Below are 72,089 nucleotides of genomic sequence, written 5' to 3' on the forward strand. Positions count from 1 at the left end.
GTAAGGTAGAAGGGCTAAAGTGAGTGTACTTCAATGCAAGAAGCATCAGGAACAAAGGTGATGAACTAAGAGCTTGGATACATACATGGAATTATGATGTAGTGGCCATTACGGAGACTTGGCTGGCACCAGGGCAGGAATGGATTCTCAATATTGCTGGATTTCATTGCTTTAAAAGGGATAGAGAGGGGTGGGGAGAGGAGGAGGGGTGGCATTACTCGTCAGCGATACTATTACAGCTGCAGAAAGGGTAGGTAATATAGCAGGATCCTCTTTTAAGTCAGTATGGGTGGAAGTCAGGAACAGAAAGGGAGCAGTTACTCTGCTGCGGGTATTCTATAAGCCCACTGGTAGCAGCAGAGATACAGAGGTGCAGATTGAGCGGCAGATTTTGGAAAGGTGCGAAAATAACAGGGTTGTTATCATGGGTGACTTTAACTTCCTTAATATTGATTGGCACTTGATTAGTTCCAAGGGTTTAGATGGGGCAGAGTTTGTTAGTTGTGTCCAGGATGGATTCCTGTCACAATATGTTGTCAGGCCGACTAGGGGGAATGCCACACTAGATCTAGTATTAAGTAACAAACCGGGTCAACTTGGACAAGTGACAGATGGTGATTTTGGGCAGGCAAACCGTGGTGAGACTGGTATAGTGAATGGGAGGGCATGGGGTGTTGTGGAACAGAGAGATCTGGGAGTACAAGATAAAAACACAAAATACTGCCAGAACTCAGCAGGCCAGTCAACATATATGGAAGGAGGTAGTGACGACTTTTCGGGCCGAAACTCTTCATCAGGTGTACAAGAGTACAGTTCACTGTAAGTGGACCGGCAAATATAGCGGGTGGAAAAGAAAGCCTTAATCATGTTGACCTGACTCAGTTAGGGCACTGAGTCCCCGATTTTGGACATTATATTGTAGTTATATAAACTGTTGGGAAGACTACACCGAGAATTATTTTCAAGTTTCTTTTTTTCATGCTATCAGAGGAAAACCATTATCAAGCTGGAGAAGGCGCAGAAGAAATTGGTTAAGATGCTGCCTATACTAGAGGGCCAAGTTTATAGGGAATGGTTTGCCGAGCTGGATCTTTATTCCACAGGAGAATCGGGGTAACATTGTAGGAGTTTATTAAATCCGGAGGGCGTATAGACAACGTGGTTGGTCGTTGTATTCTCTGCAGGGTCCAAGATTCAGGATTGTTTAATGTCATTCCAGTAAACCGTTGTAAAGGGTAACGAAATAATTGTTGCTAGGGGTTTCATGCAAGAACAAAAATCACAAAGATAAATATCAGAATTATATAAAAACTCATCATAGCTTAAAACATTGGTGGTATGTCTATAAAGTAACGTTTGGCACAGGAGTGTCTGTACACATGGTGAGTGCCAGGGAATGTTAAACTCATGTAAATCGGATTGTGGTGCGGTGAGTTTGTGGGTTGAGCTGTACCAGGCCTTGAGTCCTTCTCTCTGAATGTCATGTCATTGATATGTGATGGACCCCACAACTGTCGTGACGTTGGCGAACTTGATAATGTGATTCCCCGGGTGTCTGGCCGTGTGGTCATGTGTGAACAGAGTGTACAGCAATGGGCTCAGCACACAGCCTGTGTTGAGGATGATGGGTATGTGGAGCAGTTGTACATTCTGACTTTCTGAAGCCGGATGGTTCATTAGTCCAACACGCAGTTGCACAGGGCTGTATTTAGCTGTACTGCAAATATGTAGTTTTATTGATGCATTGTTGCGCGCTTGAGTGTTCGGTGGGGGTTGCCGATGATTTTTTTTTTGCTGTTGGGGAGTTGTAGCTTTGCTGCTGCATATGCATAGGAGGGGGAGCTTGGGGGGTGGATTTGGTGTTCTAACATTTAACTCTCATTCACTCTTTAGTGCACTCCTCTGTTTTCATTGATTTTTGTGAAGAAAAACAATTTCAGGATGTATAACGTATACATTTCTCTGATATTAAATGTTCCTATTGTAATCTATTCAAGTGTAGGAATGGGTTGCTTTCGTGTCTGTTTGTGATAGGTGCCTCGAATCATTGTTTAGAGTTCGGGGGGCATCAGTGGAACAGCTATTTTTTCTGAAGTAGTCTGCAACGCCGTTGACGCCCAGTCAAATATACTAAGGATTGTTCCCCAGGGTTGGAAAGTCCGAAGCCAAAGGGCACAGATACAAAGAAGCAGAGAGAGCAGAGACACCGGAGAGGTAATCTCAATATACTGAGCTAGCGATTACCTGGAACAAGCTCTTCAGTGTTTGCATCGTTGGTTATCTACCTGGGGATCAGTATTCTCAGCGTGATTGGGAATTCCCGCTCCTGTCGCCTGTCTGTGAGCAGCTGGAAGTTAAAGAAACATGCATGTTGTTGAAGACCTGGAATCCGATCAGAAAATGTTTGAAGCATTCAAATTCAGACACAGGGAGCTGGAGTTGAAGTATTAACATTTTGTTCCTCTCCACAGATATCCTTTAACTGTAGAGTGTTTCTTGTATTTGCAGCGTTTTAGAACATTACCTTGAAATGATTTAGTCTTCTGTGAAATAGACGTGCAGGACGTTCAATTTAAATTCGCTCTCTTACAGCACAGAAACAAGGCTTTCGGCTCATCTAGTCTGTGCCTTCCTCTGCCGGAACCCATCCACATGCACCCAGACCATATCCCTCAAATTCTCCCTCATCCGTGCACCCATGCAGATTTCTCCTATATATTGCATTTTATACTTGCATCCGCATTCGTGCCACCCTCTGAGTGAAATAGTTCCTACTCCTATTCCCCTTAAATATTTCACTTTTTGCCCTAAACCCATGAACACATGGAACATGAGGGGCAAAATCCTACAGGCATTCACACTATTTCTACCATCTCAGTTGTGTATACTTCCAGCAGGGGTTCCTAACCTGGAGACCACAAGCTGTCCCGTTAATGGTAGGGGTCAACGGTATTAAAAAGTTCGGGAACCCCAGCTAGCATCTCCCCTCATTCTCCTGTACTTCAGGAAATCAATTTTCTAACCTGTTCAACCTACCCCTGTATCTCTACCCCTTAAATACCAGCATCATCCGTGTCCAGCAGGGCTCCTGCAGCCTCTACCCTATTCCTGGGGATTTAACCATCCCAATTCACCTCAAGACAGCATGTACCTGTTGCGTAATCTGTACACAATCCACAACCTGACTCGGTTCGTCATTTCTATAGTCTCTTCCTGTCTCCCAAATAAACCCAGGCACACAGAATTTGTCGAAGATCTCTCCCATCTTTTTCTGCTCCATGCATAGATAGGCACACTGAACATCGGGAGTTATTTTGTGACCATTAATAGGGCAGTAAGGAAGGCACAGTTTCTCTCAATAAATTGTCTTGCCACCAACTTGTCTGTTATTCGTGGAAATGTGCTCATTACAGTTGTTGTTTACAGATTTCACTAGAGTGATTCTGGAATGAAAAGTTTTTTTTTGTATGAGGGGAATTTGATGTCTCTGGGCCTGTTCTCAATGGAGGGGTGGTGACTCTGGGAACAGAAACGTCAATGAAATCCTGAGAACTAGATAGAGTGATTGCGACAAGATCTTTTCAACGGTAGGGTAGTCTAGGATAGAGATCACAATCTCAATCTTTTCAGTTATATCTGGGGACCTTCTCTTCCATCCTTCTGTCCATAGCAGGATCTGAATATCACCTGTATCAATGCCGGGGGGGGGTGATCGTAATTATAGGTTATTTGCAGACATAAGAATCTAATGGAATTTTAACCACTTAATTGAACAAAGAAGGACACTTCATGGTTCTCACCACAATGTATTGTGTGGTGTCCTTTGTAAATATCCTATAGTAACATTTGGAACAGACAGGCCATATCCCACAATGGGTTTTGATTTTGGAACAGCTTCTGCTCTGCTAGAAGTTCTGTAGAGATGGAGCGACCAACACATTTACTGGAGGCACCTCGAGACAGGGTTAAAAGAGCCATTGGAATTTTAGCATCCCCATTCCAAAATGGCTGAGAGCTCAGTTTTCATCTTTGTCATAATGAAACTCAGAGCGTGTGAGGTTTCGTTCCTTATTTCCTATTTTCAGTTAGTTCTGCTGAACCACTTCCTCGATCCCTAGGGTAACAGCACACCAGAGCTACCGAGTGTTGAACATTTTTATGGCTCTCTGGTCACTGCCCCTCAGTGGCCTCAGAAGCCGGTGTGGAGACCCGGATGCCTTGAGCATCCACTGTATGGAATATATGATGTTTATGATGCAATAAAGAGATAACTAATGGATGTAGCTATTGTATTCATGCAATCTGTTTAGGATGTCATAAACAGGGGTCAACAGGGATTTCTCCCTCCACAATTCCCTTGTTCATTCATCCCTGCTCACTAATCTTCCTCTAGATACTTATCCCTTCATACGGTCTAAGTGCTACACCTACCCGTACACCTCCTCCCTCACCTCCATTCAGAGGCCAAAACAGTCCTTCCAGGTGAGGCAACACTTCACCTACGAATCTGCTTGGGTCATCTATTGTATCCGGTGCTCCCGATGCGGCCTCATTTACATTGGTGAGACCAGCCATAAATTGGGAGACCGTTTTGTCGAGCATCTTGGTGTCATCTGCCACAAGGGGCACTTTGCCGTGGCCAAACATTTTCATTCTGATTCCCATTCCGACGGCTCGATCAATCGCTTCCTCTTGTGCCAAGATGAGACCACTCTCAGGATGGAGGAGCAACATCTTATATTCCATCTGGGTACCCTCCAACCTTATTGTATGAATATTGAATTATCCTTCCAGTAAACAAATCCCCGCCCCCACTTCTCTATTCCCCACTCTGAACTTTCATTTCAGCTCACCAGCCTATTACTCCCCACTGGGCCCCCTCTTTCCCTTTCTCCTATTGGCAACTCCCAAAATCTTTATTCCCCAGACCTTGACCTGCCCGTCACTTGACTTCACCTGTCACTTTCCAGCTCAGCTCTTTCTCCTCCCCGGCATTTTTATTCAGATCACTCCCCCGCCGCCAGTTTACTCTTTTCCATAGATACTGCCTGTTGTGCTGAATTTGTGGGTAGAGGTGTACCAGGCCTTGAGCCCTTCTCTCTATATGTCATCTAATTGATGTGTGATGGACCCCACAACTGTCCTGTCTTTGGCGAACTTGACAATGTGATTCCCCGGGTGTTCGGCCGTGCGGTCATGTGTGAACAGAGTGTACAGCAATGGGCTCAGCACACATCCTGTGTTGATGATTATTGGGAATGAGGAGCAGTTGTACACTCTGACTTTCTGAAGCTGGTTGGTTCAGTAGTCCAAAGCCCAGTTGCAAAGGGTTGTATTCAGATGGTAGAGTTGGAATTTGTTACAGAGCAGTTCTGTCAGTATGAATATTGGTGAGTGACCAGTGCGGCAGGATTGGAGTTATTGATATGTGCCATTACCGGCCGTTTCACGCTCTGTGTAACGATCGGTGGCAGTTCCACCGGGCGGTAGTCGTTTCATTCTGAAGGTGTAGAGTTCTTTGGTACAGGGATGGTGCTGGCTGATTTGAAGCCTGGATGAGTGAAGTGAGCTGGTGTCCACACTGCCGGAGCACTCGGCCTGGGATGTTTGCTGCCCCGGCAGCCTCACAGGGGTTGAATCTCTGCAGAGTCCATTCATTGCTGTTACAGAGAGTGGCTGCTCACCTCTGAAATGGCGACACCTTTTATTCCCTTATTGGGAGGGGGGGGGAGAGAGAGAGAGGGAGTGAAAGGGAGAGGGAGGGAGAGGGAGAGGGTGAGAGAGAGAGCCTGTGGTGTGTCGAATTACTGGGTGAACGAGTAGTCTTTAGGGTTCTGCAAGTCTGTGTTTTTATTGATGTTTTGCTGCACGCTTGAGTGTTCGGTGGGGTTGCCGATGTTTTTTTGCTGGTGGGGGGGGGTTGTTTTCCTGCTGTTTATGCATGGGAGGGGGAGCTTCGGGGGGGGGGGTGGAGATCTGGGCTTCTAACATTTAACTGTCATTCATTCTTTGGGGCACTCCTCTGTTTTCATGGATGTTTGCGAAGGAAAATAATGTCAGGATGTTTATCGTATACACTTCTTTAATATTATATGTACCTTATGCAATCTATTCAAACGTAGGAGGGGTACTTTTCGTGGCTGGTTTGTGTTGGGTGCCTCGAAGCATTGCTTAGAGCCCGGGGGGTGGCATCACTGGTACAGTCAAAGCTATTTTTCCTATCGTAGCCTGAAATGTCTTTGATGTCCTGTCAGATATACCAAGGATTGTTCCCCAGGGTTGGGGAATCCAAAGCCAAAGGGCACAGATACAGTAGAGTGGAGAGATCAGAGACACCTGCTAGGTAATCTCAATAAATAGAGCGAGTGAGTACCTGGAATGAGCTGTTCAGTGTTTGCATTGTTGGTTATCTACCTCGGGTTCAGTGTCCTCACCGTGTCTGGAAATTCCCACTCACTGTCGTCTGTCTGTGAGCAGCTGGAAGTTAAAGAAACACTCAAGATACTGGAGACCTGAAATCATATCAGAAATTGTTTGCAGCCATTCCGAACACAGGGTGCTGGAATTGTAGCCTTAACTTTGTTCCTCTTCACAGATTTTTTTTAATCTGTAGAGTGTTTCTTTTATTTGATGTGGTTTTGCACATTGCGTTGAAAGGATTTAGTCTCCTGGGAAATAGACTTGTGTAGGACGTTCAATTTAAATTCGCTCTCTTACAGCTCAGAAACAGGGCTTTCAGTCCATCTAGACTGTGCCTTCCTCTGCCTGGACCCATCCACATGCACCCAGACCATATCCCTCAATACCTCCCTCATCCATGTACCCATGCAAACCTCTCCTATATACTGCATCCGCCTTCATGCCACCCCCGAGTGAAATATTTCCTACTCCGATTCCCCTTAAGTATTTCACTTTTTGCCCTAAACCCATGACTACACTGACCGTGAGGGGCAAAACGCTACCTGCATTCACCCTATTTCTACCATCATAACTGTGTTTACCTCTAGCAGGGGTACCGAACCTGTGGTCCACAAACCCTCCTGTTAATGGTAGGGGTCCATGACAAATAAAAGTTTGGGAACCCCTGTCAGCATCTCCCCTCATTCTCCTGTGCTTCAGGGAATCAAATTCTAACCTGTTCAACCTACCCCTGTAACTCTACTCCTTAAATACCAGCATCATCCGTGTCCGGCAGGGTTCCTGCAGCCTCTACCCTATTCCTGGGGATTTATCCATCCTAATTCACCTCAAGACAGCACGCACTTGTTGTGTAATCTGTACAGAATCCACGACTTGACTGGCTTTCGTCGTTTCTACAGTCCCTTCCTGTCTCCCATGTAAACACAGGCACAGATAATTCGTTGAAAATCTCTCCCATCTCTCTCGGCCCCATGCATAGATAGGCACACTGAACGTCAGGAGATATTTTGTGACCATTAACAGGGCAGTAAGGAAAGCACAGTTTCTCTCAATAAATTATCCTGTCACCAACTTGTCTGTTACTCGTGGAAATGTGCTCATTACAGTTGTTGTTTACAGATTTCAAAACAGTGATTCTGGAATGAGAAGTTTCTTTTTTGTATGAGGGGAATTTGGTGTCTCTGGGCCTGTTCTCAATGGAGGGGTGGTGACTCTGGGAACAGAAACGTCAATGAAATCCTAAGGTCTGGATAGAGTGATTGGGACAAGATGTTTACAACAGTAGGGGAGTCTGAGATCACAATCTCAAACTATTCAGTTATATCTGGGGAGCTTCTCTTCCATCCTTCTGTCCAGTGGCAGGATCTGAATATCACCTGTATCAATGCCGGGGGTTGATCGTAGTTATAGGGTATGTGCAGACACAAGAATATAATGGAATGTTTAACCACTTAATTGAACAAAGAAGGACACTTCATGGTTCTCACCACAATGTATTGTGTGATGTCCTTTGTAAATATCCTACAGTTGACATTTGGAACAGCATCCAACAAAGTGTTTTGATTTTGGAACAGCTTCTGCTCTGCTGGAAGTTCTGCAGAGATGGAACTACCAACAGATTTACTGGAGGAACCTCGAGACAGGGTTAAAACAGCCATTGAAATTTTAGCTTCCCCATTACAAAATGGCTGAGAGCTCAGTTTTCATCTTTGTCATAATAAAACTCAGAGCGTGTGAGGTTGTTCCTTATTTCCAATTTTCAGTTAGTTCTGCTCAGCTACTTCCTCCATCACCAGGGTAACAGCCCACCAGAGCTGCAGAGTGTTCAACATTTTTATTGCTCTTTGGTCACCGCCCCTCAGTAGCCTCAGGATCCGGTGTGGAGGCCCGGATGCCTTGAGCATCCACTGTATGGAATATATGATGTTTATGTTGCAAAATGAATGCAGGGATTGCGCTTATGCAAATCTGTTTATGATGTCACAAACAGGGGTCAACAGGGATCACTCCGTCCTCAATCCCCTTGTTCATTCATCCCTCCTCACTAATCTTCCTCCAGATACTTATACCTTCATACGGTATAAGTGCTACAACTACTCGTAAACCTCCTCTCTCACCTCCATTCAGAGGCCGAAACTGTCCTTCCAGGTGAGGCAACACTTCACCTACGAACCTGCTTGTGTCATCTATTGTATCCCGTGCTCCCAATGCGGCCTCATTTAGATTGGTGGGAACAGCCATAAACTGGGAGACCGTATTGTCGAGCATCTCTGTATCATTTGCCACAGTGGCCAAACATTTTAATTCTGATTCCCATTCTGACGTCTCAATCAATGACCTCCTCTTGTGCCAGGATGAGACGGCCCTCAGGGTGGAGGAGCAGCACCTTGTATTCCATCTGGGGACCCTCCAACGTGACTGTATGAATATTGAATTCTCCTTCCAGTAAACAGATCCCCGCACCCTCTTCTCCATTCCCCACTCTGAACTTTCATTTCTGCTGACCAGCCTACTACCCCCGGGTCCTCTTTTCTCCTGTTGACAACTCTCCGATTCTTTATTCCCCAGACCTTGACCTGCTCGTCACTTGACTTCACCTGTCACCTTCCAGCTCAGCTCTTTCTCCTCCCCGGCATTTTTATTCAGATCACTTCTCCCACCCCCTGCCAATAATATCAACTGTTTACTCTTTTCCACAACTGCCTTTTGTGCTGAATTCCCCCCGTATTTTGTGTGTGTTGCTTTGGATTTCCAGCATTTGCAAGCTTTCTCGTGCTTAAGTGTGCTAATTACCATAACAATTATTTGGGTTTTGTTGAGACTGTAACTGGAATATGGTGTAAAATCCCGCTGCCCATACTAACACGGGTTATACAGACCAAAGAACAAACTGCCGGAGGAACTCAGTGGGTCAGGCAGCATCTGTGGAGGGAAACGGACCGTCAGCATTTCGGGCCGACACCCTCCCTCTGGACTGAGAGTGGACAAGAAATAGTCAGAGAAAAGAGGTGAGGTGTGGAAATGGGGCAAGAGCTGGGAGTGAGAAGTAGATCCAGGTGATGGGGAGGTGAGAAGGTGGAAATAGTGACAGAGGTGGAAGGTGATTTGTGAGGGCAACACGGGGCTGCAAGAATAGAATTTAATTCCTTGGAGGATTATAAGAAGCTAGAGAGTGTTTGCTTTAGAGATTCAGCAGGCTGATTCCTGGAAGACGATGAAGTCTCAATGATCGTCCTCACTTAAAAAAAGAGGCCGGCAGATGTGTGGAGACCGAAAGGATCGAGGAAATGAGGATCGGGCAGAAACATGTGTCTGAGATGGGAGAGCAGCCGCCATCTTGTTGATGGTTTGAGGGGCTGAATGGCGTCCTCCTGCTGTTTCTCACTTAATGTCTCAGTGTTCCGGTCCAGTGAGGCTCCGGAGGATTGTGAATATAAATTAGTGTTTATAAACATACAAATGTTTTTAATGAAACCTGCACAAATCGGGTGGGAATTGTGTATCGGACCGGAATGGGGATTGAACCCATAACTCTGAGAACCGAGAGGTGGAGAGGTGGGGACAGGGAAGATACAGAGGGAAAAAATTAAAAATGTATCTGGTGTAAATATGAAATAACGTGTAAAATGCGGCAGGTAGGTCGGGCAGCGTGTGAGGGGCGAGGAGTGGAGTCACCGGTTCAGACGGGAGACCCTCCGTCCGTCACGTGATCCGGTTTCCTGCTCCCATTTCAAACGCAGATCAGCAGCATCTGCAGTTTCCGCTGCCGAGGCCCCGCCCCCGCTCTCACAGACTCCGGATGGGCGGGGGTTTTCTTTCCGTTCTCAGTTAAAGCGGATCGTCGGCTGGGAGCCCGGGGACCGATCGCTGTCTGCGGAACAAATTGATCAATTTCTCATCGGTGAGTATTGAGGCCGGTCACTAGGGGTGAACGCGACCGACAATTTCACATCGGGGAGCAGTGAAGCCGTTCCCGGGGAGTGGGGAAACTGATGGTGGGCAGAGAGTCCTGTTAACCTCCTCGAACTGGTCTCGACCCACTGGATACACCCTGTCGAGGTCGGTCCGGGTAATGGGACTTTCACACCGAACCGCCTGAGGTGAGCCACCGCTCAGCCCTTGGTGTTCTGGTCCCAGGAGCGGGATGATGTGGTGATGCCGAGATTAAACCCATGCATTAAGATGTCCCTGGGGAACTGGGGAACTTTACCTCCATCAGCTGGCCCGGTAGAGGATCCAAACTTAACCTGGATCGACCCCGGGTCGATTATCGTTTTACATATTTCCATCACACTGGATGCGGCCGTTCGGCCCGTTGTGTTCTTGCAGACAGTGAGGGTTAAACAGAGTAATCGCAACCTCGGGTCACTGTTCCACGTGTATGAGTAGTTTCACCTTTCCCCGTTCAGACAGGACAGTGAGATCCAGAACTCTCACGTCCTCTCGGGGGACTGGGAAGTTTAATTCCATCTTCTCTCCATTGCTACGACCGGCCGAAATGCTGACAGTGTTACCCGATATCTGGCCCTATTAATGCGGGATTTAAGTCTTTTTCATTTATCTGGGATTCTCGGGATTGTGTACACTCACTCCGGAATTTCCAAAGCAACAATCCAGGCTGTCTAATATTTCCACATGTTTGAAATGGGGAATCTATATTTTATTTTCCATGTACAGAGGTTGAGTGAAGATCGTGTCTCCGGTATTCTCCACACAGATCAATACATTGCAGTAGTACTTTGAGGTAAAACAAATCATTCTGGTTACAGAGAAAGTGCAGTGCAGGTAGATATGTGGTGCAAGGTCACATCGATTTAGACTGTGAGGTCAGGAGTCCACTCATCACGCTGTTCGCTTATAACAGCAGAATGGACACCGTCCTTGACCCCGGTGGCATGTCTGTTTTATTTTATCTCCCCCTGTGGGAGGGTGAGAAGTGAAAATGTTCAGGGTTGTGGGGATCTTTCATTATGTTGTCTGCTTTACTGAGGCAGTGGGAAGTATAGACAGAGTGAATGGAGAGAGGTTGATTTCCATGATGTGCTTAGCTGTGTCCACAGCCCTCTGCTATTTCATTCAGTTAAAGGAAGAGCAGTAGCCGTATGAAGATGTGAAGTATCGGGATGGGATACTTTCTGCGGAGCATTCATAAAGTGTGTAGAGCAGAAAAGGGCATATACCACAGTTCCTATTGTTTGTTCTGGCTTTGTTATCTACTAGTGCCTGCTATTATTTCAGGATCTGCGTATTGTTGGAGGACCATCAGAGATCACCCTTCATCCAATTCTCCCACCTGGATCCATCTGCTCTTCCCCTGCGTATCTGGTACAAACTCTGTCCAGTCTGTATCCCACCATCTCAATGATATATATCAACAATCTTGTTCAACCTCTGACCAGTCTGAATCCCACCACCTCAATGATATATATCAACCATCTTGTTCATCCTCTGTCCAGCCTGTATCCCACCACCTCAATGATATATACCAACAATCATGTTTATCCTCTGTCTAGCCTGTATCCCATCACCTCAAAATATATATCAACCATATAATACAACCTCAGTCGAGGCTGTATCGCACCACCTCAATGATATGTATCAACAATCCTGTTCATGCCCTGTCCAGTCTGTATCCCACCACCTCAATGATATACATCAACCATCTTGTTCAACCTCTGTCCAGTCTGTATCCCAACCCTCAATGATACATATCAAACATCTTGTACAACCTCTGTCCGGTCTGTATCCCACCACGTCAATGATATATATCAACCATCTTGTTCAAACTCTGTCCAGTCTGTATCCCATCACCACAAAGATATATATCAACCATCTTGTAGACCCTCGGTCGAGTCCCTATCCAACCACCTCAATGATATATATCAGCCATCTTGTTCAACCTCTCTCCGGTCTGTATCCCACCACCTCAATGAAATACATCAAACATCTTGCTCAACCTCTGTCCAGTCTGTATCATACCACCTGAAAGATATATATCAACCGTCTTGTTCAACCTCTGTCCAATCTGTATCCCACCACCTCAATGATATAGATCAACCATCTTGTTCAACCTCTCTGCACTCTGATTCCCACCACCTCAATGATATGTATCAACAATCTTGTTCATCCTCTGTCCAGTCTGTATCCCAGCCCTCAATGATATATATCAACCATCTTGTTCAGGCTCTGTCCAGTCTGTATCACACCACCTCAATGATATAGATCAACCATCTTGTTCAACCTCTGTCCAGCCTGTATCCCACCACCACAATGATATATATCAACCATCTTGTTCAACCTCTGTCCAGCCTGTATCCCACCACCTCAATGATATATATCAACCATCTTGTCCAACCTCTGTCCAGTCTGTATCCCAGCCCTCAATGATATATATCAACCATCTTGTACAAACTCTGTCGAGTCTGTATCCCACCAGCTCTATGACTTGTATCTACCATCTTGTTCAACCTCTGTCCGGTCTGTATCCCACCACCTCAATGATATATATCAACCATCATGTTCAACCGCTGTCCAGCCTGTATACCACCACCTCAATGATATATATCAACCATCTTGTTCAACCTCTGTCCGGTCTGTATCCCACCACCTCAATGATATATATCAACCATATTGTTCAACCTCTGTCGAGTCTGCATCCCACCACCTGAATGATATATATCAACAACCTTGTTCAACCTCTGTCCAGTCTGTATCCCACCCCTCAGTGATATATATCAACCATCTTGTTCATCCTCTGTCCAGCCTTTAGCCCACTACCTCAATGATATATATCAGCCATCTTGTTCAACCTCTTTCCAGTCTGTATCCCACCACCTCAATGATATATATCAACCATCTTGTTCAACCTCTGTCCAGTAGGAATCCCACCATCTCAATGATATATATCAACTATCTTGTCCAACCTCTGTCAGGTCTGTATCCCAGCCCTCAATGTTACATATCAACCATCTTGTACAACCTCTGTCCAGTCTGTATCCCACCAGCTCAATGAAATATATCAACCATCTTGTTCAACCTCTGTCCGGTCTGTATCCCACCACCTCAATGATATATATCAACCATCTTGTTCAACCTCTGTCCAGTCTGCATCCCACCACCTCAATGATATATATCAACCATCTTGTTCAACCTCTGTCCAGCCTGTATCCCACCTCCTCAATGATATATATCAGCCATCTTGTTCATCCTCTGTCCAGCCTGTTTCCCACCACCTCAATGATATAGATCAACCATCTTGTTCAACCTCTGTCCAGTCTGTATCCCACCACCTCAATGATATGTATCAACAATCTTGTTCATCCTCTGTCCAGTCTGTATCCAAACACCTGAATGATATATATCAACCATCTTGTTCATCCTCTGTCCAGTCTGAAACCCACCACCTCAATGATATATATCAACCATCTTGTCCAACCTCTGTCCAGTCTGTATCCCACCAGTTCAATGAAATAGATCAACCATCTTGTTCAACCTCTCTGCACTCTGATTCCCACCACCTCAATGATATGTATCAACAAACTTGTTCATCCTCTGTCCAGTCTGTATCCCACCAACTTAATGATATATATCAACCATCTTGTTCATGCTCTGACCAGTCTGTATCCCACCACCTCAATGATATATATCAACCATCTTGTTCATCCTCTGGCCAGTCTGTATCCCAGCCCTCAATGATAAATATCAACCATCTTGTTCAGGCTCTGTCCAGTCTGTATCACACCACCTCAATGATATAGATCAACCATCTTGTTCAACCTCTGTCCAGCCTGTATCCCACCACCTCAATGATATATATCAACCATCTTGTCCAACCTCTGTCCAGTCTGTATCCCAGCCCTCAATGATATATATCAACCATCTTGTACAAACTCTGTCGAGTCTGTATCCCACCAGCTCTATGACTTGTATCTACCATCTTGTTCAACCTCTGTCCGGTCTGTATCCCACCACCTCAATGATATATATCAACCATCATGTTCAACCGCTGTCCAGCCTGTATACCACCACCTCAATGATATATATCAACCATCTTGTTCAACCTCTGTCCGGTCTGTATCCCACCACCTCAATGATATATATCAACCATATTGTTCAACCTCTGTCGAGTCTGCATCCCACCACCTGAATGATATATATCAACAACCTTGTTCAACCTCTGTCCAGTCTGTATCCCACCCCTCAGTGATATATATCAACCATCTTGTTCATCCTCTGTCCAGCCTTTAGCCCACTACCTCAATGATATATATCAGCCATCTTGTTCATCCTCTTTCCAGTCTGTATCCCACCACCTCAATGATATATATCAACCATCTTGTTCAACCTCTGTCCAGTAGGAATCCCACCATCTCAATGATATATATCAACTATCTTGTCCAACCTCTGTCAGGTCTGTATCCCAGCCCTCAATGTTACATATCAACCATCTTGTACAACCTCTGTCCAGTCTGTATCCCACCAGCTCAATGAAATATATCAACCATCTTGTTCAACCTCTGTCCGGTCTGTATTCCACCACCTCAATGATATATATCAACCATCTTGTTCAACCTCTGTCGAGTCTGCATCCCACCAACTCAATGATATATATCAACCATCTTGTTCAACCTCTGTCCAGCCTGTATTCCACCTCCTCAATGATATATATCAGCCATCTTGTTCATCCTCTGTCCAGCCTGTTTCCCACCACCTCAATGATATAGATCAACCATCTTGTTCAACCTCTGTCCAGTCTGTATCCCACCACCTCAATGATATGTATCAACAATCTTGTTCATCCTCTGTCCAGTCTGTATCCAAACACCTGAATGATATATATCAACCATCTTGTTCATCCTCTGTCCAGTCTGAAACCCACCACCTCAATGATATATATCAACCATCTTGTCCAACCTCTGTCCAGTCTGTATCCCACCAGTTCAATGAAATATATCAACCATCTTGTTCAACCTCTGTCCGGTCTGTATCCCACCACCTCAATGATATATATCAACCGTCTTGTTCATGCTCCGTCCAGTCTGTTTCCCACCACCTCAATGATATTTATCAACTATCTTGTCGAACCTCTGTCCAGTCTGCATCCCACCACCTCAATTATATATATCATCAATCTTGTTCAACCTCTGTCCAGTCTGTATCCAACCACCTGAATGATATATATCAACCATCTTGTTCATCCTCTGTCCAGCCTGTATCCCATCACCTCAGTGATATATATCAACCACCATGTTCATCCTCTGTCCAGCCTGTTTCCCATCACCTCAAAGATATATATCAACCATCTTGTAGACCCTCTGTCGAGTCTCTATCCAACCAGTTCAATGATATATATCAACAATCTTGTTCAACTTCTGTCCAGTCTGAATCCTACCACCTCAGTGATATATATCAACTATCTTGTTCATCCTCTGTCCAGCCTGTATCCCACCACCTCAATGATATATATCAGCCATCTTGTTCAACCTCTGTCCAGTCTGTATCCCACCACCTCACTGATATATATCAACCATCGTGTTCAACATCTGTCCAGCCTGTATCCCACCATCTCAATGATATATCTCAACCATCTTGTTCAACCTCTGTCCAGTCTGTATCCCACCACCTCAATGATATAGATCAACCATCTTGTTCAACCTCTGTCCAGTCTGTATCCCACCACCTCAATGATATGTATCAACAATCTTGTACATCCTCTGTCCAATCTGTATCCCACCACCTCAATGATATATATCAACCATCTTGTTCAAACTTTGTCCGGTCTGTATCCCACCACCTCAATGATATATATTAACCATCCTGTTCATGCTCTGTCCGGTCTGTATCCCATCACCTCAGTGATATATATCAACCATCTTGTAGACTCTCTGTCTAGTCTGTATCCCACCACCTCAATGATATATATCAACCATCTTGTTCAACCTCTGTCCAGTCTGTATCGCACCACCTCAAATTTATATATCAACCATTTTGTTCATCCTCTGTCCAGCCCTTATCCTATTGCTGCAATTATATACTTCAGCAATGTCTGTTTCAAACTTTGTCTTCATTCTGATGTTTTGTTTTGCATCTTTTCCAGGGTTGTTGTTTTTTTTTCATGGCTGGGACTACTTGACGCTTAATTGAACACAACACGTAGCCGGGTAAAAGCAGCCATTTCAATTAGTTACACCGTTACAAAAAGACTGCAGCTTTATCATAATGGAACTCGCAGCATTTGATGTTGAATTTGTTATTTCCTTTTGCAGGTTATTTTCGGTGAACCATTTCCGTTGTTTCCAGGGTAACAGCCCATCAGAGCTGCAGCAAGTGTTGCACAGTTTTATCGCTCTGTGGTCACCGCCTCTCAGCGTAGAGACAGTGGCCTCAGGGGCAAATGTAACAGAGAGATCGTGGCAGGAAAGTATCCTGTGAGCATTGACTATGTGGGATGTGTTACACCAGGGTCGGAATGAACTCAGAACTAACAAATTGGTTGTGGTGGGTGGCATTTACAGTCTAGAGTGGCAATCAGTTACTATCTGTGCATTAAAGTGAAGCGGGAAAAATACAACAGTTGCAGGAAATTTAAAGTAAGGAGGAGAAAATACCGGAAACGCTCAGCAGATCGGCAGCATCTCGGACAGTCTCAGTTCTGGAACTGGGTCTTCCAACATTTGTCCTGTCGGAGATGTAGTCTGATGTACTGAGTTCCCAGCATTTTCTACTTTATAATTTTAAATTTTGTTCCTGCTACACTGCAGGAAACACAGCAGCCAGCTGTGGTGGGCAAGATTCCAAACAGCAGGAAGATTGTGATCAAATATTCTCGGTTTAGCTGCTAGGATCAGGCTAAAGTATGCATCCTCTATACAGACCGGGGAACCAGCCTGAGCACCGGCCCCGGCACAGGCTCATTAGATTTCAATTCCACCTGAGTTTGTCAATCGGAAATGCTAGGAACACCACAGCAAATCGGCGGCACCAAAGCGTCTTTGATTAGGTGATAATATTGGGCTGGTGAATCTGCTGATATGGAATTGGAAGTATACGGACTTCAGTTCAGGTTGGTAGTTCTACAGCTGGGATCAGAATTTTCTCAGTCTGCAGTGAAGCTGAAGTCTCGGGCGGTTGGACATTGGTTATGGGGAAATCTCCTTCTACACTGTCCAATAGGACATCATATCTGTCAAGTATTTTGGAGATTATTTAAGAGTTAACTAGGGAGTTGGGTGAAGTTGGGCAGTGATGTTGTTCATCTGAACTTTGGTAAAGTCTGTAACAAGACCCCGCATGGCAGCTGATCGGGAAGGTTCGGTCTCGTGGTATTCACGGGGAGCTGGCGAGGTGATGTCACACCGGGCTCGAGAACAAGAAGCAGAGAGAGATGATTGAAGATGGTTTTAGTGAATGGAGGCCTGTGACGAGTGGAATGTGTGTGTGTGTCAGTGTCGAGACCTCTGTAATTTATTATTATTCATTATTCATGCCATTGATTTCTATATGAATGTACATGGCACGGTTAGCAAGATTGAATTGAATTAAATTGAATTGATTTCTTACAACCTTTTCATACATGAGGAGTAAAAATCTTTATGTTACGTCTCGGTCTAAATGTGCAACGTGAAATCAAAGTGATTTATGATAATTTATAATAAATTGAACAGTCCATATAATATAGTGTACACTCAAATCAGCGTGAGGTAATTGGTCTGATGTACTGGTGGAAGAATCTGTCCCGGAGCCTGTTGATCCTGGCTTTTATGCTGCGGTACCATTTCTTGGATGGTAGCAGCTAGAATAGATTAACGTTGGGGTGACTCGGGTCCCCAATGATCCTTCGGGCTTTTTGTACACACCTGTCCTTGTAAATTTTCTAAATCATGTACATTTATGGACCTTGGGCTTTTCGCAGCACTCTCTGCAGATTCCTGCGATTGAGGGAGGTACAGTTCCCATACCAGGCAGTGAAGAAGCCAGTCAGGATGCTCTCAATTGTGTCCCCGTAGAAATTTCTTAGGATCTGGGAGCCGATACCGAACTTCCTCAACTGTCTGAGGTGAGAGAGGCGCTGTTGTGCCTTTTTCACCACACGGCCTGTGTGTACAGACCACGTGAGATCCTCGGTGATGTGGTGCCAAGGAACATAAAGCTGTTTACCCTCTCAGCCCCAGATCCATTGATGTCAATAGCCTGTCTCCGTTCCTCCTGTAGTCCACAACCAGCTGCTTTGTTTTTGCGACATTGAGGGAAAGGTCAGAGAGATGAGTTCATTAATGCTTGAGAGGAGGCCAGTCAATGTAGTGTCGTCAATAAATGTAATCATTAGATTAGAGCTGTAGGTGGCCACACAGTCATGGATATACAGGGAGACTAAATTCCGGAGACTGGTTGATAAGGCAACAGGTGACAATGAATTTCAAAGACATCTTGGGCAGTTATGGAGATGGGCTGAGGAATGGCAAATGGTTTGCAACTTGGACAAGTGAGAGATGGTGCAGTTTGGACAGTCAAACTAGGTGGGACTGGCATAATGAATGGGAGGGCACCGAGTGTTGTGCAACAGAGCGACCAGGGAGTACAGGAGTACAGTTCACAGAAAGTGGATGTGCAGGTATAGAGCGTGAAAAAAGAATGCTTTAATCATGCTGGCCTTCATCAGTTAGGGCATTGAGTTCTGGATTATGGACATTATACTGTTAGTGCGGCTACACAGAGTATTATGTAGAGTTGTGTTCACCCTACTGTAGGAAAGACATTATCAAGCTGCAGAGGGTGCAGACGAGATTGCTGAAGATGTTGCCTGGGCGGAGTCATAGGAAGCGGTTGGCCGAGCTGGATCTTTATTCAAGAGGAGAATAAGGGTGACATGGTAGGAGTTGAGGAAATCAAGAGGGAGCATAGATAATGTGGTTGGTCGTGGTATTTTACCCAGGGTTCAAGATTGAAAATTGTTTAGTGTCATTCTAGTACACCCGTGTAAATGAGATCAAATTAATTGTTACTCTGGATCCAAAGCAAGACAGAAAAAAACCCCAAAATGATAGAGACCACAATAATGAACAAAACACGGTACATAAAGTATGATAGTTTAAAAACATTGATTGTATGTCCATACAGTGACTTTAAGCACAGGAGTGTCTGGACATATGAGACTGACATTGATTCTTCTTCTGCATGTGACTTGCGTGTTACACGCTTGGGCGATCATGGCTGTCCACATCCAACGATCCCTCAGCGTCAATGATATCTCGCACACTTAGATCTGTTAGTTCTTTCACAGTGTCCGTATATGTTCTTCTTTGCCTTCTCCTCCCGCGTTTCCCAGGCCTACGGCCATGTAATGTAAGGTATTCCATTTCTCCCTTTCTGATTACATTGCCCAGGAATTTAAGTTTCCTCTCATTTAATGTTCTATTTAAATATCTTTTTGTATGGGCAAGTTGGAGTACTGTCTCATTAGTTACCCTATCTCTATATGATATTTTCAGCTTTCTTCTAAGAAACCACATTTCTGTTGCTTCTAAGTTTCTTTGGAGTTCTGGTGTTACAGTCCGTATTTCAGAAGCATACAGCAAGATTGACCAGATGTAACATTTTAGTAGCCTGAGCCTTGTTGTCATTGAAGTGTGCCTGTTGGGAAAAATGGGTTTCATTTTTTGGAAGTTGGATTTGGCAATGACAATTCTTTTTTGTTTCTACTTTATTTCTAGAATCTTATGATATAAAGCTACCGAGGTAATTAAAGCTTGTCTTTTGTTCAATCTCTTGGTTACCGATGGAAGTCGGGACTATCCTGCTTTTTTGATGTAACCATATATTTGTTTTTTTTTTTACAGTTGATGGTTAGACCAAAATCTGCACTTGTTTGTACCAATTTGTCTAGGAGGATTTGTATGTCTTCTGCAGCTCTTGCTGTTAGGGTGGTATCGTATGCATATCTTATATTGTTGATGTAAACAGCTCCAGTTTTTATTCCATCTAGGTCTTCTATTTCTCTGAGAATCATTTGAGTATAGGTATTTACTAATACGTAAGGCAACGCATCTCTGTCTAACTCCTCTTTGAATTTTAGTCTAACTGCTTATATTATCATCATTTTTTACCACCACTGTTTGATTCCAATATAACTTTTGAAGCAGTTATTGGTCCCTTCCATCAATGTTTAGTTTAGTGAGAATTTGAAATAATTTTTCATGTTGCACTTCGTTGATGCTTTAGTGAAATCAATAAAACATAAAAATACACCATTTTGATTTTCAATTGGCCTTTCTGAAAGCATTTGTAGCATGAAAATTGCATTCCTAGCTCCTCTATCCTCAAGAAACCCATATTGCAGTTTAGACGTTTCTGGCCTTAATTGTTTTTAATTCGACTCAGAACAATTCTCAACAAAATCCTTATTATGTGACTCATCAGACTGATTGTTCAATAATTTTCACAGTCAATAGTTCCAGGAATTTTAGGCAGAGTTATAAATACTGATTTCAACAAATCGTCAGGCAATACACCAGACTCGTATACACCATTAAACAGTTCAAAAAGAATATCTATTCCCAGATCTTCTAGGGCTTGTATCATTTCCACTGAAATTTCTTCAGGTTCAATAGCTTTACCATGTTTCATGCTTTACATTGCTTTAGTTATTTCTTCTTTGGTAACGGGTGGGCCAGAGTTAGGGTGTTTAATATTTGGGGGTTCCCCTCTATTATCTTCAAAAAGTTGTTCTATATATTGATCCAGCTCTCATACACTTTATCTGGATCAGTTAGGATGGATCCGCCTGCTGATCTTATATTCCTGTAAAGGAGATTTTCTTCATTCCAGTAATTTCCTTAATTTTCTTGTGCATTTCTTTGCTGTTGTTAATATGGCCTTCTGCTTCACTGCATTTTTGATTCAGCCATTCTTCCTTTGCAATATTGCACAATTTTCTGGTCTGTCACATTGATTGTATGTCCATAAAGTGATGTACAGGCACAAGAGTGTCTGTACATATGAGTGGGACATTGATTCTATATTCATAGTGACGTTAGGCACAGGAGTGTCTGGAACTGTCAGGAAATGTTAAACCAGTAGTGGGTGGGGTGTGGAGGGTGGGTGAGTGAGTAGAGGTGTTGAGCAGGCTTACTGCCTCGGGGAAAATAACTGTTTTGAGTCTGATTGTCCTGACGTGGATGTTACAGCTCCACAAATCCTTTAAGGTAGCACCAGGGTCGTAAACGGAGTAATGGGTATATTGACCTTTATAACGCAGGCTATTAAGACGTGGGGTTGGGATGTTAATGCTAAAGTTGATTCCAAAATATGCAGAATTGTGTGCAGTTTCGGTCAGCTACTGGGAGGAAAGATATCGACAGGAGTGAAAGAGTGCCGGGAAAATTACACGGACATTGCTGGTATTTCGGAAAATAATTGTAGTGACAGGTTGAACAGGTTAGAACTTGATTACCTGGAATACAGGGGAATGAGGGGGTATCCTAGCAGGATTCAAACTTTTCTAAGCCATTTGCCCCTACAATTAAAGGAAGGGTCCATGGACCCCAGGTTGGGAACCCCTGTTAGAAATAGAGAAATCTATGATGGTATAAACAGGGTGAATGCAGATAGGCTTTTTCCCCTCAGGTTGGGTGAGTTCATGAATTTTGGGCAAAAAGTGACACATTTAAGGGAAATCTGAGGGAGAGCTACATCACTCAGAGGGCGGTGCGAATGTGGAATGAAGTAAGAGATGAAGGTTCGATTGTGGTATTTGAGAGATGTTTGAGTCGGTATATGGATGAGGGAGGTATAGAGGGCTGTGGTCTGCGTGCAGGAGGATGGAACCACACCGAAAATGTGACGGACTGGATGGGTTAACAGTCCTGTGTCTGTGCTGTCAGGGCTCTATGAATCTGTATTGAAACTTCTACACATAATCGAAATTTATTGCAGATGGGTTGTATGTGATTTTATTTTGGACCAGCGGCTGCACAGTTGAGAGCTCCGTAGAATTGGAACTACCATGAGATAGGTAGGTATCTTATGGATAGGGGAATCAAGGGATATGGGGACAAGGCAGGAACCGGGTTTTGATAGTAGATGATCAGCCATGATCTCAAAATGGCGGTGCAGGCTCTAAGGGCCGAATGGTCTACTTCTGCACCTATTGTCTATTGTCTATTGAGATTTACTGAATGCACCTCGACAGGGTAAATACAGCCACTGGAATTTTAGTATCACCGTTACAAAATGGCTGAATGTTCATTTCATCTTTGTTACAGTGAAACCGTGAACCTGTCACACTGAGTTTGTTACTTCTTTGCTCGGTTATCTTTGCGAGCCACTTCCTCCGTCACCAGGGCAACAGCTCACCAGAGCTGCAGAGAGTGTGAACTTGTTTATTGCTCTCAGGTTGCTGACTCTCTGCGGAGAGAGAGTGGCCTCAGATACGAGGATGCTTTGAGCATTTACTGTCTGGGATGGAATGGAGAAGACTGTAGGGATTGTATTTATCCAATTCTGTTCAGGGTGTCAACCATCTTGCAGTCAGTCAATCGTTTCTGCATCAAAAGAACAAAAAAAATCCTGTACTGAGTTTCCAGTGCTATATTTTCAATGTTATATTTAAAACATTTTGTTCCTGTTACACGACGGGGTAACTGCTGCTAACTGACCTGGGCTACACCGCACTCAACAATAAAATAATGAACAAATGTGCTCAATGTAGCTGTGGAGACAAGTTGAACGGTATCAGTGCCCCCTTTGTGACCCAATGCCCAAGTTTCCCAGCTGATCCCTGTCCAGACAAAAGATCATCAGGCTCCAGTTTTGTCATGGGTTGTTGTGGGAGTGCAAGATTTTGAACTGGGATTATCTGAGACACTGACGCATATTACCGGCAGCAAAGAGCCCTGGGAGAGTTGGTGCTTGAGATACAATCTTGGGATTGGCTTCCAGGAATATGGAAATGTCAGAGTTTGAGCTTCGGTTTGGGTTGGTGCTTTTACAGATGCGGCTGGATGTTCCTCCTTCTGCAATGAGGCAGACGTCTCCGGGCGATGGATATGGGTAGCGTGAAACTCTCAGTGTGAGATGTGGAAAGCATGTGCGAGGCTCTCGGTGTGGGCTGTGACACTCTGAGGTTGCATCCTGCGTTACCACACATGTCTTGACCCAGATAAAATGTATCAGGGGATCAAGTTGTCCGGGTTTATGAGATACTGAGCGAGTATTTCTGTTCTGTGCTCAGATGTTTGGTTCCGAAGTTCCTTTGGAAACAAAGCAGAGAATGAATTCCCATTCCATCCCTCACAGGGAGAGGCTGTGATTAAATACGCTGTTTTGTGTTTGCAGCAGTAGAAATAGACCGGAGTTTCAGAATTCAATTCACATTTGGAAATCCCCCCTCACTCTCACTTGTCTATCTGCCAGTGGGAGTCAAAGAGAAATACGAGATGCTAAAGATGGAACAGAACATAGAACAGTACATTACAGGAACAGGCCATTCGGCCACAATGTGTGCCAAACCAGCTGAAAAGTAAATCACTTAAAAGCCCCCATTGTATTTGCTTCCACCACCATAACAGACAGCGCATTCCAGGCATCCACACCTCTCTGAGTAAAACAACTTACCCTCACATTCCCTTTGCATCTGTTCCCTCACACCTTAATTGTGTGTCCCCTGCTATTAGACACCTCAAAACAGCGAAATAATACCCCTGTGTACTTTATCTATGTCTTTCATAATCTTATAAACCTCTATCAGATCTCCCTCAGTCCCAACCACTCTATGGAGAGCACCCCAAGATTTTCCACTAAAAACTGGATGATGTTTGAATCCATTCTGACGAAAGGTCAGGAAACCGAATCGCTGACATTTCCCCCTCTCCTCATAGTTGTTCCTTACCTGCTGAGCGTTTCTTGTGATTGCAGTTTCTCTCTATTACATTCATCCTGAACATTTAAATCTCCCGCGAATCAATCAGTGCATCAGAGCTTGTATTGTGAGAGTTGATAGAAGAGTACAGAAACCACAGCTTTTCTCAGTACATTATCCTGGTAACAATTGCCCTGTTTTTCCCGGAAATGCTTTCAGTACAGTTATTGCAAACAAGGTTCACAAGAATAATCTGAGGAATTACAAGCATTATGCACGTGGAACATTTGATGGCTGTGGGCCTGTGTTCATTGGAGTTCAGAGGGATGGTGGTTGGGGGGGGGGGGAATTAGGGTGAGAGTGATTACTTACACCAGCTGAATAACAGGTCTGGGTGCAGTGGGAATGGGGAGGGTGTCTTGATTAGACGGAGAGTCTAGGGTCTGAGAGTGCAGCCTCAGAATGAAGAAGCTTCACTTTAAAACTGAGATGAGAGACATCACTTCAGCCAAAGGTTGGTTGATCTGTGGGGTTTGTTACCACAAAGGGTGGTGGAAGCTATCGTTGGGTATATTCATGTTCTGTATTGCTAATTAGGTTGAGTATTAAAGCAGGGAAGCAAGAATACGGTTCTGGAAAAAAAAAACATCCTCCATGACTGATTATGAAGCAGACGAGAATGAACGAATCACGTAATTCTGCTCCTATATATAATGACTTGCATCTTATACCATAACTGAACGATGACTTATTTGTATCCCATCACAAACGAGAAAATCTTCAGATTCTGGAAATTCAAGCGACACACACAAAATGCTGGAGGAACTCAGCAAGCAAGGCGGCATCTATGGAGGAGAGTAGAGTCGACGTACAGATGCTGCTTGGCCTGATGAGTTCCTCCAGCATTTTATGTGTGTTCTTTTGTATCCCACGTCAGTCTTTGTAAAGTGTGAGGGACAGTTCCAGATTTCTTCACTCGAATCATGATATATGCATTCAAGATTTAGATGTCAGGCTAATGCTTTGTTCTCGTTTGTATTAGTAACATACTTCATTATCTCTCTGGTTAAAGTTAGATCTGGCCTGTGAGATTTATTGGAAGAAAACTACAACTGATGATGAGGGAAAAGCAACAGCGAACCAGCCCGAGGACTGAGAGCACCAACCGGAGAGAACCCATCTGACTCAGAGTTCCCAGTGATTCAGGCAACAGAAAGTTTGGTGAGTCTCATTTACTCTAACGTTACGTTTCTGTACCAAGGAAAATGCGAAATAGCTGGAGTGAGGCTGAATAAACCTAGAAGTGCCGGTTGCAATCATTCCAGATCTGCTAAGGTGCTGTCAGCATCAGCTCTGTGGAGACACGCACATTCCTCATGTTGTTGGCTCATTTCAAACGTCACTTCTGATGTTTCCTTGCTTGTCTGTGTTACGTCATAATAATCTCAAAACACGTTGGGAATTAGCTCCCTTTATAAGACGCCACTGTTGTTTTCAGCTGTAGTGATTGCAGAAATGTGGAATTACAATGAACTACCCATGTCATCGATTCCCCTGGCCATTGCAAGCTGCAATGATATACTTGCCCTCGAGCATATCGTCGTGCAAGCCTCTGCTAAGAACAAACCCTCTTGAAGCCAAATGTCCCCGCACCACATTTCATTCAGTCCAAACTAACAAATGCCAACCCATAATTTATATTTACATACCCTGACATCATCAAGTATTTTTCTACCAATAAATTGTCAGAACCTATGAATCTGTGATTAAGCAGAAATAGGTTTTGCGATGTTCCCATTTGACCCTGTACCAAAGGCACGGGTAATACCTGTAGTTGAGATGAACGAAGGTCCTTGCACCCAGGACTGCTACAGCTGCCGGAGTCGATTTAAACTCAGTCATTTCGGGATGGGAAGCAGTGTGTTGGGTCAGATGATGGAGGAGTTGATATTCAGGTAGATACAATGTTCAGAGAGACTGAACATCATGCAGTGAAAAGTAGCAACAGCTCCCGCTCCCTCTTCTCTCCACGCCACTCCCTCACTCACCCTCCTATTTTCTGGCCCGTGTTAATCACAGCAGTTACGAACTCTTTCTACTCACTGTCCAGTGAAAGTAAAGCCTGTGATTCCATTCAAAGCCCAGTTTCTTCATAAAGTGTGGGGTTGAAGTGTTATCGAGATGAACATGGGGGAATGCGTAACGAAGTTTAAATCAGATCAGCAGCAGCTTCAGAGGGCCGAGTGGTCCACTTGTGCATTTGGTGTGTTGATTAGAAAAGTTCTGACAGTTTAATTAGTGTAAGCCAATATAACTTCTATATGTTACTTATATTGTGGAACTGAAAAGAAACATTAATTAACTACACACATGGAGATTTGTGCGTTAATGTTGTACCCCAGCGGGTTGCGGAGTGACCATGACTCATTCGGTGAGCTGGCCAGCACGGACGGGACCGTCATCAGCTGAAAAGAGCGCTTGACAGAATGGAATTGTTAGGGGTCATAAAAAAAAAGATGAACTGACTGAATGGGTCAATTCGCTTGTCATTGTTGATTTTTTAAAAATTGAACACAGAGGATTTGCTTAGACCCATGAACAACATCAGAGGTAAGTGTTGTCTTTAATTCTGCACAATTATTCAGCATTTACAGCGAGGCTCGGCTTTGGTCGGGATCCTGAGAGAATTTAGTGGGAGAAGGGAGTCCTGACATCTTCATGTTAACTAGACAATCATTGTCCAAATGGATTCAAAGTAACGATGCCGTTGCTTTCAAACAGAAATACTCTCCAGGATGGTTTCCACTGAGTGCGAGCCGAAGGCATCTTTCACCCCGGTAGTGGCATGTGAAATACCCCACGGGGCAGTGACTCGTCACCGATCTCTCTCAAACAGGAGAAAACAGCAGATGCTGGAAATCCAAGCAACACACACAAAATGCTGGAGGAACTCTCCAGGCCAGGCAGCATCTCTGGAAAAAAGAACAGCCGACCTTCGAGAGCCCAGCTAATGGACTTGACATCACCTCATTGGCTCTATCGCTCTTCCCTGTCAAATTTTCTTCACACTTGAATGACAGCGTTTTGTCGAACCGGTTTTGATTGGATTTCAGCGGAACGGCCGCTCCCTGTTCTGAGGAATGTGCCCGGACTGGCAGCTGCTGACACACAGAACCTGAGCACCGAGTCTCACAGAACAACAAGCTGCATCTTCCAAATCAGTCAATCATCTGCACTCCTCCCCTTTCCAGTCCTGATGAAGGGACTCAGTCTGTAACGTTGACTGTTTACACCCATCCATAGATGCTGCCTGACCTGCTGAGTTCCTCCAGTACTGTGTGTGTTGTCATGGTTACGAGAGATCCGTGTGGGGCGGTGGGCGGGGCTATTTGTAAGAAACGATGCACAGTATCCGCACTGTCAAAATATTCTGGGGAGTTAAAGTGAGAATAATTCCACTTCTGATATTTATTTCGGAACGTTATTTCCAAACAGCCGGTTGTCTCTGCATCGGATCAGCGATCAAGGAGATATCTGTTCTTTTAAGTCACTTCTGGCTCTGATGCCTTTTGTGTTCCAACTGTTTCCTGCTGGCATGATTTACATTTTCCACAGGTTAGGTGAAGATTGAGATCAGCTCTAGAACAATGGCCACCTGTTTCAAAGCAAGGGTGCGGGATCTGTACAGCAAACTCCTGTTCCCTTTTCAGAGTTTCTTATTTCAGACATATACATCTATTGCTCCTGTGAGTGTGAGCAATTTGAACTCTTCCTCTCAATCGCTAGTGGAAGCAAAGACTGTAATTCTGTCTAAACCTGAGATTGCACATAAACAGTGGGATTGAAGTGTTACAGGGATGGACATGGGGGAATACGTAATGAAATTGTAGATCTGATCAGCCATGATTTCATTATGTGCAGCAGCAGTTTCGTGTGATCCAGCAATGCGTATCAGTATGTTGACTAGGAAAGCTCTGACAATTTAATTATTGTAAATGAGTATAATGACTACATGCGAAGGCAGAAACATTGGCAAACCTCTGTAGATGTGAGGTGGAATGTCTATGGACTGGCTGCATTATGGACTGGTCGGGGAACACCAATGCCGTTGAGAGAAAATCCTACCAAAGGTAGTGGATTTGGCCCAGTATGGCACGGGTAAAGCTCTCTCAACCATTGAACACATCGACATTAAACGTTGCTGTAGAAAGGCAGCATCTATCATCAAAGATCCTGACTGCCCAACCAGGAAATGCATTTCTTTCGCTGCTGCCATCAGGTAGAAAATACAAGTGCCTCAGGACGCGTACCACCAGGTTCCAGACCAGTTACTGTCCTACAAACATTTGGATGTGACTGTACAAGGTTTGACCAGTAGGTTGGCAGATGACACAAACTCAGTAGATGGTGTTCACAGTGAAGATTATCGTAGTTTACAGGGGATCTAAGTGGGCAGAGGAGTAGTGAAGAAATTGCAAAACCAACACGAGAAGCATCGGCTCCATGCAGAGGCTGGTGATTATGTGGAGGGAAGTGCCAGAGGAAGTGGATGAGGCAGGCACGATTGAGTAATTCCAGAGACAGTTGGGATGTGTAGATGGAGTGAAGAGGCCGGGGGGGGGGGGAAGGGAAGGGCCGATCACAGGAAATTGGGACCATCTTGGTGAACACTGTTATCAGCATTGTCTCATTGGGCTGAAAGGTCTGTATCTGTGCTCTGTGACTCTATCAGCAGATGCACTGGACAGACATACATGGCATGGGAATTGATATTAACAGGAAATGGTCTGTCCCTAAGCGATCTGCTGCTCTGATACAGGGATGGAGATACTGTCATAATTACAATGTAGTCGTTCTCTCTCCAACTCGCTGTCTGCTTGATTTGTGTAATTCAGGGCATCACCAGCAGGTGGAGCTGTCCCGCGCCGGGATCAAAGCGTAAACAAGAAGACGACAATCAACAATCGTCAGTCACAATCGGATTGGCTACAGGTATGTTCACTGGGATCTTTATAATTAAACTTCTGTCCTGTTGGCGCACACTAGTACAGATGAAAAACTTTCACAGATGTTAACTGAGCACAGAAAACCTTCATCAAGCAGGTTCATTGATCCCATTGGTAAAGTGGCATTGAATTATTGACCAATCTAACAGTTCCAGCACAGGGACCTGACAGCGGTAATGGGCAAATCACTCCACCCACCATGGAAAGCTTCACCTGAGTGAAAGGAACAGGGACTCCTGGATCAGGTGTCTGTGAGTGAAACACAGGAATGCAACAGCGGGCTTGTGGGTTATGTAAAAGTCCAGGGTGAGTTTCTGCTTCACCTCTAGACAGGCCATGATGTGTAAAATATCTCCAACTTTCATTTATAAAATTCAGAACCAGACGGTAGGAGCATTCACAGGAATTCAGAGATTGTGTGATAACCGAGCATTTCAGGTTTGGGAAGGGCAGCTGTCAACTCCTTCCGTGTTTTCTTAGCTACTGCGGAAAGGATATGAGGGGAGTTTCTGGAATCTGTTTTCAGTAGCCGAGCCGAGAACGTTGTAACCATCAGGAATGGTTGAGGATCAGAGCACAGCTCATTGTGGATAAATATGCATCTGCTTCGGTGTTTTAATACCCGAATCCATGTCTGGGCTGCGGACAAATGGTGAAGGTGAGTTCTCAATATTTCCCTATTGAGATGATCTGCAACCTGGATTTAAAATTCCCAGGGTAGGAAACCTTGTATAAACAATGACCCACTGTCTCTGTCTCCTGTAGACATTGTGATTGTGCTCAGCTCTGTGAGTTCAGGTGGAATAAAACAGAGATTACAGCCTGGACACAGGTCCTTCGGTCCAACTAATTCATGCTGATCTAAATGTCTCTTGTGCTTGCTCCATTTTCCCACAGCTTTTCCAGAATTTCCCATATAGACTGCTATCCTTTTTCCTCCCCACATCTTCTCAATTTTTGTAATTTTATTTGTGTTTACAGCCTCCTCTGACTGCATGTAATTCATAGCAATCACCCGCCACGTGAAAGAATGCCCCTTCGGTCCCTTTTAAATTTCTGCCCTCAAGTCTTAGACTCCCCTACCCCAGGAAAAAGAATGTGACCATCTACCCTACCTGCACCCCTGATTATTATATGTACATGTGTAAGGTCACCCTTCCAGCATCCATGCTCCAGGAAAACCCAACACCCTAGTCCAGCACCATACCGGTCATTCTCCACGGCACTTCTTCCAGCTTAATCGCCTCCATCCTATAGATTAGCAACTGCAACTACACACAAAGCTCTCTAAGCGAGACTCTGACAATGACCTGCACAGTTGTTACATGACGATCATCATGCGGGGGATAAGATGGGAACCGGGACAGCATAGATCTCAAGGTAATGGTCAGTCTGCGACCCAGGGGACCGGACGATGTGCGTCTCGAGGCAATGGTCAGTCTGTGTACAATGAGACTGGACATCATGTAACAGGTCACTATTACTGTGTCTATCCTGTTCTTTGTCTGGGACTGGATGTGTCCACTCACTGGCTTATCGGGATGGTCACCTGGCAGGAAGTGTGGTTTACATTCACAACACAGTCCCACTCCAAATCTGGTCAGATAGAGTCTCTGGTCCATTACACCCACCCAGTCTCAATCAGTTCTGCTCAGCTCTAAATCACTCTGGTATAATCTGCAATTCATCATTTATTTCAGGTGTGAAATTAAATCGGGTACGGAAAGTACTCAAGAGGCTTTTACCAGGCGGAACTCCGAGGGAAGATTATCGACATACGGGAAGCGAGGTACCAAAGCAGGGTCAGATTGAGAGCAATGTCCCAATGGAATACAATCCGGCCACAGCGGAAGTGGATAAAATTCAGCCCAGTGTCAATGACGTCAGAGGCCTCGATCAGGACCCTGGATCCGGCACAAGTGAGGCGATTGCCAGTCAGCTCGAAATCTCATTAAACACGGAATTGTCAAATCCCCAACAAGGAGCGGGTGAGTGAGATATGAGGGCGATGAGTTCACCCAGGGAGGAAGGTAAATGTATGCGTACACAACGTTGGAATAACTCAGCAGGTCAGGCAGCATCCGTGAGAAAAGAGTAGCCAATGTTTCCGGCCGAGACCCTTCATCAGGAAGGGTCCTGATGAAGGGTCTCGGCCCGAAACGTTGGCTACTCTTTTCTCACGGATGCTGCCTGACCTGCTGAGTTCTTCCAGCGTTGTGTACGTATTAATTGATCCACAGCATCTGCAGTTGTATTTTTGAGTTTTGAGGAGGGTAAATGTGATTCCTTGTTGGAGTGTTGGGCGGGGAGGGGGTGTGTGGATGGGTGTGGTACATGTGGTGCAGTGGGCAACTATTACTCCACTGCAGGAAATGTACTTCCTGCCTTGAGCATTTCCAGGCTGTGTATTGGAGGAAATGTACGTTCCAGATGAAGAGAGTATTTCCAGTATGTGAGTTAAGCGAAATGTATTTGCGAGGATGTTTTGTATCGAATGAGGTCCTTCTGGTAACGTAATGCCCAGAACATTGTTGGGTCTGTTTAAAGGCCAGTGTTGGAGATTTGGACAAAATCCATGTTTCCAGCTGAAGGCAGGTGAACACTGAGGCTCAAGACTTTATTTTTTGTTGATTTGGGTGAGAGCGCTGGAGCCAAGGGAGATTTGAGTTCGTGTCTACATACTCTTTTTTATATTCGCAGAGCCAGAGTTTACAATCTCTGACCTCCTGGCAGAGGGGGAGGAGTATCGACTGTACCAACTGACAAAGTTCTACAGGGACAGACTCAAACACGCGATTGAAGAAAAGGTTGAAAGACTCGGTTGGATGTTGACAAAGGAGGGACATTTCAGTAGAGAAGAAAATGAGGTGAGTGTATTGTTACCGAGCTGCTGGTATCAGAGGGAATAGTGATCGATATTAATCTCCTGCACGTTTTAGGAGTCCTGCATGACAATGGATACTTTGAACTCTGACTTGTCTCCAGCAGATCTGGTCTCAGCTGTTAAGGTGGGGAGTACTAGGAACTACAGGTTCAGCGTCACCTTTTCCTCTCACACCTGCTGTGTTTATCAGTGTGATATAAGAACAGTGGCTGCATATCTCGACTGCTTAATAGGCATTCAGTCTAAAACATATTTAGCATCTTATCAGGACCTTCGGTCAAATTCCCCTGGGCTCACTAATCCAGACTGTCAGATTGTAAGTGGGCCAACTGGCTTCACTGCGGTACTTGAGGGAAGGAAATATAGAAAACCTACAGCACAATACAGGCCCTCAGCCCACAGAGTTGTGCCGAACATGTCCCTACCTTAGAAATTACTAGGCTTACCCACAGCCCTCTGTTTTGCTAAGCTCCATGTACCTATTCAAAAGTCTCTTAAAAGACCCTATCGTATCCGACTCCAGCACCGTTGCCGGCAGCCCGTTGAAGTCAAGTCAAGTCACTTTTATTGTCATTTCGACCATAACTGCTGGTACAGTACATAGTAAAAATGAGACGTTTTTCAGAACCATGGTGTTACATGAGACGGTACAAAAACTAGACTGAACTATGTTTTTAAAAAAACAACACAGAGAAAGCAACACATCCTCTACATAGCACCATCCAGAGACAGAGAAGCAGTTTCAGCGACAGGTTACTATCGATGCAATGCTCCTCAGACAGGATGAAGAGGTCAATAATCCCCAATGCCATTAGGCTTTACAATTCTACCGCCAGGACTTAGAACTTTTTAAAAGCTATTATTAATGCTTTTTGAGATAGTGATTTAGATGCATATCATATTTTTTACTGAGTTAAGTATTGTATGTAATTAGTTTTGCTACAACAAGTGTATGGGACATTGGAAAAAAAAAAGTTGAATTTCCCCATGGGGATGAATAAAGTATCTATCTATCTATCTATCTATCTATCTATCTATCTATCTATCTATCTATCTATCTATCTATCTATCTATCTATCTATCTACACATCACCGAGTAGAAATACGCCTTTCATCTAGTGGGCTCAACCTGTCAAAAGCCATCTCATAGGCATTCTATAAATTCCCTCACTTGGGATTCAGCACCGACCTGATATTCCAAAGCTACCGGCATATTGAAATTCCCCATGAGTATTTTAACATTGAACTCTTTACATGCCTCTTCTCTCTCCCAGTGGAATTTGCAGCCCACATCCTGGTTACTGTTCCATCAGGGTAATTTTTCCTACGCAGTTTCTTAACATCCACGTCATCCAATCCGCTATCACCTCTTGATGAGGACTTGTATTTTTCTCTGAGAACGGAGTCAACCCAACCCTTTCACCTACCCGCCTATCCTTTCGATTAAATATTTATCCATAGATGCAAGCACCCAACTAGGATCTTCTTTCAGACACAATTCAGTGATGCCTGCCATCCATTTTTCTTTGATCTCCCACTCTCCCCTCTCTTCCACTCTTCATGTTACATCTTTTGATATAATGCTTCACATTGATGGACAAGTAAGTTAATCACGTTGAATGCAGGGTGTCAGTAAATCCTTATTCTTACACAATATTGATTTAGAATTTCCTTCAGTTACCTTTTCTCTGTTAATGACTGAACCCAGGGAGGATGAGGGAGCAGCCCAGTGACTGCATCTGATCTGAAGCTACTGGGGACATGAACAGATATTTTCCTACACATTCTCCATGTCTGTCTGTCTTCTCCACAATAAATGCATTGTTTCCCTTCTACAGAAAGTCACTGAGCTGACAGAGCAGGGAAACCGGACAGAGAGTTCCAGACTCTTCCTCAGTTTGGTGATGGGCAAAGGATCCCGGGCCCGGAGGGTGATGTGGGAATCCTTTGTGATGTGGAGGACTGAGTTACCGAAGCTGGACAGAATTCTGAGGGAAATACAGGACCTCGGTACGTTAAAAACACGCACTGAACACAAAGGCACATTGAACTAAACAGTTTTAATTATTTTAGTTCTGTTTTCACGAATTTTGTTTTTAATTAAACAGGTCCTGATCCACAGGAATACTTGAACATCGACCAAGGGTTATCTAAGTTACCCACGGAACTGATCGGTGAGTGATGAAATGCAGAGTTCAAACTACATCTCAAGTGTTATACTGTGACTTGGCAGAATCTGGGAATGAACATTCACCATTAATCACTGGATGCATTCAAGAGAGAGTTAGATAGAGCTCTTATAGATAGCGGGGTCATGGGATATCGGGAGAGGGCAGGAACATGGTATTGATTGTGTATGATCAGCCATGATCAGTGAATGGCGGTGCTGGCTAGAAGGGCCGAATGGCCTACTCCTGCTCCTACTGTCTATTGTCTATTGTCTAATCACTCGCTGATACACCTCAGGTTTCTGCACAGTACTGTAGTTTGAGGTGTTGAACGGGGTACTGATTGTGTATGTGCACAATCTATTGTGCACACTCCTGCACCTATTGTCTATTGTCTAATCACTCGCTGATACGCCTCAGATTTCTGCACAGTACTGTAGTTTGAGGTGTTTAGTTCCACAGTTCAGGAGCATAGTTCCAAAAAACAAAACCCTGATCTCCTAATGATCCTTTGGCCTGCTACCGTATTGTCTGCCTGCAGTGCAGTTACTCGACAACTGGAACACAGGTTTCCTTGAACTATTCTGTTGTGTTTTTCCTTCTACGACCTCATTGCACCGATGTGATGAAATGATCCATTTGGATCGCATGCAGCAATGTTTTTCATTTTACCTCGGTACATGTGACAATAATAAACCAATTTACCGATTTATTGTTGTCAATAATACAGCATTCCTTGGTTGGTTAAAATTGCTCTACCCGGGGTTGGTAGTGGGAATAAGCTGCCACAACCTATTAAATGCTCCCAGTGGCGTGTGACTAAAATAGCCTCTGACAACCAAGTCCAGCTCCTGGCCTTCACGTGTGGCTTAGACATTAACCCCGGTGGAATCATTTCCTCCGACAGGAGAAGGGGCAAAGGCGGGTTACTGGTGCCATACAACCAGTCGCTTTGGGCAGATGGGGCTCGTCGACCGTGAATGGCATCTCAACCGGGAGCAGGAAAACTCTCATCTCAAAACTCCACTTCCATGAGGAAGAGTTTGGGAGTAAACCCAGTGGGAAAACACGTGGCCTGGAGCCCCTAGGCAGTCTGAAATGGTGTTCAATGCAGACTGGCAAATCCTGCGACAACTCTGGTGCCAAGATGTGTCAGTCTCTGCCGTTCCTTTGTGTCCATCAGATGCATGGAGAGAGGGAGCTTGCCACACCGGCAGAAGCCTCCTCTCCATATCGTAGTGTCCTGGCTTGCAGGGGCAGGGCATCCACGGTCGATTTTGACAGATGGAGGCCTCATAAGACAGTGCCCCACACCCCCACAGCAAGACTGATGAGTAGCAGTTGCCAAGACCTCACTACCCTCTCCCACAAACACAACGTACATCACTGACACAGACGCTTGTGATTTCTTCCACTAACTGGGATACCGTCTTTCCACCAATCTTCCATCACTGCGATTGAACACTACCCATTTTCCTTCTTGTCATTCCGTTGGGTTATCGATCCGCAACTTCACTGTGATTCTCCCCCAGACGCTGCCCGACCTGAGTATTTGCCGCATATTCTGCCCCTGTTTTGATGCAAGAGCAGTGGACACCTGTGACTCCCCAGTGTGCAGCTTTGCCAAAATGGAGAGTGTCCTGTTCTCCATATTTCCACACCAGATCAGCATTAACATCGTCTGTTAATGATGCAAGCAATGTTTTAAATATAGTGAAGTGTTGTTGTAGTGGGAATGCTGTCAGGATTGGAACAGAATATCAGGGGAATGTTCACCTTCACAAGTCATTAGTACCAGAATATGAGGATTGGACATTTTCTGGGACTTTCATCACTCTCAATTCCGGTGTCTGTGAACAGAATTTTACTTTGTCTTAATATCCATGGAAGTATGAAACTAATTCATGTAATCTCAAACACTGAATGTTGAAATGCAGTTAAATATTCTTTCTCAGTTTTGCCATTTAACATGTTGACAATGTTCTCTGTTCCCGTGAAAGATGTTCAACAGAAACACAAGGAGACTCTGCGGACACAGGCTGAAACACTGAGAGTGAATACGATCCTGATGAGGGAGAAGGAGAAGGTTTTCCAGCTGCTTGATCGATACGCTGAGCTCACTGTCATTTCTACCATTCGTGATTGGAGACTGGTGGAACATGAGTTGCTGGCAAGAGGCAGAGACCACGAGGAGTGGAGAAAACAACATCTCCGCAGAGAGCTGGAAAAAATCCGGACTGATCAGTTATTCCAGAGCAGCTTTTCCCGTAGCAAATCCAAATCTGGGAGTTCAGCAGCAGTGGCTGGAGTCGCGGGGATTGGGAAAACAACAATGGTACAAAAGATTGTTTATGACTGGGCCACGGGGAAAATATACCAACAGTTCCAGTTCGTCTTCAGTTTCAAGTTCCGAGATTTAAACACGATCAATTGTACCATAAACCTCGCGAACCTGGTGCTGATTTTCTATCCTTACCTTGGGAATGTTCTGAAATCACTGTGGAAGAACCCAGAGGGATTGTTGTTTATATTCGATGGTTTGGATGAATTCAATGACAGAATTGATTTTGCTGACAGCCGGAGAAACACAGAACCTCGGTCCACATGCACAGATCCGGAATTCCGGTGCAAGGTGCCTGACATTGTGTACAGTTTAATTCAGCACAAGCTTCTCCCAGGGTGCTCAGTGCTGGTGACCACACGCCCCACTGCGTTACATTTATTGAAAAAGGCTGAGATTAGGGTGCGGGCTGAAATCCTGGGATTTTCTGGTGAGGAACGGAAGGAATATTTCATCAGGCATTTTGAAGATCAGACAGTGGCGGAAGCTGTTTTCAAACACGTGGAGGAGAACGAGATCCTCTACACTATGAGCTACAACCCCTCCTACTGCTGGATCCTCGCTCTGACATTGGGCCCCTTCTTCACACAAAATGTAAGGGACCCTCAGCGGGTTCCCAAGACCATCACCCAGCTGTACTCCTACTATATTTACAACATCCTGAAAAACCACGGCCGTGAGATTGAGAATCCCCGTGACGTGTTACTCAGGGTTGGTCAGATGGCCTTCAGAGGAGTGGCTGAGAAGAAGATTGTGTTTACAGATGGAGATTTGATCAACTACATTCTACAGCCTTCCCAGTTCCTGTCCGGGTTCCTGATGGAGCTTTTGGAGAGAGAAGATTCTGCCCTGAGTGTGGTGTACACATTCCCACACCTCACCATCCAAGAGTTTGTAGCTGCAGTAGCACAATTTCTGAATCCACATCCCGGGGATATCCTGAAATTCCTCACTAAAGCCCACAACACGTCAGATGGGCGATTTGAGGTATTTCTCCGTTTTGTTGCTGGTCTCTCGAACCCAATGACAGTTCGGGGCCTGGAGGAGTTTTTGGGTCCATTTCCTTATCAAACAACCTGCCGGGTGATTGACTGGGTGAAGGAGGAGGTTAAACGCCAGAGTGGAAACACAGAGAGTGAAGCTGGTAAAAGGAGCCTCCTGAACACATTGCACTACCTGTTTGAGTCTCAGAATCGTGGGCTGGCTCAGGACACGCTGGAATCTGTGGAAACACTTTCATTCAGTGGAATGACACTGACCCCGATTGACTGCGCAGTCCTGTCTCATGCCATCGGATTCTGTGATACAATAAAACTCCTCGACCTGGAGAACTGCCACATTCAGTGTGAAGGAATCCAGCGGCTGGGACCCGGGCTGCACAAGGGCCAGGAGTTGAGGTAACTAGTTTTATCTCTCACTCTGAACTGTGAAACTGTTCCATTGCGCTGTTTCAATGTAAAGGTATTTGGGGAAAACTGCAGCATTTCAGATTGTGAAGAATTATGACAAATGTCAGGATATCGGTCAGAAATTCCCCCAAGGACGGGAGTGATCTGTGCTTCCTTGTGAAGGGATGTTGGAGACTTCATCAGATCAGTGCACAATGGCCATTGGCTTAATGGTAGTAAATCACAGGAATGACCGTGTTCCTCGCTGTCTGTGACACGCCCGTTGACAATTTTCCTTCTCACTGTTACTGACACCCAGACCGACACTGACTGCAGCAGTGGGTCAGAGATTCACACCCCCTTCCCGGTGAGGGACAAGAGACCGTCAGCAGACTGTCCCAGTGAGAAGGAAATAAATACCATTGTGAGATTTTCGTCCCCTGCCCTTCCCGGTGTGTGACTGTCACCATCAGTCCACCTGTGTGACTTTACTCACCACCAGATACCCAGACACCATGGGGGCATCTCCTCTCCCGATTGTGGGCCTCAGTTCAGAACAAACACTCCCGTACAATCTATTCTGCATACACTAAACTTGTGGGATTATCGTTACCCATCGGAAGCCTCCTGTGTGAACTATCATCCCCATCCCCTTCCTTTCTTGTGTTTCTCTCCTCACCATCTCTCTTCCTGCAGTCGGACCTTTCATCCCTGCCCCCCTTCCTCCTGGGGGATCTCTCTTCCCCATCCGCTTCCTCCTGTGGGATCTCTCTTCCCCATCCCCTTCCACCTGTGGGATAACTCTTGCCCATCCTCCTTCCTCACGGGGGAAAACGCATCCCCACCCCCATTCCTCCTGCGGGATCTCTCATCCCCATCCACCATCCGCCTGCGGGATCTCTCTTCCCCATCCACCTTCCTCCTGTGGGATCTCTCTTCCCCATCCACCATCCGCCTGCGGGATCTCTCTTCCCCATCCACCTTCCTCATGTGAGATCTCTCTTCCCCATCCCCCTTCCTCCTGTGGGATCTCTCTTCCCCATACCCTTCCTCCTGTGGGATCTCTCTTCACCATCCCTCTTCCTGCTCTGGGATCTCTCTTCACCATCCCTATTCCTCCTCTGGGATCTCTCTTCAACATTCCTATTCCTCCTCTGGAATCTCTCTGCACCATCACCTTCCTCCTGTGGGAACTCTCTTCCCCATCCCCCTTTCTCCTGTGGGATCACTCTTCCTCATCCACCTTCTTCCTGTGAGATCCCTCTTCCCCATCCTCTTCCTCCTGTGGGAACTCTCTTCCCCATCCCCCTTTCTCCTGTGGGATCTTTCTTCACCATCCCTATTCCTCCTCTGGGATCTCTCTTCAACATTCCTATTCCTCCTCTGGGATCTCTCTTCCCCATCCTCTTCCTCCTGTGGGAACTCTCTTCCCCATCCCCCTTTCTCCTGTGGGATCTCTCTTCCCCAACCCTCTTCCTCCTGTGGGATCTCTCTTCCCCATCCCCGTTCCTCCTGTGGAATCTCTCTTCACCATCTCTATTTCTCCTGTGGGATCTCTCTTCACCATCCCTCTTTCTCCTCTGGGATCTCTCTTCACCATCCCTCTTCCTACTGTGGGATCTCTCTTCACCATCCCCTTCCTCCTGTGGGATCTCTCTTCAACTCCCCTTCCTCCTGTGGGAACTCTCTTCCCACCCCCCTTCATCCTTTTGGATCTCTCTTCCGTGCCCCCCTTCCTCCTGTGGGAGCTCTCTTCACCATCCCCTTCCTCCTGTGGGATCACTCTTCCCCGTCCCCTTCCTCCTGTGGGATCTCTCTTCCCATCACTTCCTCCTGTGGGATCTCTCTTCCCCATCCCCTTCCTCCTGTGGGATCTCTCTTCACTATCCCCTTCCACCTGCGGGATCTCTCTTCCCCATCCCCCTTCCTCCTGTGGGATCTCTCTTCCTCATCCGCCTTCCTCTTGTGATATCTCTCTTCCCCGTCCCCTTCCTCCTGTGGGATTTCTCTGCCCCATTCCCTTCCTCCTGTGGGATCTCAATCCCCATCCCACTTCCTACTGTGGGATCTCTCTTCCCCATCCCCTTCCTCCTGTGGGATCTCTCTTCCCCATTCCCTTCCTCCTGTGGGATCTCTCTTCACCATCCCCTTCCAACTGTGGGATCTCACTTCCCCATCCCCCTTCCTCCTGTGGGATCTCTCTTCCTCATCGCCCTTCCTCCTGTGGGATCTTTCTTCACCATACCTTCTTCCTCCTCTGGGATCACTCTTCACCATCCCTCTTCCTCGTCTTTGATCTCTCTTCATCATCCTCCTCTGGTATCTCTCTTACCCAGCCCCCTTCCTCCTGCGGGATATCTCTTCCCCATCCCCTTCCTCTTGTGGGATCTCTCTTCCGCATCTCTTTCCTCCTGCGGGATCTCTCTTCCCCATCCCCTTCCTCCTGTGCGATCTCTCTACACAAACCCCCTTCCTCCTCCCGGATCTCTCTTCACCATCCCTCTTCCTCCTCATGCAGCTCTCTTCACCATCCCTCTTCCTCCTGTGAGACCTCACTTCACCATCCCTCTTCCTCCCGTGGGATCTCTCTTCACCATCCCCTTCCTCCTTTGGAATCACTCTTCACCATCCCCTTCCTCCTGCGGGATCTTTCTTCACCATCCCACATCCTCCTGTGTGATCTCTCTTCAACATCCCCCTTCCTCCTGTGGGATCTCTCTTCCCCATCCACCTTCCTCCTGTGGGATCTCTCTTCAACATCCCCCTTCCTCCTGCGGGTTCTCTATTCCCCGCACCACTTCCTACTGTGGGATCACACTTCCCCATCCCCTTCCTCCTGTGGGATCTCACCTCCCCATCCCCTTCCTCCTATAGGATCTCTCCTCCAAAACCACTTCCTCTTGTGGGAGCTCTCTTCCCCATCCCCATTCCTCCTGTGGGATTTCTCTGCCCCATTCCCTTCCTCCTGTGGGATCTCAATCCCCATCCCACTTCCTACTGTGGGATCTCTCTTCCCCATCCCCTTCCTCCTGTGGGATCTCTCTTCCCCATTCCCTTCCTCCTGTGGGATCTCTCTTCACCATCCCCTTCCAACTGTGGGATCTCACTTCCCCATCCCCCTTCCTCCTGTGGGATCTCTCTTCCTCATCGCCCTTCCTCCTGTGGGATCTTTCTTCACCATACCTTCTTCCTCCTCTGGGATCACTCTTCACCATCCCTCTTCCTCGTCTTTGATCTCTCTTCATCATCCTCCTCTGGTATCTCTCTTACCCAGCCCCCTTCCTCCTGCGGGATATCTCTTCCCCATCCCCTTCCTCTTGTGGGATCTCTCTTCCGCATCTCTTTCCTCCTGCGGGATCTCTCTTCCCCATCCCCTTCCTCCTGTGCGATCTCTCTACACAAACCCCCTTCCTCCTCCCGGATCTCTCTTCACCATCCCTCTTCCTCCTCATGCAGCTCTCTTCACCATCCCTCTTCCTCCTGTGAGACCTCACTTCACCATCCCTCTTCCTCCCGTGGGATCTCTCTTCACCATCCCCTTCCTCCTTTGGAATCACTCTTCACCATCCCCTTCCTCCTGCGGGATCTTTCTTCACCATCCCACATCCTCCTGTGTGATCTCTCTTCAACATCCCCCTTCCTCCTGTGGGATCTCTCTTCCCCATCCACCTTCCTCCTGTGGGATCTCTCTTCAACATCCCCCTTCCTCCTGCGGGTTCTCTATTCCCCGCACCACTTCCTACTGTGGGATCACACTTCCCCATCCCCTTCCTCCTGTGGGATCTCACCTCCCCATCCCCTTCCTCCTATGGGATCTCTCCTCCAAAACCACTTCCTCTTGTGGGAGCTCTCTTCCCCATCCCCATTCCTCCTGTGGGATTTCTCTTCACTATCCCCTTCCTCCTGTGGGAGCTCTCTTCCCCATCCTTCTTCCTCCTGCGGGATCACTCTTCCCCTTCCCCCTTCTTCCTGCGGTATCACTCTTCCCCATTCCCTTCCACCGGTGGGATCTCTCCTCACCATCCCCTTCCTCCTTTGGGATCTCTCTTCACCATCCCCTTCCTCCTGTGGGATCTCTCTACTCCATCCCCTTCCTCCTGTGGGATCTTTCTTCCCCATCCCACTTCCTCCTTTGGGATCTCTCTTCCCCACCCCCCTTCCTCCTTTGGGATCTCTCTTCCCCGCTCCCCTTCCTCCTGCGGGATTTCCATTCACTGCCCCACTTCCTCCTGTGGGATCTCACTTCCCCATCCCCTTCCTCCTCTGGGATTTCTCTTCCCCACCCCCCTTCCTCCTTTGAAATCTCTCTTCCTCGCCCCCCTTCCTCCTGCGGGATCTCTATTCCCCGCACCACTTCCTACTGTGCGATGTCACTTCCCCATCCCCTTCCTCCTGTAGGATCTCACTTCCCCATCCCTCTTCCTCCTGTGGGATCTCTCTTCCCCATCCCCTTCCTCCTGTGGGATCTCTCTTCCCCATCCCCTTCATCCTGTGGGATCTCTCTTCCCCATCCCCTTTACTCCTCTGGGATCTCTCTTCACCATCCCTGTTCCTCATCTGGGATCTCTCTTCACCATCCCACTTCCACCTCTGGGATCTCTCGTCACCATCCCTCTTCCACCTCTGGGATCTCTCTTCACCATCCCTCTTCCCCCTCTGGGAACTCTCTTCCCCAGCCTTCTTCCTCCTGTGCGATCTCTCTTCCCCAGCCCCCTTCCTCCTGCGGGATCACTCTTCCACATCCCCCTTCCTCCTCTGGGATCTCTCTTCACCATCCCTCTTCCCGCTGTGCAATCTCTCTTCACCAGCCCCCTTCCTCCTGTGGGATCTGTCTTCACCGACCCCCCCTTCCTCATGTGGGATCTCTCTTCCCCAACCCCCTTCCTCCTTTGGGATCTCTCTTCCCCGCCTTCTTCCTCCTGCGGGATCACTATTCCCCGCCGCACATCTTCCTGTGGAATCCCACTTCCCCATCCCCTTGCTCCTGTGGGATCTCAATTCCCCACCCCACTTCCTCCTTTGGGTTCTCTTTTCCCCGCCCCACTTCCTACTGTGGGATCTCACTTCCCCATCCCCTTACTCCTGCGGGATCTCTATTCCCCGCCGCACTTCCTCCTGTGGAATCCCACTTCCCCATCACCTTGCTCCTGTGGGATCTCTTCCCCATCCCCCCTCCTCCTTTGGGATCTCTATTCCCCGCCCCACTTCCTACTGTGGGATCTCACTTCCCCATCCCTTTCCTCCTGTGGGATCTCACTTCTCCATACCTCTTCCTCCTGTGGGATAACTCTTCCCCATCCTATTCCTCCTGTGGGATCTCTCTTCCGCAGACTACTTCCTCCTGTGTGATATCTCTTCCCCAGCCCCCTTCCTCCTGCGGGATCACTCTTCCCCATCACCCTTCCTTCTGTGGGATCTCTCTTCCCCATCCACTTCCTCCTGTGGGATCTCTGCACCAAAACCACCTCCTCTTGTGGGATCTCTCTTCCCCATCCCCATTCCTCCTGTGGGAGCTCTCTTCCCCATGCCTCTTCCTCCTGCGGGATCACTCTTCCCCATCCCCCTTCCTCCTGTGGGATCTCACTTCCTCATCCCTTTCCTCCTGTGGGATCTCTCCTCCACATCCACCTTCCTCCTGTGGGATCTCTCTTCCCCATCCCCTTCCTCCTGTGGGATCTCTCTCCCCCACCCCCCTTCCTCCTTTGGGATCACTCTTCCTCGCCCCCCTTCCTCCTGCGGGAACTCTATTCCCCGCACCACTTCCTACTGTGCGATGTCACTTCCCCATCCCCTTCCTCCTGTAGGATCTCACTTCCCCATCCCTCTTCCTCCTGTGGGATCTCTCTTCCCCATCCCCCTTCCTCCTCTGGGATCTCTCTTCTCCATCCCTCTACCCCCTGTGTAATCTCTCTTCACCAGCCCACTTCCTCCTGTGGGATCTCTGCACCAAAACCACCTCCTCTTGTGGGATCTCTCTTCCCCATCCCCATTCCTCCTGTGGGAGCTCTCTTCCCCATGCCTCTTCCTCCTGCGGGATCACTCTTCCCCATCCCCCTTCCTCCTGTGGGATCTCACTTCCTCATCCCTTTCCTCCTGTGGGATCTCTCCTCCACATCCACCTTCCTACTGTGCGATGTCACTTCCCCATCCCCTTCCTCCTGTAGGATCTCACTTCCCCATCCCTCTACCCCCTGTGTAATCTCTCTTCACCAGCCCACTTCCTCCTGTGGGATCTCTGCACCAAAACCACCTCCTCTTGTGGGATCTCTCTTCCCCATCCCCATTCCTCCTGTGGGAGCTCTCTTCCCCATGCCTCTTCCTCCTGCGGGATCACTCTTCCCCATCCCCCTTCCTCCTGTGGGATCTCACTTCCTCATCCCTTTCCTCCTGTGGGATCTCTCCTCCACATCCACCTTCCTACTGTGCGATGTCACTTCCCCATCCCCTTCCTCCTGTAGGATCTCACTTCCCCATCCCCTTTCCACCTCTGGGATCACTCTTCACCATCCCTCTTCCCCCTCTGGGAACTCTCTTCCCCAGCCCTCTTCCTCCTGTGCGATCTCTCTTCCCCATCCCCCTTCCTCCTCTGGGATCTCTCTTCACCATCCCACTTCCTACTGTGGGATCTCAATTCTCCATCCCCTTCCTCCTGCGGGATCTCTATTCCCCGCCGCACTTCCTCCTGTGGAATCCCACTTCCCCATCCCCTTGCTCCTGTGGCATCTCTCTTCCCCATCCCCTTCCTCCTTTGGGATCTCTATTCCCCGCCCCACTTCCTACTGTGGGATCTCACTTCCCCATCCCCTTCCTCCTGTGGGATAACTCTTCCCCATCCCATTCCTCCTGTGGGATCTCTCTTCCCCATCCCCTTCCTCCTGTGGGATCTCTCTTCACCATTCTTCTTTCTCCTCTGGGATCTCTCTTCCCCATCCCCTTCCTCCTGTGAGATCTCTCTTCACCATTCTTCTTTCTCCTGTGGGATCTCTCTTCAACATCCCTCTTTCTCCTCTGGGATCTCTCTTCAACATCCCCCTTCCTCCTTTGGGATCTCACTTCCCCATCCCCTTCCTCCTGTGGGATCTCTGCACCAAAACCACTTCCTCTTGTGGGATCTCTCTTCACCGCCCTCCCCTTCCTCATGTGGGATCTCTCTTCCCCAACCCCCTTCCTCCTTTGGGATCTCTCTTCACCGCCCTCTTCCTCCTGCGGAATCCCACTTCCCCATCCCCTTGCTCCTGTGGGATCTCTCTTCCCCACCCCCTTCCTCCTTTGGGATCTCTATTCCCCGCCCCACTTCCTACTGTGGGATCTCACTTCCCCATCCCTTTCCTCCTGTGGGATCTCACTTCTCCATACCTCTTCCTCCTGTGGGATAACTCTTCCCCATCCCCTTCCTCCTGTGGGATCTCTCTTCCCCATTCCCTTCCTCCTGTGGGATCTCTCTTCCCCATTCCCCTTCCTCCTGCAGCTTCGTCCTTCTTATCGTTTTTCCTCAAATAGGGCCTGTTCGACGAACTCCCATCGACCGTTTCCCATTTACAAATCTTCTTCACTGTGGGACTTTCTTCCAACCTTCATCACTGCCCTTTGTCGCTGTCATGTCAGGAACACTTTTCTAACCATCATGAAATGAAACAGAATATGAGGAGTTCACAGGGTCACACCGACAGACTTAATTACTGACATTCGGTGAATACCCTGGAGCTGGTCAGTGAGGGACATTGACAGTGAGGGGAACTCCGATCAGTGATTTACTGAAGGGTTTAATGTTTGCTGACATATCTGAGTGAGAGAAATTCCCTCGGACCTACAGTTTGAATCACTTTGTTCATCAATTTGTCTGTTTGTGTTTAGACTTGGGGAGAATAAACTGGGAGATTCCGGAGTGAAGCTGGTGTCTGCGGCTCTGCCGAACCCGGAGTGTAAAATACAGAAACTGGAGTGAGTACCAGACTGTGGGAGATTGTTTTTTCAGTCACTGGGTGTCTGATACTGAACATTAATGTGATCAGTAATTGTGTCACTGATAAACACTGGGGATTTGTACCGTCTCCTGTCTCTCTGTGTCCCTCACCCTCACTCTCTCTCATCTCTAGGCTGGGGTATGTCGGTCTCACAGATTGTGGGGCCGAGGATCTCGCCTCCGCTCTCAGTACAAACCAAACACTGACGGAGCTGAACCTGAGTGGTAATGAACTGGGAGATTCAGGAGTGAAACTGGTGACTGCGGCTCTGAGGAAATCGGAGTGTAAAATACAGAAACTGTGGTAAGTACCAGACTGTGGGAGATTGTGTTTACAGTCACTGGGTGTCTGACACTGAACGTTAATGTGATCAGTAATTGTGTCACTGATAAACACTGGGGATTTGTACCGTCTCCTGTCTCTCTGTGTCCCTCACCCTCACTCTCTCTCATCTCCAGGCTGTATGGTGTCGGTCTCACAGATTCTGGGGCCGAGGATCTCGCCTCCGCTCTCAGTACAAACCAAACACTGACGGAGCTGGAGCTGAGTGGTAATGAACTGGGAGATTCAGGAGTGAAACTGGTGTCTGCGTCTCTGAGGAACCCGGAGTGTAAAATACAGAAACTGGAGTAAGTACCAGACTGTGGGAGATTGTGTTTTCAGTCACTGGGTGTCTGACACTGAACATTAATGTGAACAGTAATTGTGTTACTGATAAACACTGCGGATTTGTGCGGTCTCCTGTCTCTCTGTGTCCTTCACCCTCACTCTCTCTCATCTCCAGGCTGGTCGATGTCGGTCTCACAGATTCTGGTACCGACGATCTCGCCTCCGCTCTCAGAACAAACTCATCACTGACGGAGCTGGGCCTGAGTGGTAATGAACTGGGAGATTCAGGAGTGAAACTGGTGTCTGCTGCTCTGAGAAACCCGGAGTGTAAAATACAAAAACTGGGGTAAGTACCAGACTGTGGGAGATTGTGTTTTCAGTCACTGGGTGTCTGACACTGAACACTAATGTGATCAGTAATTGTGTCACTGATAAACTCTGGGGATTTGTTCCGTCTCCTGTCTCTCTGTGTCCTTCACCCTCACTCTCTCTCATCTCCAGGCTGTATGGTGTCGGTCTCACAGATTCTGGGGCCGAGGATCTCGCCTCCGCTCTCAGTACAAACCAAACACTGACGGAGCTGGACCTAAGTGTTAATGAACTGGGAGATTCAGGAGTGAAACTGGTGTCTGCGGCTCTGAGGAACCCGGAGTGTAAAATACAGAAACTGGAGTAAGTACCAGACTGTGGGAGATTGTGTTTTCAGTCACTGGGTGTCTGACACTGAACACTAATGTGATCAGTAATTTTGATACCGATTTACACTGGGGATTTGTACCGTCTCCTGTCTCTCTGTGTCCTTCACCCTCACTCTCTCTCATCTCCAGGCTGAGGGATGTCGGTCTCACAGATTCAGGTGCCGAGGATCTCGTCTCCATTCTCAGTACAAACCCATCACTGACAGAGCTGTACCTGGCATCAAACTCGCTGACAGACCGATCTGTCCCCGCTCTCCGCCGCCTCATAATGACCCTCCGGAGTCTGAAGCGGATCGGGTGAGTGTTTGTGTTCATGTTCAATGTGATAAAATATCAGCCGATCCGCGGGTTTTCTGGTGATATTTGTCAGTGAGTGTTGTTGAAACATTAACCCCGGTCCCCTGTTACTGACACTGTTGTGTAATCTGTTTATTTCATCTTTATTCTCCCATCTGTTTCAGGCTGGAGAAGAATCGGTTCAGTGAGACCGGGGGGAAGGAACTGAGATCTCTGCGGGGAGTCAGACCCGGACTGACAGTGGATCTGTGAACATCTGATTGAGTGAACATCCCCGCCCGCGGGATGGGGACATTCTGGCCGATTCCCCGCCCTCCCCTTTAACTCCCGCCCTCCCGTTTACTCGCCGCGCGCCAGGTTTGATTCTCAACGGTTTCAACGGAACTGCCTTCTGTCTCGAGCTATGTCTCGTTCGTTGTGCACCGGCAGTGACGTAATTCCGCTTCCTGTCGATCAGCAGCGCTGCTTCCGCCGGATGTTCGCGTACGACACCCCCACAAGAAACCCCAGGGAATGACACAAACAGGAAGATCCTGAGCATGGCGGTTTTGTATCTAGGACAACAGTGTACCAGGAGGTGCGGAGGGAGGGGGGGGGTGAGGATTATTGCGGGAGAGAATGATTTTGCTCCCTGTGCTGGGGACGGTGCATTCTGCAGTCTGGCCGATATAATGATGTTAAATAGACAAATACAGACACGACAGTGTCCCGGGGAGGATTATCCCGGGAAATCGTGGAGCATCCGTGGAAAAAAGCACAGCCGATGTTTCGGACCGAAACACTTCGCCAGGACTGAACAGGAATAAAGCTGGGGAGTGGATATAAAAGGTGATTGGATGAGAGACAGATACACCAGGCGATAGGTGAATCTTGGAGGGGAAAGGATGAAACAAAGGATGCACCGTTTCCCCGATGCAGAGTGACGCTGCGCAACGGGACTGATTATCCAAACGGTCACTCGTTGTGGCCGGTCGGTTAATTGTGAGAGAGTCGGGAGCAGCTTATTTATTCCCGCACGTCAGCAGCTCACACATTGTGTATTTACATTTGTCAAGATGAAATCAATAAACCGCTGTACCTTCCTGTCCTGGTGCCGTACTCGAGTTTTATTTCAGGTTTCTGCTGCCCCTACGCATGCTGTACACTGTAAAAATGGGTCAGAGCTCCAGGCTGAGGGAGGTCGGACTGGCAGGGTGTAGCCCCCTGGGTCGCCTCAGGCTCGTTCAGCTCGCAACCGTCTCGGGGGGAGCAGCTTCTGTGATGTCCCCACCCCGACAAATAACAGACAGGACACCATAGTCGATTAAATGATCACACTTTGTAGAGAGTACTAGAACTAAGTGATTAATAACGATACAGTATATATGAATGAAAAGAAAAGGCGCCAGACCTTATCAAAGTCCAAACCACTTCGTGCACAACCGTTGGAGCTCAATTGCCGCAGTCTTCTGGCCACCATTCGATCCCCTCCGAACTACTCGACTCGCAGCTCAGGGCCACCCGAAGTGATCAACCAAGCCCAGGACTGTCTTCGTCTCCTCCCCTCGACGAACCTCCTGGGGGGTCCGTTCCATTGCCCAGTTTACAGCATCGCGTCCTCTCTCTCTCTCTTACACCCCCTTGCTCCAACTCCCCAAAAACCCTCCAACAATCAGTTAACAGACTCAGAAGAGAGAATAACATGAGTCCCAATTGGATAACAAATGAATACAATTCAGGTTACGAATAATTTTCACCGAAACAAAACTGAGAGAGAAAGCACTTACCATCACAAAGACGCATTCCTACTTTTAACAAAACAAAGAAGCCATTTTGATTAACAGAAGCAGTAACAAAAGAAAAAGAAGAAACCACCACCCCCACCCCCACTAGAGTCAGAGTGCCCAGGATCTGAGCTCCACCGAGCATTCATCCTGGCTAACTGGCCCTCGCAGACCGGTAAAATAGACTGTAGTATTCGCGTGATTCCACCCAGGTCCAGAGTACGAGAGACATGGGGGAAGGAAAACCGGAGTTAAAATGCAGAGTGAATCTCCCTCCACACCGTCCCGTCACACACTCCCGGGATCAGACACAGAGTGAATCTCCTTCCACACAGTCGCATCACACACTCCAGGGGTCAGACAGGGAGTGAACGTCCCTCCGCACCGTCCCATTACACACTCCCGGGGTCAGACGGAGAGTGAATCTCCCTCCACACCGTCCCATCACATACTCCCGGGGACAGTCACGGAGTGAAACTCCGTCCACACTGTCCCATCACACAATCCCCGTATCAGACACAGAGTGAATCTACCTACTCACCGTCCTATCAGACACTCCCGGGGTCAGACACCAAGTGAATCTCCCTCCACACCGTCACATCACACACTCCCGGGGTCAGACAGAGTGAATCTCCCTACACACGGCCCCATCACACAATCCCGGTATCAGACACAGAGTGAATCTCCCTCCACACCGTCCCATCACACACCCACGGGGACAGACACGGAGTGAAACTCCGTCCACACTGTCCCATCACACAAACCCCGTATCAGACACAGAATGAATCTACCTACTCACCGTCCTATCAGACACTCCCGGGGTCAGACACCGAGTGAATCTCCCTCCACACCGTCCCGTCACACACTCCCGGGATCAGACACAGAGTGAATCTCCCTCCACACCGTCCCATCACACACTCCCGGGGTCAGACACCGAGTGAATCTCCCTCCACACCGTCACATCACACACTCCCGGGGTCAGACAGAGTGAATCTCCCTCCACAAGGCCCCATCAGACAATCCCGGTATCAGACACAGAGTGAATCTCCCTCCACACCGTCCCATCACACACTCCCGGGGTCAGACACGGAGTGAATGTCCCTCCGCACCGTCCCATCACACACTCCCGGGGACAGACACGGAGTGAAACTCCGTCCACACTGTCCCATCACACAATCCCCGTATCAGACACAGAGTGAATCTACCTACTCACCGTCCTATCAGACACTCCCGGGGACAGACACCGAGTGAATCTCCCTCCACACCGTCACATCACACACTCCCGGGGTCAGACAGAGTGAATCTCCCTCCACACGGCCCCATCACGCAATCCCGGTATCAGACACAGAGTGAATTTCCCTCCACACCGTCCCATCACACACTCCCGGGGTCAGACACGGAGTGAATGTCCCTCCGCACCGTCCCATCACACAAACCCCGTATCAGACACAGAGTGAATCTACCTACTCACCGTCCTTTCAGACACTCCCGGGGTCAGACACCGAGTGAATCTCCCTCCACACCGTCACATCACACACTCCCGGGGTCAGACAGAGTGTATCTCCCTCCACACGGCCCCATCACACAATCCCGGGGTCAGACACAGAGTGAATCTCCCTCCACACCGTCCCATCACACACTCCCGGGGTCAGACAGGGAGTGAACGTCCCTCCGCACCGTCCCATCACACACTCCCGGGGTCAGACGGAGAGTGAATCTCCCTCCACACCGTCCCATCACATACTCCCGGGGACCGACACGGAGTGAAACTCCGTCCAAACTGTCCCATCACACAATCCCGGTATCAGACACAGAGTGAATCTCCCTCCACACCGTCCCATCACACACTCCCGTGGTCAGACACGGAGTGAATGTCCCTCCGCACCGTCACATCACACACTCCCGGGGTCAGACAGAGTGAATCTCCCTCCACACGGCCCCATCACACAATCCCGGTATCAGACACAGAGTGAATCTCCCTCCACACCGTCCCATCACACACTCCCGGGGTCAGACACGGAGTGAATGTCCCTCCGCACCGTCCCATCACACACTCCTGGGGACAGACACGGAGTGGAACTCCGTCCACACTGTCCCATCACACAAACCCCGTATCAGACACAGAGTGAATCTACCTACTCACCGTCCTATCAGACACTCCCGGGGTCAGACACCGAGTGAATCTCCCTCCACACCTTCCCGTCACACACTCCCGGGATCAGACACAGAGTGAATCTCCCTCCACACAGTCCCATCACACACTCCCTGAGTCAGACAGGGAGTGAATCTCCCTCCACACCGTCCCATCACACACTCCCGGGGACAGACACGGAGTGAAACTCCGTCCACACTGTCCCATCACACACTCCCGGGGTCAGACACGGAGTGAATGTCCCTCCGCACCGTCCCATCACACACTCCCGGGGACAGACACAGAGTGAAACTCCGTCCACACTGTCCCATCACACAATCCCCGTATCAGATAGAGTGAATCTACCTACTCACCGTCCTATCAGACACTCCCGGGGTCAGACACCGAGTGAATCTCCCTCCACACGGCCCCATCACACAATCCCGGTATCAGACACAGAGTGAATCTCCCTCCACACCGTCCCATCACACACTCCCGGGGACAGACACGGTGTGAATATCCCTCCACACCGTCCCGTCACACACTCTCGGGGTCAGACGCAGAGTGGAGCTGTTCTGATTGCGCTGGGAGAAATCGGGGAAAAACTGCTTTATGAAGGTCTTGAATTACTTGGAAATTGGTTTGGAACGTCTCTAGAACATCTAAGTGAGCTACCGGTTTAGAGTGGAAGCTTCGTTTGGAGTTTTTCTGCCAGTTTGGACGGGGTTCGTTGACGGCCTCGAACAGCGTAGCACCCAGCTGTGGCCGCCGGCAACTCGCCGGGAAGCCGGGTCGCTCTAAAAACCGGAGACAAACGACGTTTCTCCCCACTGACATCGGGACAACCTCCTTCCATCTCTATCGTCGGGATTCTCGTTCGGTGTAGGAGCCAAAACATCGTTTGAGCCGTCTCGACCTCTCACGGCCTGGAAGTTCTGCAGGACTAAAGGAGCCTTTCCCGGCGTTGGAATTTCTGGCACTGAGTCAGCAAGGTACTGCCGAGTACAAACTTTTCCAGCCAGTTACTCAACTCGCTCCAGGACTTTATAACCAGCACCACCGTATCATTCTCGATTCGAACACATACGTAACATGCCGGACCAGTCTACAGGGAGTCGCAGGCCTTCGGGGAGTTATGCAAAGGCGGCTGCCTCTCCAGCCTCGGACCAACGCCCTGTTTCGGTCGGTGAAAGTTGAACGCGGGGTGCAATGTATTTTGCGAACTGGAACTACCCTGGAAAAGTGCGCGGAGGCTATGGAGGACTTGTTGGGGAGAGATGGTGTTTTAGCCGCTGAGAAAGAGTTCGGGAAGGCGGTGTTTTACCTGAGGAATAATGAGTTGGTGCACCGGGCCCTCAGTAGAGGGATCACGGTGGAGAACATCTTTTTTACAGATGGAGCTAGTGACAGCTCCCACACAACGCATCGTCCTCGGTCACGTAAAGCCTTTCATCCCCAACGAGGACCTGCTTCCCGCACTAGCCCGTTTGGGGCAAGTACGGTCAGAAATAACTGCCATCAGGCACAAGTTCAGGAGGCGCACCCTCCGGACCATAATCTCTTTCCGGCGACAGGTATTCATGAAACTGGAAAGGGAGGACGAAGTTGAGGGCCGGTTTACTGTCCGGCACGAGGGGGTAGATTATCAGGTGTATTGGAGCTCTGAGCGCCCACGGTGCCATGCGTGCGGGGAGGTGGGGCACTTTCGGAGGGACTGTCCTAGCACCCGAAAACCCAGGGAGTCCACTTCGGGGACCAGTGCCCCAGCTAACTCTGCCCCTGATCCCATTCCTGCTCCTACACCTGTGCCGGCCCCTGCTCCTGCCCCCTGACCCTGTCTCTAACCCTATCCCTGTTCCTACGTCTGTTCCAGTCTCTGCTCCTGCCCCTGTGGTTCAAGCGGGTGATCCTGGGGCTACGTGCGGGGAGGTTCAGGCGAGGGGCGGGGTGAAGTCTGTGCGGGGCAAGAAAGCGAGGAAGAAGTCAAAACACATGAAGAAGTCGGACCCCGAGACCGCAGAGCTCACGCCCGTTTGCCCTGAGGTGGAGAGGGAGGCTTGGGGAAGCGTACGGTTGGACGGGGCGATAGAAGCGGAGAGTACCGCACCATCGGTGAATTCCGCACCTGTGTGCTCCTCCGGCTTGAAGAGGAGATGGGATTGTTCCCCCAAGAGGGCAGAGAATGTAAATGAGGGGGAGTCCCAGAAAGGGGTGGGGATCCGGGTGGAAGTTGAGTCTAACCTTGAATCCCCAGATGTAGCCACTAGTCCTGTGGTGGGTGGTGTGGTTGTGCATGAAGCTAGTGCTGGGCCTGTTTGCGCACCTAAAACAGACCTGGAGCCCTCCACCCAGGACTTAGCAGTAAACGCCTCCCTGGAGGGAAATGTATTAAGCAGTACAAGTGGAGAGGAGACCAGGCTCTCTCACAGTCAGCATCAGGCTGCCGGTGAATCCCTTGGACTAGAGCTGCTGGGGTCCCCTTCATGCCTGTCTCCTGGGGAGGGTGATATACGCTGCATACCGACCCCATAGACTAATGGCCTGCGGGGAGTCCCTTGGAATTTTCCCTCCATCGTCGCAACTGTGGGTAAGACTGATGCGACGGTGGAGCGGGAAGGTATGAGGGAGGTACCCGCAGTGCAGTGTGGGTTACAGGGGCAGTCACCTTATAAACCACATGAGGAGGAAGATGGGGAATCTGTCTGCAGTGAGGGGTTGGAGGGAGATTCTTTTGATAGCGAGACAATGGACATCCTCACCCCTCCTGAAAAGTCCCCATTGATACCTTTGGAGGAGATCAGAGAGTTCATTCACTCCTCTGTGGGTGCAAAGCATCGGCCTAAACTAGCCTCGCTTCGCTGGCCTAGCATGCCGAGGCTGGTGAAGTCCCTGCGAGTCATCCTCAGACGGAAGTGGCAGGGGAAAGGGAAGGAGAGGAAGAATGCTGTGTCAGGGAATGACAGACGGCAGCTGAAATCCTTCCTGGATGACCTGGTGAGGGACATCAAGGTGAGAAACAGCCTCGCTCCTTCGGGAGATGGTGGGTCACAGGGTAGTGATGGTAGCAGTCGGGGCCGGAAGGCAAAGTATATTCTTGGTTTTCTTCGGGATTGTGTGGCTGAGGGCGCCACCGCTCTCAACGGGAAGGGTACCGGTGCTGAGGCCTAGTGTGCTCCCGATATGAAACTTACCAAAGATAGTTTGAATGTAAACGGTAGCGGGGGCTCTCTCCGCAGATATAACAATCTCTCAGTCCTCAGAGATGGGAGATACGCGGTGAGTTTCCTGCAGGAAACCCATACCACCCCGGGGGACGAGTCCGCTTAGCTCCTGGAGTGACAGGGCGGGGTCTTACATGAGTCACCTTAGCTTCAACTCTAGCGGGGTGGCGATCCTGTTGGCCCCAACCTTTCGGCCAGAAATCGTAGGAGTCCAAGATGTTGTGCCCGGCCGTCTGCTCCACCTGGCTGTGCGCCTCGATGGAGTACCGCTGCATTTTGTCAACGTGTATGCTCCGAGGCGCGGGGTGATGCAGACGCGCCTATTCTGTCAGCTGTCCACCTTGCTGAGTTCCATCGATCCTGGGGAGTGCGTCATCCTCGGGGGAGACTTCAACTGTACCCTCGAGGTGGAGGACCGCTCGGGCCTCCAACTCGACCCAGCATCGGCGACAAAGTTAAAGGAGCTAGTCGGCTCCTTTGACTTGGTGGACAGCTGGCGGAATCTTCACCCCGACTCTAGCGCCTTCTCCAGAAGATCTAGAGGGGGGGTTCCCGGATAGACCGCCTGTATATCTCTCGGGCTTATGTCTCCCGCGTGTCGGCGTCCTCCATGCGGCCGGTGTCGTGCTCGGATCATCACTTTGTGTGCATGGAATTTACTCCTCTGCACCCTCGGGTGGGATCCGGGTATTGGCACTTTAACAACCGGCTGCTGGAGGAGAGCCGATTCCGGGATTCATTCCGAGCGTTCTGGGCCACCTGGAGAGAGAGACGGAGAGAGTTCAGCTCCCTACGGCTGTGGTGGGATGTGGGCAAGGCCCACATCCGGTTTTTATGTCGGGAGTACACTAGGGGGTCGACAAAGAGGCGGGGCTCTGAGATTGAGCGGCTTGAGAGAGCGTTGCTTGACCTAGAGTCCCGTCTTGGTCCGACCGGTGGAGACCAACAGCTGTGGCAGGAATACCAGGAGAAGAAGGACGCACTCAGGCATCTGCAGCTTCAGCAGTCCCGAGGTGCATATGTAAGGTCGCGGATCCAAATGCTGCAAGATTTGGACCGAGGCTCACCCTTCTTCTACTCGTTGGAGAAGTGGCGGGGAGTTCAAAAGCAGCTGGTGGAGCTACTGGCTGCTGATAGCTCCTCCATCACGGATTCTGACGAAATTATCAAAGAAGTCCGCACTTTCTATTGGTCCTTATTCTCACCAGATCCGTCAAATGCAGGGGCGTGCAGTGAGGTCTGGGAAGATTTGTCAAAGGTCAGGCCAGAGGATGCAGCGCGTCTGGACGCTCCCCTGACTCGGGAGGAGCTGTCTACTGCCCTTCGGCAACTCCGGAGGGGTTAATCCCCTGCCTTAGATGGTCTGAGCGTGGAGTTCTATCAGGCTTTTTGGGAAGTCCTGGGGGTCGATTACAGCCTTGTTCTAGGGGAGAGCCTAGCCACCGGGGAAATGCCCCTCTCATGGCGGAGAGCTGTTGTGGTCCTGCTGCCCAAGAAGGGAGACGTTCGCCTGCTAAAGAACTGGCAACCAGTCTCCCTCTTGTGCGCGGACTATACGATCTTCGCCCGGGCAATGGCCAACCGTCTTGGTTCAGTACTGAGACAGGTGATTCACCCTGACCAATCTTACACGGTCCCGGGCCGCTCCATCCAGGACAATGTCCACCTGGTACGGGACCTGATCCACCTGCAGCAGGAGACTGGGTCCCGAGCAGCGTTTCTCTCTCTTGACCAGGAGAAGGCGTTTGATCGGGTGGACCACAGTTTCCTGGTGGGCACTCTGCAGGCCTTTGGTCTCGGACCACATTTTGTGGCCCGAGTTCGGCTCCTATCCTCTGCCGCGGAGTGCCTTGTTAAGGTCAATGGATCACTGGCAGCGCCCATTCCCTTCAGGAGAGGAATACGTCAGGGGTGCCCCATGTCCGGACAATTGTACACGATCTGTGTCGAGCCATTCCTAAGCCTCCTACGGCGAAGGCTGACGGGTCTGGTTCTGCGTGAACCGGACATGGAGGTCGTCCTGTCGGCCTACGCCGATGATGTACTCATGATGACAGATCCCAATGACCCAAGAAGTTTTCTCGGCAGCATCCTCCGCTAGGATCAACTGGGCGAAATGTTCCGGACTCTTAGTGGGTCAGTTGCAGGTGGACTCCCTGCCGGAGGAGATGAGAGCTTTTGAGTGGAGCACTAGTCGTCTCCTCTATCTGGGAGTCTACCTGAGTCCTTCTGGGGAGACCTGGCTGGAGAACTGGCAGGACCTGGAGACGAAAGTCATGGCCCGGCTGGGGCGATGGTCAGGCCTTCTCAGGGCGCTTTCCTATCGAGGCAGGGTGGTGGTCATAAACCAGCTGGTGGCCTCCATGTTGTGGTATTGGATGGTCACCTTGGCCCCTCCTGCCCCGTTTGTTGCGAGAATGCAGAGGAAGTTAGTGGACTTCTTCTGGGGCAACAGGAAACACTGGGTCTCTGCAGCGGTCTTGAGTCTCCCAGTGGGAGAGGACGGACAGTCGCTGGTGTGCGTTCGAACGCGACTGGCGGCTCTCCGCCTCAAGACTCTGCAGAGATTCCTGGACGCCGAGCACCCTCCCAGGTGGCACTTGTTGGCGACTTTCTTCCTCCGGAGGGGCTGCTGTCTTCACGAAGACATGCGGCTACCACCGGCCGGGCGTCAGCCGTACTGCTTTGCGGAGTCTGCCTGGCTTCTATCAGGACCTACTGAGAGTCTGGAACATGGTCGCCTCAGGCCGGGAATCCGCTCCTCAGGCGGAGGGCGGGGTCCTGTCTGACCCTTGCCCTACCTCAGTGGATGTCAGTGCGGCTCAGTTGTGTGGACCGACTCAGGCCGAGCTGCTTGTCGGGCCCAGACCCCGCAATCTTCTCCGGGAGCCGTGTCCACACAACTTGAGCCATCTCTCATCGATACCCACAGTCCCATTCAGGGATGCAAGTAAGAGGTATCTGTATGGGCTGCTGCTCCACACCCTCCACTTCCTTGCCCTTGTCCACCGTCCCGACACACCATGGCGATCGGTCTTTCCACCCGGAGGTGAGGCGGGTCCCCACTGGAAGTCCCTTTACGAGGGGGTTCTTCCCATGCACCTAGGGGATCTCGGCTGGAGGGTGCTGCATAAAGCGGTGCCCTGCAATAAGTTTTTTAGTTTGTACATGGATCTCCCACCCGCATGCCACTTCTGCGGGCTGGAGGAGACCGTGTACCACATGTACATGGAGTGTGCGAGGCTGCTGCCTCTTGTTGCGTATTTGCGTGGGCTGCTTCTCGCCTTCTGGCTGCATTTTAGCCCCACCCTATTTGTACATGGTCATCCAGTAAGGAAGGGGGCATGGAGGGATGAGGATGTCCTAGTCAACTTGCTCCTGATGCTGGCGAAATCCGCCATCCGAGGGTCTTGGAAACGGGTGGCGGGAGGATCTCCCTGGGCAGACTGCCTGCCAATGTTTAAAGGGTATGTTCGTGCCCGGGTAAATATTGAAAAAGAACACGCGCAGTCCACGGCGACCTTAGAGGAGTTTCGAGACCGTTGGGCTCCGCGGGGTGTAAATGCCATCGTGGATAGAGATGGCAACATTTTGGTGTAATGTCTATTGTCTATTTGTAGTGAAGTAACTGTGTTTGCCACTGATTTGTAAATATTGTATAGCACCGATATTTGTAATAAAGGATTTTGTCATTAAAAAAAAGGGTCAGAGACAGTGAATCTCCCTCCACACCTTCCCATCACACACACCCGGGGACAGACACAGTGTGAATCTTCCTCCACACTGTCCCATCACACACTCCTGTGGTCAGACACAGAGAGTATCTCCCTCCACACCGCCGCATCACACATTCCTGGGGTTAGGCTCTGAGTGAATCTCCCTCTACACCTCCCCATCACACAATTGCGGGGTCAGACAAAGAGTGAATCACCCTCCGCAACGCCCCAGCACACAATCCCGCGGTCAGACACAGAATTAATCTCCCTCCACACCGTCCCGTTAAGCACTCCCAGGGTCAGAGACAGTGAATCTCCCTCAACACCGTCCCATTACTCACTCACGGGGTCAGACACAGAGTGAATCTTCCTCCACACTGTCCCATCACACACTCCCAGGGACAGACACAGAGTTAATCTCCCTCCACACTGTCCCATCACGAACTCCCAGGGACAGACACAGAGTGAATCTCCCTGCAAACTGTCCCATCACACACTCTCGGGGGTCAGACACAGAGTGAATCTCCCTCCACACTCTCCCATCACACACTCCCGGGGACAGACACAGAGTGAATCTCCCTTCATACTGTCCCATCACACACTCCCGGGGGACAGACACAGAGTGAATCTCCCTCCACACTGTCCCATCACACACACCGGGGGACAGTCACAGACTGAATCTCCCTCTACACCGACCCATCACACAATTGCGGGGTCAGACACAGAGTGAATCTCCCTTCACACTGTGCCATCACCCACTCCCAGGGACAGACACAGAGTGAATCTCCCTCCACACTCTCCCATCACACACTCCCGGGGACAGACACAGAGTGAATCTCCCTTCATACTGTCCCATCACACACTCCCGGGGGACAGACACAGACTGAATCTCCCTACACTCTGTCCCAGCACACACTCCCGGGTTCAGATATAGAATTAATCTCCCTCCATACCGTCCCGTTAAGCACTCCCAGGGTCAGAGACAGTGAATCTCCCTCCACACTGTCCCATCACACACTCCCGGGGACAGACACAGAGTGAATCTCCCTTCATACTGTCCCATCACACACTCCCAGGGACAGACACAGAGTGAATCTCCCTCCACACTGTCCCATCACACACTCCGGGGGACAGTCACTGACTGAATCTCCCTCTACACCGACCCATCACACAATTGCGGGGTCAGACACAGAGTGAATCTCCCTTCACACTGTGCCATCACCCACTCCCAGGGACAGACACAGAGTGAATCTCCCTTCATACTGTCCCATCACACACTCCCGGGGGACAGACACAGAGTGAATCTCCCTCCACACTGTCCCATCACACACTCCCGGGGACAGTCACAGATTGAATCTCCCTACACTCTGTCCCAGCACACACTCCCGGGTTCAGATATAGAATTAATCTCCCTCCATACCGTCCCGTTAAGCACTCCCAGGGTCAGAGACAGTGAATCTCCCTCCACACTGTCCCATCACACACTCCCGGGGACAGACACAGAGTGAATCTCCCTTCATACTGTCCCATCACACACTCCCGGGTGACAGACACAGAGTGAATCTCCCTCCACACTGTCCCATCACACACTCCGGGGGACAGTCACAGACTGAATCTCCCTCTACACCGACCCATCACACAATTGCGGGGTCAGACACAGAGTGAATCTCCCTTCATACTGTGCCATCATCCACTCCCAGGGACAGACACAGAGTGAATCTCCCTCCACACTGTCCCATCACACACTCCCGGTGACAGACACAGAGTGAATCTCCCTCCACACTGTCCCATCACACACTCCCGGTGACAGGCACAGAGTGAATCTCCCTCTACACCGACCCATCACACAATTGCGGGGTCAGACAAAGAGTGAATCTCCCTCCGCAACGCCCCAGCACACACTCCCGCGGTCAGACACAGAATTAATCTCCCTCCACACCGTCCCGTTAAGCACACCCAGGGTCAGAGACAGTGAATCTCCCTCAACACCATCCCATCACACACTCACGGGGTCAGTCACAGAGTTGATCTCCCTCCAGACCGTGCCATGAAACACTGCCGGGGACAGACACAGAGTGAATCTTCCTCCGTCCCATCCCATCACACAATCCCTGGGTCAGGCACAGAGTGTACCTCCCTCCACACCGCCCTATCACACACTCCCGATGTCAGACAGAAGGTGAATCTCGCTCCGCACCGTCCTATCACATATTCCCGGGGTCAGGCACAGAGTGAATCGCCCTCTACACCTCCCCATCACACACTCCCGGGGTGAGACACAGAGTGAATCTTCCTCCACACTGTCCCATCACACACTCCTGTGGTCGGACACAGAGTGAATCTCCCGACGCACCGTCCTATCACACACTCCCGCGGTCAGACACAAAGTGAATCTCCCTCCGCACCGTACAATCACAGACTCCCAGGGTCAGACAGAGTGAATCTCACTACACGCCTTCCCATCACACAACCCCGGGATTAGGCACAGTGTGAATCTCCCTCCGCACCGTCCTATCGTACACACCCGGGGTAAGATACACAGTGAATCTCCTTCCACACCGTCCAATCGCAGACTCCCAGGGTCAGACACAAAGTGAATCTCCCTCCGCAACGCCCCAGCACACACTACCGGGGTCAGACACAGTGAATCTCCCTCAACACCGTCCCATCACACACTCCCGGGGAGAGACACAGAGTGAATATCCATCCACACCGTCCAATCAAATACTCCCGGGGGTCAGACACAGAGTGAATCTCCCTGCACTCTGTCCCATCACCCACTCCCAGGGACAGACAGAGAGTGAATCTCCCTCCACACTGTCCCATCACACTCTCCCGGGGACAGACACAGACTGAATCTCCCTCCACACTGTCCCATCACCCACTCCCAGGGACAGACAAAGAGTGAATCTCCCTCCACACTCTCCCATCACACACTCACGGGGACAGACACAGACTGAATCTCCCTCCACACTGTCCAATCACACACTCCCAGGGACAGACACAGAGTGAATCTCCCTCCACACTGTCCCATCACAAACTCCCAGGGACAGACACAGAGTGAATCTCCCTCCACACTGTCCCATCACACACTCCCGGTGACAGGCACAGAGTGAATCTCCCTCTACACCGACCCATCACACAATTGCGGGGTCAGACAAAGAGTGAATCTCCCTCCGCAACGCCCCAGCACACACTCCCGCGGTCAGACACAGAATTAATCTCCCTCCACACCGTCCCGTTAAGCACTCCCAGGGTCAGAGACAGTGAATCTCCCTCAACACCGTCCCATCATTCACTCACGGGGTCAGACACAGAGTGAATCTTCCTCCACACCGTGCCATCAAACACTCCCGGGGACTGACACAGAGTGAATCTCCCTCCACACTGTCCCATCACACACTCCCGTGGTCAGGCACACAGTGTATCTCCCTCCACACCTTCCCATCACACACTCCCAGGGACAGACACAGAGTGAATCTCCCTCCACACTGTCCCATCACAAACTCCCAGGGACAGACACAGAGTGAATCTCCCTCCACACTGTCCCATCACACACTCCCGGTGACAGGCACAGAGTGAATCTCCCTCTACACCGACCCATCACACAATTGCGGGGTCAGACAAAGAGTGAATCTCCCTCCGCAACGCCCCAGCACACACTCCCGCGGTCAGACACAGAATTAATCTCCCTCCACACCGTCCCGTTAAGCACTCCCAGGGTCAGAGACAGTGAATCTCCCTCAACACCGTCCCATCATTCACTCACGGGGTCAGACACAGAGTGAATCTTCTTCCACACCGTGCCATCAAACACTCCCGGGGACTGACACAGAGTGAATCTCCCTCCACACTGTCCCATCACACACTCCCGTGGTCAGGCACACAGTGTATCTCCCTCCACACCTTCCCATCACACACTCCCGATGTCAGACAGAAGGTGAATCTCGCTCCGCACCGTCCTATCACATAATCCCGGGGTCAGACACAGAGTGAATCTCCCTCTACACCTCCCCATCACACACTCCCGTGGTCAGACACAGAGTGTATCTCCCTCCACACCGCCCCATCACACACTCCCGATGTCAGACAGAAGGTGAATCTCGCTCCGCACCGTCCTATCACATACTCCCGGGGTCAGACACAGAGTGAATCTCCCTCTACACCTCCCCATCACACACTCCCGTGGTCAGACACAGAGTGAATCTCCATCGCACCGCACCATCAAACACTCCCGGGGTCAGACATACGGTGAATCTTCCTCCGTACCGTCCCATCACACACTCCCAGGGTCAGACACAGAGTGTATCTCCTTCGACACCGTCCAATCACACAATCCCTGGGCCAGACACAGAGTGTATCTCCCTCCGCAACGCCCCAGCACACACTCCCGCGGTCAGACACAGAATTAATCTCCCTCCACACCGTCCCGTTAAGCACTCCCAGGGTCAGAGACAGTGAATCTCCCTCAACACCGTCCCATCATTCACTCACGGGGTCAGACACAGAGTGAATCTTCCTCCACACCGTGCCATCAAACACTCCCGGGGACTGGCACAGAGTGAATCTCCCTTCACACTGTCCCATCACACACTCCCGTGGTCAGGCACACAGTGTATCTCCCTCCACACCTTCCCATCACACATTCCCGATGTCAGACAGAAGGTGAATCTCGCTCCACACCGTCCTATCACATAATCCCGGGGTCAGACACAGAGTGAATCTCCCTCTACACCTCCCCATCACACACTCCCGTGGTCAGACACAGAGTGTATCTCCCTCCACACCGCCCCATCACACACTCCCGATGTCAGACAGAAGGTGAATCTCGCTCCGCACCGTCCTATCACATACTCCCGGGGTCAGACACAGAGTGAATCTCCCTCTACACCTCCCCATCACACACTCCCGTGGTCAGACACAGAGTGAATCTCCATCGCACCGCACCATCAAACACTCCCGGGGTCAGACATACGGTGAATCTTCCTCCGTACCGTCCCATCACACACTCCCAGGGTCAGACACAGAGTGTATCTCCTTCGACACCGTCCAATCACACAATCCCTGGGCCAGACACAGAGTGTATCTCCCTCCACACCGTCACATCATAAACTCCCGGGGTCAGACAGAAGGTGAATCTCCCTCCGTACCGTCCCATCACACACTCCCGAGGTCAGGCACAGAGTGAATCTTCCTTCGTACCGTCCCATCACTCACTCACAATTGTATAGAGACCTCCAAACAGCAGTAAGTATGTGGTCCACAAATTACAATGAGAGATAGAAAATGCGTGCCGAAAGGGCAATGTTACAGGAGTCATTGGGGATTGTCATGCAGGTGATTGGGAAAATTAGTATGGTGTTTTGGTCTGAAGAAGAGTAATTCCTAGATGCCTACAAGATGCTTTTATAAAGCAGCTCCTGTTTGAGACAACTTGGGGATCAACTATTCTGGATTGGGTATTGTAATGAACTGGAATTAATTAGGTCACTTGAGTTCAAAGAACCCTGAGGGGCAAGTAATTTTAATATGATCAAGTTCACCCGACATTACAGCAGGGGAAACTAAAGTTGGATGCGGAATAAAGAGAATTAGAGAGGCATCAGAGAAAAATTGGTCAAAATTGATTTGAAAGGAACACGGTGAAAACAGAGTGGCAATGGCTGGAATTTCTGGAAGCAATTTGGAAGGCACAGGATATATACATCACAAAAAGAGGTTAGTATTCTAAAGGTAAGGTGACAGAACAATGGCTGATGAGAGAAACCAAACACAACATGAAAACCACAGACAGGGAATGGAGCTAAAATTACTGGGAAGTTAGAGGATTGGGAAGTTTAAAAAAAAAATGCAACTAAAATAATTAAGAAGGAAAAGATGGAATACATAGTTGAGCCTGCCAGTAATATTAAAGAGGATTCAAGATTTTTCTTCAGGTAGATATAGCATAAAAGTGAGGTGGAAGTGGATATCGGACCACTGAAAAATGATGCTGGAGAGGTAGTGATGGGGTGAGGGTGCAAGGTGATGAACTGAATAAATCTTGTACATCACTCTTATCTGTCAAAAAACTGGCAGGGATGTGGAGTACACAGATGTTAGTGGTCAGAATGTGTAAAGTTACGTTACTCGGGGAAGGTTCTTGGGAAACAGATGGTCTGAAGGTAAATAGGTCACCTGAACCAGATGGTGGACACCCCAGAGATCTGAAAGAGGTGGCTGAAGAGATGTGGAGGCATTAGCAATGATCTTTTGAGAATCGTGAAAGAAATTATTTCTAAGTAGTTTTGTTTTTCCTTCACTACTCCCCCTCTCCCGGTTTCACCTATCACCTACCCCTTCTTCCACCCCTTTCACCCCAACACTTCTTCCTCTGACATTTTTCCCCCAGACCTGATTAAGGGTCTTGGCCCGAAACGTCGTCTGTTTACTACTTCCCATATATGCCGCTTGGCCTCCGAGGTTCCACCAACATTTTAGACAAGAGACAATAGATACAGGAGTAGGCCATTTGGCCCTTTGAGCCAGCACTGCCATTCAATGCCATTGTGATCATCCACAATCAGTACCCCGTTCCTGCCTTCTCCTCATATCCCTTGATTCCGCTATCTTTAAGTGCTCTATCTAACTCTTTCTTGAAAGCATCCAGAGAATTGGCCTCCACTGCCTTCTGAGGCAGAGCATTCCATAGAACCGCAACTCCCCGAGTGAAAAACTTTTTCCTGAACTCCATTCTAAATTGCCTACTCCTTATTCTTAAGCTGTGTCCTCTGGCTCTGGACTCCCCCAACATCAGGAACATGTTTCCTGCCTCCAGTGTGTCCAATCCCTTACATCAACGCTTTAGATGAAGGCATTGAGAATAGCATCAGCAAATTTGCTGATGATACTAAGCTGGGTGGCAGTGTGACATGTGATGAGGATGTTAGGAGAATTCAGGGTGACTTGGATAGGCTGGGTGAGTGGGCAGATACTTGGCAGATGACGTTTAATATGAATAAGTGTGAGGTTATCCACTTTGGGAGTAAGAACAGGAAGGCAGATTATTATCTGAATGGTGTAGAGTTAGGTAAGGGAGAAATACAAAGAGATCTAGGAGTCCTTGTTCATCAGTCACTGAAGGTGAATGAGCAAGTGCAGCAGGCAGTGAAGAAGGCTAATGGAATGTTGGCCTTTATTACAAAGGGAATTGAGTACAAGAGCAAGGAAATCCTCTTGCATTTGTACAGAGCCCTGGTGAGACCACACCTGGAGTATTGTGTACAGTTTTGGTCTCCAGGATTAAGGAAGGACATCCTGGCTGTAGAGGAAGTGCAGCGTAGATTCACAGGGTTAATTCCTGGGATGTCTGGATTGTCTTACGCAGAGGGTTTAGAGAGACTGGGCTTGTGCACGCTGGAATTAAGGAGATTGAGAGGGGATCTGATTGAAACATATAAGATTATTAAGGGATTGGACAAGATAGTGGCAGGAAATATGTTCCAGATGCTGGGAGAGTCCAGTACCAGAGGGCATGTTTTGAGAATAAGGGGTAGGTCATTTAGGACAGAGTTAAGGAAAAACTTCTTCTCCCAGAGGGTTGTGGGGGTCTGGAATGCCCTGCTTCGGAAGGTAGTGGAGGCCAATTTTCTGGATGCTTTTAAGAAGGAGCTAGATAGGTATCTTATGGATAGGGGTATCAAGGGATATGGGGACAAGGCAGGAACCAGGTATTGATAGTAGATGATTAGCCATGATCTCAAAATGGTGGTGCAGTCTCGAAAGGCCGAATGGTCTACTACAGCACCTATTGTCTATTGTCTGATCTTATATGTTTCAATCTGATCCCCTCTCATCCTTTAAATTCCAGTGTACACAAGCCCAGTCACTCCAATCTTTCAACGTATGACAGTCATGCCATCCCGGGAATCAACCTCGTGAACCTGCGCTGCAGTCCCTCAATAGCAAGAATGTCATTTCTCAAATTTGGAGACCAAAACTGAACACAATACTCCAGGTGTGGTCTCACCAGGGCCCTGTACAACTCTAGAAGGACCTCTTTGCTCCTACACTCAACAACCGTTGTTATGAAGGCCAACATGCCATTAGCTTTCTTCACTGCCTGCTGTACCTGTATGCTTACTTTCAGTGACTGATGAACAAGGATACCTAGATCTTGTTGTCCTTCCCCTTTTACGAATTTGACACCATTCAGATAGTAATCTGCCTTCCTGTTCTTGCCACCAAAGTGGATAACCTCACATTTATCCACATTAAACTGCATCTGCCATGCATCTGCCCTCTCACCCAACCTGTCCATGTCAGGAGCGGACATGGAATGGACCCAAATGCAGGACGCAGGCTATGATGTACTAGGGGTAGGACAGGATGGGGATGCCATGGCACGCATGGGGTAATGCAGGTGGGGCTGGATCCCGGAGGTCAGGCGAGGCAGGAGGATCCCAGAGTTCGTGGCAGACAGGAGGATCCCAGAATTCGTGGCAGACAGGAGGATCCCAGAGTTTGTGGCAGGCGAGAGGATCCCAGAGTTCAGGCAGGGCAGGAAGATCCCAGAGTTCAGGCAGGCAGAAGAGACCTCAGGTCAGGCCACATAGATCCCGGGTAGGGCCGCCTCCCAGGCGGAAACACGGAGGTCTGGGCAAGGTGCTGGGCACAAGCCATCAGAGGTGAGGGCTAGGAAGGGACTGAACTACCTGTAGGGCAACGGCAAAGGCCTGGCTTACCTAACGGGAGCAACGGACAGGAAGGGACAGAACCCCCAGAGGGATAACGGCGATGGCCTGGCTTAACCAATGGGGGTAAGGGCTGAAATGGTTGCCTCAAGAGGACAAAGGTTTAAGGTGCTGGGGAGCTAGTACCGAGGAGATGTCAGGGGTACGTTTTTTCACTCAGAGAGTGGTGAGTGCGTAGAATGGGCTGCCGGCAACGGTGGTGGAGGCAATACGATAGGGTCTTTTAAGAGACTTTTGGATAGGTACATGGAGCTTAGAAAAATAGAGGGCTACGGATAAGCCGAGCAATTTCTAAGGCAGGGACATGTTTGGCACAACTTTGTGGGCCGAAAGGGCTGCAATATGCTGTAGGTTTTCTATGTTTTAAAAGCAGAACATTGATCTCAGTGTAGAGTCTGCGTCTACTACCCATTAATTTGAACATGGCATGTGACACCCACCTTCTAAATTCATGTACAATGTTTATCTATGTCATCTGATGGGCATTGACATTGTTGAAACACTTCTACGAACGGAGATTCTTACAAGCTAATTGATGCATCATCGGTCTCTCCACACGATAATGAAAACTTGCAATTTGCTTTTCAGTAAAAGATCTGAATAGGAACAGTGGTTAAAAATGTCTGTTTGATATATTTTGTTTTTACTTTGAAGGGATTAGCATTTGTTGGAATATGGTTTTGTTGTCTTGTAGTTCTCATTGTTTTTCAACCGAAATGACAACTTTGATATCGAATTCCATCTGATTTTTTTAAATTTTATTTTTTCTTGATCTTTATGTTGGACGATGCAACATTGAACGTCTGTAACTATTAAAGGGTAACGCTTTCTGAAACCAAACTCCGTCTAATTGAACGCCCTCCCAAACTGTGCCCACACCCCGTGCTCTATTTGCACCTGTTATGGTAGCAAAAACGCTTACGAAAATGAACGAGATAAATTAATCGATAAAGAAATGTAATTCATTTCCAGAGTTTGAATGTCATAATTTATTCATTCCATCTGTGAGTATTAAGCATAATAAAGAATATCTTTTGCAAGTTGTATAAGAAAAGGACAAACATCAACTTAAGTAGTTTCTGACCAAACACGGAGGTCCAATCAGCGGATTCCAGAGGTGCGATCAGCCTTGGGAGCAGAGGACATTGAGGAGGTGATTCGCAGGGCGGCGAATCTGGTATTAAAAGGGAGTTTTGTGGGCATTCCAGAGACCCAGTCAGTGTAGGAACAGAGCTCTTTGAATTAAATAAAAGTATGGAATGGGCAAGCGGGACGGCATTGTCTTGTGTAGGCCCCCGGTGTGACTAGGGGCTTCATACTTTGTCTCATGAGGCGTGGACAGAAATGAAACAGAAGCCAAAGAAATACATTAGAGAACTTAGTCGTGGTTGCCCATTGTACAAAGCAGGCAGGATGGTAGTGGAATGCTCCTCCTGTAGGATGTGGAAAATCATGGAACCTCAGGATCTCCCCGATGACTACACACGTGAGAAGAGCAGCCAACTCCAGCTCATGAAATACCGCATTAAGAATCTGGAGCTGGTGTTGGGTGAGCTTAGGACCATCCGGGAGACAGAGCATTTAATAGATAGAACTATTAGCCAGGTGGTTACACCCAGAGGGCAGAATTCGGGCAATCGATGTATGAAAACCGAGAGAGGTAAAGGAAGAAGTGAGTAAGTGCAGGGTCTTTCTGTAGCCGTTTCCCTCAGCAACATGTAAACCCCTTTGGATACTGCTGAGGGCGATGACATAGCTGGGCACTGTGGTCGGCTCTGGACTAGTGTGTTGCCTCCAGGATGTCTCCGGACGTTTGCAGAATGTTCTTGAAAATGAGCCAGAGGCCGCGGTACATGTTGGTACCAATGACATAGACAGGAGAGAGGTAGAGTCCTGGGCAGTAAGTTTAGAGAGTCAGGAGGGAGGCTGAAGAGCAGGGCCTCCAAGGTGGTAATCTCCGGATCACTTCCGGTGCCAGGAGCTAGTGAAGGTCACAACAGGAATATAGGCAGATGAATACGTGACTGAGGAGGTGGTGCAGGGTTTCATATTCTCAGATCATTGGAATCCTCTCTGGGAAAGGAGTGGCCTTTACAAGTGTGACGCGAGGCATGTGAACTGGAAGGGAATCAATATCCTGGAAGGGAAGTTTGCTGACGCTGAAGTGAAGAGGCAGAGGATGGGGCGGTTGCCGCACAAGGAATGACAGGTAATGAAGCACTGAGCCCGATGGTTGGAAATGTGACTATTTTAATGCAGGTCGAACCATAAACAGGGCAGGCCGGATGAACCTGGATCAATACGTTAAACTATGATAATTTGGCCATTACCGAAAGTTGGATCTCTCGGGGCAGGAATGACTGCTGAGTGTTCCGGGAATCAGATGTTTCAAAAGGGGCAGGGAGGGAGAAGAAGAGGCGGGACAGTGGTACTACTAATCAGGGCTATTATCACGGCTGCAGAAAAGGTGGAAGTTATGAAGGGTCTGTACACTGAGTCATTGTGAATGGAAGTCAGAAACGGGAATGGGAAAATAACACTACTAGTTGTTTTTGTATTTAACACCCTAACCCCGCAATTGTAACAGAAGTATTGAGGAACGGATGGGGAGGCAGACTCTGAAACGCTGCAAGAATAATAGGGTTGTTGTGATGGGTGATCTTAACTTTCATAATATTGACAGTCATCTCCTTAGAGCAAGCAGTTTTGAGGTTATGGAGTTTGCTAAGAGTATTCCGAAAGGTTTCCTGACACGATATGTAGGTAAACCAATTACAGGAGGGGCTGTATCTGATCTGGTATTGGAAAATTAACGTCGTCTCGGTGGAAGAGAATTTTGGAGGTAATGATCGCAAATCTATCTCCTTTACCATGGTGCATGAGCGAAATAGAAGCAGACAATTTGCGAAAAGTTGTAGAAAATCTAGTTAAGAAGAGAAGAAATGCTTGTGAAAGTTTCAAGAAACTAGGTACTGTTTGAACTCTAGAAAATTATAAGGGTGCCAGGAAGCAGCCCAAAAATGAATTTAGGAGAGCTAGAAGGATCCACGAGAAGGCCTTGGCGAACAGGATTAAGGAAAACCCAAGGTACTCTACAAGTATGTGAGGAGCAAGTCGATGAGCCTTGTGAGTAAAGGACCAATCAGGAGCGAAAGTGGAAACATGCGCATGGAGCTGGAGGAGATAGCAGAGGCCCTTTAAGAATACTTTGCTTCAGTAGTTACCAGTGAAAACGACCTTGGCACTTGTGGGGAGGACTTACAGCGGACTGAAACGCTTGAGTGTATAAACATTAGGAAAGAGGACGCACTAGAAATTTTGAAATTATTAAGTTAGATAAGTCGCCGGGACCGGATGAGTTGTACACCAGGCTACTGTGGGCAGCGAGCGAAGGGATTGCTGAGACACTGGCGGTGATTTAAGGTCAGCAGGAACGGGACAGGAACCATAGGATTGAATGCTTGTAACCGTTGTTCTTGTGTACAAGAAAGAGAGAAGAGATTATAAATTATAGACCAATGAGTCTTGCTTCAGTGGTGGGCAAGTTATTGAAAAGGATACTGAAAGGCAGGATTTATGAGCATTTGGAGAGACATAATCTGCTTTAGCATAGTCAGCATGGCCTTTTCAAGGGCAGGTGCCTAATGAAACTGTCTGAATTATTTTGATGATGTATCAAAGTACATTGATAAAAGTAGAGCAGTGGATACTCTGATTATAATGATTTCAGTAACGCACTTACTATGGTCCCCCATGCGAGGCTCATTCTGAAAGTAATGAGGCGTAGGATCAAGGAGATATTGATTTGTGGATCCAGAATTAGCTTTCCCAAAAAAGGGAAGTGACGATTGTCCATGGTTCATACTCTGCATGGAGGACGGTGACCAGTAGAGATCCGCAGTGATCTTTTCAGGAACCTCTCCTCTTTGTAATTATTGTAAATGACCTGGATGAGCAAGTTGAAGTGGGGGGGGGGGGGTGGCGTTGGGTGGGTAGCAAGTTTACTGATGATACAAAAGTTGGTGTTGTTGTGGATAGTCTGGAGGTTTGTCAGAAGTTACAGCGGGGCATTGATAGGATGCAGAATTGGGCTGGGAAGTGGAAGGTGGAGTTCAGCTCAGATGTGTGAAGCAGTTCATAATGGTAGGTCATATTTTACGAAAACGTTTTATTAATAATAAGAGTCTTGGCAGCGTTGCGGATCAACAAGAGCTTGGGCTCCGTCACCATAGGACAGGCAAAGCTGCTGCGCAGGTTGACAGTGTTGTTAAGAAGGCGCATAGAGTGATGCTCCTCATCAACCGTGGGACTGAGTGAATGCAAGAGCCTTGCAGTAATGTTACAGCAAGGGAAGACCATGGTTAGACCCCACTTTGAGTACTATGTTCAATTCTGATCACCTCGCTACAGGAAAGATGTGGATACTATGGAGAGAGTGTAGAGGAAGTTTACAAGGAAGTTGCGGGAGTGGAGTGAATACCTTATGAGAACAGGTTGAGTTAACTTGGCCTTTTCTCCTTGAAGCGAGGGAGGAGGAGAGGTGACCTGACGGAGGTGTAAAAGATGGTGAGAGGAATTGATCGTGTCGATAGCCAGAGGCTTTTTCTCACCCAGAGCTGAAATGGCTACCATGAGTTGGCATAGTTTTAAGGTGCTTAGAAGAAGGTAGACAGGGAATTTCAGAGGTATATTTTTCACACAGAGAGTGGCGGGTGAGTAGAAAGCACTGCCAACAAAGGTGGGAGATGCTGATTAAATAGGTTCCTTTAAGAGAGATAAGTAGATGAAGCCGGGAAAATAGAGAGCCATGCGGTAGGGAAATTCTCGACAGTTTCCAGAGCAGTTTATATGATGGGTACAACACTCTATGCCAAAGACCCTATAATGTGCCGTAGAT

The 72,089-nt window shown here is 48.4% G+C and overlaps 1 protein-coding gene across 1 annotated transcript; it reads left to right on the plus strand.

The window, feature by feature from the left end:
• The first annotated feature begins 10,263 nt into the window (after positions 1–10,263).
• On the plus strand, positions 10,264–48,716 carry LOC140723260 (NACHT, LRR and PYD domains-containing protein 3-like). The gene is made up of 15 exons (XM_073037867.1): positions 10,264–10,321; positions 25,347–25,495; positions 29,170–29,266; positions 30,981–31,268; positions 31,981–32,147; positions 34,003–34,174; positions 34,273–34,338; positions 36,333–38,070; positions 45,916–46,002; positions 46,158–46,328; positions 46,484–46,654; positions 46,810–46,980; positions 47,136–47,306; positions 47,462–47,629; positions 47,794–48,716. The coding sequence occupies exons 4-15, from the start codon at positions 31,106–31,108 to the stop codon at positions 47,879–47,881; spliced, it is 3,333 nt and encodes a 1,110-aa protein (XP_072893968.1). The 5' UTR covers positions 10,264–10,321; positions 25,347–25,495; positions 29,170–29,266; positions 30,981–31,105; the 3' UTR covers positions 47,882–48,716.
• The last annotated feature ends 23,373 nt before the right edge of the window (positions 48,717–72,089 follow it).

The sequence above is a fragment of the Hemitrygon akajei genome, unplaced genomic scaffold, assembly GCF_048418815.1.
Source record: "Hemitrygon akajei unplaced genomic scaffold, sHemAka1.3 Scf000106, whole genome shotgun sequence".
Taxonomy (NCBI): Eukaryota; Metazoa; Chordata; class Chondrichthyes; order Myliobatiformes; family Dasyatidae; genus Hemitrygon; species Hemitrygon akajei.

Excerpts from the sequence above, each read along its gene's own strand:
- LOC140723260 (XM_073037867.1), top strand. The coding sequence starts at position 31,106 with ATGGAATACAATCCGGCCACAGCGGAAGTGGATAAAATTCAGCCCAGT. Across the intron at positions 31,269-31,980 it reads AAATCCCCAACAAGGAGCGG|AGCCAGAGTTTACAATCTCT; the intron begins GTGAGTGAGATA and ends TTATATTCGCAG. Across the intron at positions 38,071-45,915 it reads CACAAGGGCCAGGAGTTGAG|ACTTGGGGAGAATAAACTGG; the intron begins GTAACTAGTTTT and ends GTTTGTGTTTAG.